General features: G+C 34.4%; 2 protein-coding genes, 1 long non-coding RNA gene and 1 other non-coding gene across 5 annotated transcripts; 3 read left to right on the top strand and 1 right to left on the bottom strand.

Annotated features, from left to right (window-relative positions):
- The first annotated feature begins 16,295 nt into the window (after positions 1-16,295).
- LOC149498328 (small nucleolar RNA R71) lies at positions 16,296-16,402 on the top strand. The gene has a single exon (XR_016319812.1). It is a non-coding gene; the product is annotated as a small nucleolar RNA R71 (small nucleolar RNA).
- Positions 16,403-41,055: 24,653 nt separating this feature from the next.
- Positions 41,056-42,069, top strand: LOC110010137 (uncharacterized). The gene is made up of 2 exons (XR_002285102.3): positions 41,056-41,432; positions 41,597-42,069. It is a non-coding gene; the product is annotated as an uncharacterized LOC110010137 (long non-coding RNA).
- Positions 42,070-44,879: 2,810 nt separating this feature from the next.
- UBC22 (ubiquitin-conjugating enzyme 22) lies at positions 44,880-49,136 on the bottom strand. 2 transcript variants are annotated; one of them, XM_037638351.2, is made up of 8 exons: positions 48,973-49,132; positions 48,814-48,882; positions 48,529-48,602; positions 47,784-47,928; positions 47,629-47,706; positions 47,318-47,430; positions 46,998-47,101; positions 44,880-45,419 (listed from the first exon to the last, which is right to left on the bottom strand). In XM_037638351.2, the coding sequence occupies exons 3-8, from the start codon at positions 48,529-48,531 to the stop codon at positions 45,047-45,049; spliced, it is 816 nt and encodes a 271-aa protein (XP_037494279.1). In that variant the 5' UTR covers positions 48,532-48,602; positions 48,814-48,882; positions 48,973-49,132; the 3' UTR covers positions 44,880-45,046. The 2 variants fall into 2 exon arrangements, with proteins under 2 accessions (XP_037494279.1, XP_012079614.1); XM_012224224.4 differs by lacking the exon at positions 48,814-48,882 and having other exon boundaries at positions 48,973-49,136.
- A 7,238-nt stretch (positions 49,137-56,374) lies between these two features.
- LOC105640022 (calmodulin-7) lies at positions 56,375-57,700 on the top strand. The gene is made up of 2 exons (XM_012224226.4): positions 56,375-56,603; positions 57,219-57,700. The coding sequence occupies exons 1-2, from the start codon at positions 56,528-56,530 to the stop codon at positions 57,590-57,592; spliced, it is 450 nt and encodes a 149-aa protein (XP_012079616.1). The 5' UTR covers positions 56,375-56,527; the 3' UTR covers positions 57,593-57,700.
- The last annotated feature ends 14,389 nt before the right edge of the window (positions 57,701-72,089 follow it).

Genomic DNA, 72,089 nt, shown 5'->3' with positions numbered 1-72,089 from the left:
AAATTTGGATTTTCAAAATCCGACACAGACGACTCAGAATTGGGGCTGGACTCTGGCTCAGTTTCATACTCGGGGTCAGATTCAGACTCAATACAGGACTTGATTTCAACTTTTGACTCTAGGTTCGACTCGGGAGGGGGTGTATCAGCAGTGCGCTCCTCCTCGGCGTACCAGTTGGTGAGAGGTCCTTCATTTGGCTTGATCAGGCTCAGTAGATCTTGGTCTTCACCGTTTCCTGTAATGACTGCAACCTCATCAAAGAGACTAGGCTGCATGAAGTCTTCCACTTCCGGATCGGTCTTCGTTTCAGGCTTGTTACCCCATACATCAGAGAATATTTCTAACCCAGGCAGCATCTTTTTAGCAGTCGGGCAGTAAAATGGTTCTTGGAAGTTACGATAAGGAATCGTCTCTCCCGATTTGCAGAAGTGACTATTTAAAGTCAAGAAGCGTGATGGCATCTGTATGTTTTTCTTCTTTCCTCTTCTGGTCTTCTCAGCACGGTCTTCATCAGTAGGCTGATAACCTAGCCCGAAAGTCCCTTCATTCACCGGACATTCCCAGGCTTGCAATGCGGGGTATGTCTTTCCGGACCTTGCCATATTCATTCCTGGCAGATAGGACATCTTCAGCATTAAAGGAACTATGCAATTTATCTGCACCGTCCCGAAATCAAAGAGAATTCGGGAGTTTGTAGTCTTCCCTTCTATGAACTGCACAGTGTCAAATTGAAATCCCGAAAGGGGCAAGTTGGTAGTCTCAGGGTTGACCTCAAAGAGAGGCTCGCCTTTCGGCTTTTTCAACTGATTGTAGTCATCTCCCTGGATAGTAATAACCTTGTCCTCATAAGGAAACTTGACTTTTTGGTGTAAGGACGAGGGTATTGCCTTGGCATGGTGGATCCATGGTCGACCCAAAAGTAGATTAAAGCTGGTCGGTACATCAATTACCTGGAATGGGACTTCCATCACAGCTGGCCCGACTGTCAATTTTAGCATAGCAACCCCCAATACTTCCCTTCGGGTACTATCATAGGCTTTCACTATCTGGTCAGATGGAATGAAATCTGTCTCTTCTAACCCCAAACAGCTGGCTACCCTTAGTGGGCAGACGTTCAATGCTGACCCATTGTCAATGAGAACCATGGGTACAGTTTTGTCTCTAGTCTGAATGGTGACATAAAGAGCGTTGTTGTGACTGCTTCCCTCCTTAGGTAGGTCATCATCAGAGAACCCGATGCTTTGTATTTTAGATGATTGAGTGAGGGTGGACACTAGCACTTCAGGGCTAACCTCTACCGATGTCTGAAGTTGGCTCAAAGCCTTGCAAAGAGCTTGGCGATGAGGAAAAGATGATGCTAAAAGTTCCCAGATTGACACCTTAGCTTGTGTCTTTTTTAATTGTGATAGGACCGGATCCTCCTTCTCCTCTGTTCCTTTGGTAGGGATTATTTGGAATTTTGTCCAAGACTAAAGGTTCATACTGTCTCCCGCTTCTGGTTATAGCATCGACCTCCTCAGATAGGTCATTCAGATCTAGGACACAGATTTCATTCATTTCCAAGAATAGCTCGAAAGGATCGATCAATTCTTGGTCAGAAACAATAGCATTTACCCCGTGATTTGGTAAAGGGTTAGTGCTAATATTTGGTTTGCTTCGTGGAATAATCGAACCATTATCCACTAGGTCTTGGATGCGATTTTTGAGGGTCCAACATGCTTCAGTCTTGTGCCCATATCCCTGATGATACTCACAATATTCATCGGCTTTGTAATTCCTTGGTAGTGGGTTGGGTGGTGGTCTTGCTTCCAAAGGTTTGATATAGTTTGCTTTAACAGCCTCTCGGAATACCAAAAGGATTGGCATTCCGAGATCGGTGTAGGTTCTTCTTGACTGACTGCCAGCTCTCATATTTCCCACACGTAGAGGATTTGTGGGAGTAATGCTTGCCACTTCGTGGACTTTGCTAACTTGACTAGGTTTTTTGTATTTTGAGGCCCCCGATTCTTCTTTTAGTTGCCCCATTTGAAGTAAATCTTCCACCTTCGTAGCAGTGGCAATGAGCGACTTGAACGATGGTAGGTATTGAGTCTGTAACTGTTGTTGATAGACAGGCAACAAGTTTTTTAAGATTATGTCCACCTGTTCTTGTTCTGAAGGTCGATTGATCATTTGGGCGGCCTTGGCCCTCCACCTCGTAAGGAACGAGGAAAAGGGTTCATTGTTCTTTTGTTTGGTAGTTTCTAGTTCTCTTCGAGTAACATCAACTTCTATATTATAGTGATACTGAGAATTAAAAGCATTGCAAACATCCTCCCAGGTTTTCATCTTAGAGCGGTCCAAACTGACAAACCATCTCAAAGCAGCACCAGTCAGGGATTGTTGGAACAACTGAGCAAGGAGCTCGCTGCTTAATCCAAATGGGTTAAGGGCGCCCACATACATTTTCAAGTGTGTTTTAGGACAGGTGGTTCCATCAAACTTGTCCATGTTTGGCATTTTGAACTTAGTAGGCAATCTTGCTTCGGGGAACAAGGACAAAGAGTCCATGTCCACCACCTCCTTGTGGGTCTTTAGAGCAGTAACAGACCTTTCTAGCAATTCCAGTTTTTCTCTCATTCTTTGAGCTTCCAGCTCAGAAGCAGTTTTGGAGGTCATTTCATCCAAGTTAGGGTTTGAAAACGTAGGCGTAGAGCCAGGTCCTTGGTTGGAGGCGGCAGGACCACTCCCCCCAGCGGAGGCCCCACTTCCATTACCACCACTTAGTTCAACTAATAGGGCGGTTCTTTGGGCAGCCAATGCCTCATTCATTCTAGCCTGTATTCTGGCTTCCATTTGTTCCATGAGGGTTTGGATGTCGGCTAGTGATGCCATTGGTGTAGTTGAGGTTGATGATAGCACTGTAGGTGTGGTTGGCACTAATGTTGGCACTTGAACAGGGGGTACCTATAAGTATGAGGGTAACTGGATTAAGGGTATAGTAGTATTAGGGTAGCTGATATGAAAGAGAATGACTCTTTGTCCTACTGTGCATGACTGACAAACAGAAGGATATTTTTGTGTCCCTCCACTCTCTTCTCTTTTTTTTTTTTTTTTTTAATGCTTATGGTATGTCATGAATGCGCACAACAACACGTCATAATTTATTTTAATGAGATGATTCGTACCATTGGGTGCATATAGTCCTAAAGGATAGGTTCTGTAGGCTATGACACAAATAGAGAATCGGCTTAGTAAGGGACCCTTGAACCTTGAGTATGGATATACCTAACCACATGTGAAACAAGGAGTTTCGCGTGGGTCCAACGGTACGCATACCCATGTGCCACCTCCAAAAGGATTAGAGATGGTTTGCAGTAACAGGGAGGACGCTTTGGCTGTCCGTCGGCATAATCAAAGAGACCTGCCGATCAGCGCTACTTGCTATCCAGACTCAGAAGTTTGAACAGAAGAGAAGAAATTCATTTGAAATTCATTTTTTATGCAATGGAGAAAAGGATTCCCAATCGTGCAAATAAATCAACAAGTTTTAATGTCTTAATCACATTTTTCAATTAAGTCCGGATTTATCAAGTATTCTTAAGGAAAGAACACTTGATTCGTATTAGGGTACCCTGCAAAACAAAGCATAATAAAATGATGCCTTAAAGAAAGGCCGGTTAGTTTTCACAACAATTGTAGTCCACTTTATGCAAATTAATTACATAACTCCCCAGTGAAGTCGCCAAACTGTGAACCCCTCCCCAAAACATCAAACGCATATGGATGCATGTGACTAAGGAAGAAATGCACGTGATGTGTGAGTCGCCACCTTGTTTAATTATTTTAGGGTAAACTAGGAAAAAACCCTAAGTGACTCCATTTTTAATTAACCTAGTTACTAGATTAATTATCCCAATGATTAAGGCACAATCTACGAACCCGAGATGGATCCCGAGACTATGTCATGCTGATGAACTAACCGATGAATGAATGCTTTGCAAGGTGAATGATGTAATTGGACCACATAAAATGTTTAAGTGATTTCGACTTGCCACCCGGGGTGAAATCCCGAACGTGCCTACGTACTTCCGTTTGAATGGAAGATCAAAGTCAACGTAGTTCGATAGGCCTCTTTTAGAGGGCTTTGAATGATATGCTTAATGCATGGGTGTGTGTATGCTTAGTGCATGATTTTGTGTATGCTTTGTGCATTTTGTGTGTATGCTTTGTGCATGATTTTGTGTATGCTTTGTGCATTTTTGTGTGTATGCTTTGTGCATGATTTTGTTTAGGCATTTCGCCAAAGATTGATTGATTTTTAGGCATGTTGCCAAAAATGTTGATTTTAATGGCTTTTGTGCCAAAAACGATTGTCGGGCGATTTGTCGCCAAAGTCGTTGATTTTAAGGCTCTTAGCCAAAATGGTTGATTTAGGCAATCTGTTTGCCAAAATGATGTGATTGGGCGATTGTCGCCAAAATGATTGATTTTAAGGCCTTTGGCCAAAAAGTGTTGATTTAAGCAATTCGTTTGCTAAAATGTGTAATTTAGGCGATTGTCGCCAAAATGGTTGATTTTAGGGCCTTTGGCCGAAATGAGTTGATTTAGGCAATTAATTTACCAAAAGGTTCGATTTAAATGATTTGTCGTTAAAATGGTTGATTTTAGGCCTTTGGCCGAAAATTGGTTCATTTTAAGGCATTTTGCCAAAAATGTCGATTTTACGGCTTTGAGCCGAAAATGGTTGATTTTAAAGGCATTTTGCCAAAAATGTCGATTTTACGCGATTTGTCACTAAAATGGTTGATTTTAGGCCTTTGGCCGAAAATTGGTTCATTTTAAGGCATTTTGCCAAAAATGTCGATTTTACGCGATTTGTCGCTAAAATGGTTGATTTTACGGTTTTAAACCGAAAATGGTTGATTTTAAGCGATTTGTCGCTAAAAAAATGGTTAATCTCATTTATAAGCAATTTGTTTGCTAAAAATCGATTAGACCGTAGGCAATTAGTTGCCAAAATTGATTGATTAAATGTAGGCAATTTTGTTGCCAAAAAACGTGATTAAATGAGGCCGTTAGCCACAATTATTGATTAATTGGACTTTTAGGCGAGATTGTTCGAAATAAAGGCAATCGAACCATAGTTATTAATTAACTAGGCTCTTTAACCAATATTGTCGGATTTAAGCTTAACTACCACGGTTATTAATTAACCGGGCGTTAAACTTAATCATGTTTTATTAAAGCAGTTTATTTGCCAAAAATGATAACATGAATGCATTTATGCAGTTATAGAATTATTGAGAGTAGAAGAGAAATATGCATGAGGTGCTAAAATTAAATAGGCAGAGTTTCGTTTACGTACCTGATTTAATCGTCGACCACTTCTTAACTCCAGGTTAAGCTCCTTGTTTAGGTATATTAATTAATTTTTAATTTTATTTAATTTTAGTGGTCAAATATCACAATAAAAATGCAATAAAAATTAAATTAAATGCAAAAAGCGGTAAAGAAAACGCAAGGAGCGTGAGAGGGAGAGGGTTTCGTCCGTTAAAACAGACAGAGGTGCCAAAATTGGACTGAAAATGGTCTATTTATAGGCCATTTTCGGGTCCAGGGCGGCAGGTGCCGCCCGGGGGGCTGGGCGGCAGGTGCCGCCTGGCTCGGCGGCAGGTGTTTGTTCATTTTCAGTGGGGCGGCAGGTGTTTGTCGGTGGGGCGGCCGGCCCCGCCTGGTCTGGGCGGCAGGTGTCGCCCAAGCTGGGCGGCAGGTGCCGCCCAGGGGCGTGGGGGGGCCAGCCCCGCCTGGTCTGGGCGGCAGGTGTCGCCCAAGCTGGGCGGCACGCCTCGCCCGCGCGGGGCGACAGGTCCCGCCTGCGCGGGGCGACATGCCCCGCGCGCGCTGAGCGGCACGCCTCGCCCGCGCGGGTCGACAGGTCCCGCGCGCGCTGGGCGGCTGGCCTCGCCCGCGCGGGGCGACAGGCCTCGCCCGCGCGCGCTGGGCGGCAGGCCCCGCCCGCGCGGGGCGTCAGGCGGCCGGCGCCGCCGTGGCCGGTGTGGACACCGTGCCTCGTTCCGAGGGCCTTTTTGGGAGTTACGGACCTCCGAAAAATATTCCGGGACCTGTTCCGCGATCCTCGCGATATTCCGGACGTTTTAAGTACCATATTGACATATTTTCGGTGAACTTCCGAAATAGCCTCCGGTCCGGCGGACTGTTTGCAGTCCGGGAAAACAGGCTTTCTAAGCCTCAAAATTTGGGTATTCACACACGGAAGTGGATGAAATACTTTCACAAACAGAATATCGAATTCACTTCGTCACCTCTAGATTCTCCGGAGGCATGAGGTTTTTTTGCACACACTTATTTATATTTTCATTTGTATTTGTGTTATGTGTGTTGTATGCATGTGTTATGTGTATTGTATGCATGTGTTATGTATTCTCTCCCAATGAGGATATTGTGTCTTTCAAGTGTGGGGGAGTGTCTCTGTGTTTTTATTTTTTCTTAGGTTTGGTTTTGTTTTTTATGTGTTTTTATTATCATATACATATATATATACATAAAATTGACAATTAAAAAAGTCGACTTCTTTGCCTTGGTTCAATGTTTTAGTCTCTACATGTTGATTTGCTTATATTTTGCTTGTTGAAATAGAAGTCTTGAATAATATACCATGATTAAGAGATTTAAATGATTATATATTTTATGAACTTAGGTATTAAGGTATTAAATATGACATATGAAATTTTTCTTTAGTAAATGATAATCTTTAGTTAATTATCTAGACATTATTTTTGGCTTAAGAGAAGCATGAATCCTAACTTGAATAAAGAATAGGAAGAAAAGGGAAACTAAAGCCATAATACTTGTATGTTTCAAGTCAATAAAGGATGAGGGTATTTTAAAAAAAAAAAGATAAAAAGAAAAACAAATAAGGTAGAGGGAATAACGAAAATCCGTTCTAAAACAAAGTGGTACGGAGCATAAAATGCAACCACTTACCATTTATATTCCCACATATATCTTTTAAAAAAAAAAGTGAAAGAGAAAGAAAAATGTGGTATGGAGCATAAAATGCAACCACAAAAGAAATAAAAAGTGAGAAGTGGTATGGAGCATAAAATGCAACCACTTTGTGAGATAGAAATAGGTTACCTAAAAATGCCTTGAGATAAGAAACAATACATGTGTGCTAAAATTGTCCTAAGTACTTCCTATTTTGCATTCTAAGGAAGGAGGACTGCCTATCTTATATTTTAAATGACTAGATTTTATATACTTTAGATTTTTGTTTGCTATATTGAAATTTTAGATGTCATATTCATTTATACTACTTGGTTCATAAACATATCAATCTCTTATCTTTGAAGATTACTTAAGAAGTCCAAATCAACGAGAAAAAATAAACATGATCAACGTGAGTTCAAAAGAAAAGATGAATGTTTTTGCTTAGGGACAAGCAAAGAGCTAAGTGTGGGGGAATTGATAGCCTCGCAAAGCAGGGCAATTCTGTTATGTTATTTTCACACAATTTGCATGATTGCATGTTGTTTTTTATATATTTTACGTTCTCTCGTGTTGTTTTTGTTTTAAAATGATTGTAGGAATAAAATATGAGCAAAGGAATGAAAACGATTGCTTTTATAGAAAAAGAGGACCAAAAGTTAACTAAGTATGGAAGAATCTGCCTAGCAAAATTCGCGACGCGAATGAGGTCGCGTTGGAAAGGAAGAACTGACAAAGTCGCGAGCGCCACCTAAAATCGCGAGTGAGACTTATGTGCCAAAAGAACTCAGAAGGCATCAAAACACAAGTCGCGAGCGCAACATTCAACTGCGCGAGCGCGAAAAGCACTCCAGAAAAGGCAGAGACTTTATAAGCAAAGATCGCGAGTGCGACCTTGAAACTCGCAAGCACAAGTCGTGTTACCAGGAGACGTCAACTGCCACCTTTCACCAGAAAATCATGTCTTCCCATGCATAAGTCGGAACTTTTCCCAAGAGAAGTCACCTAAAGCACCTTTTGGCTAGCCAACCACCTTCATAACTGCCATCATATTCCTCTTCTATAAATTGAAGTCCAAATCAAGAGGAAATTATGCAATATGCATCATAAAATAGGCAAAATGTAGAATTAGAATGTAGTAGAAAATAATAAAGTAGTACTTAGAAATAAGATGACGAGAGTCACTTATTATTGTTTGTGCAAAGAATATACAAGAGTTTCTCGAGGTGTGACGCCCTCCGGAGGCTTGAGTTTGATTACTTCCATCTTTCTCTTGTTTTATTAAAGGCTTTTTGCATGTTGTGCTTCATTATTTTTCTATGCAAAGCAATAATGTTATTTGGTTTCATTCAATTAAATTTCTTTAAGTTATCTTTTGGTCTTTGTTTAATTAAGTTTACTTAATTATATTCTCAGAAAGAAATAATTTAGTAATGATCAAAGAGATAGAATTCATTTAGTTGGATTTGCATGTGAATCTTTAACTTAGTTTGTCAAAGTTAAGTCTATCTTATTGAAATAATCAAAGAATAAGAACTAGGTTTAATATTTGATAAAGGCATTTGTTGTATGTAGAGATACATATAATAAATAGAGTAATTCTATACCGAGAGGTTGAATTATACTTTACCATATGTGACGCAACACTTATTTCTAAACACCCATTTTGTTCCAATAACAGAATGGTTTTTAGGTCTAGAAATAAGTTTCCAAACTTGGTTTATCTCAAATTGGTTTAGCTCTTCTTGCATAGCAAGAATCCAATTTTCATCATTTTAAGCATCTTCTAAATTTTTAGGTTCTATTTGAGAAACAAAAGCAACATTACCAAAATATCTTTTATATTGAGCTCTAGTCATCATCCGTTCTGAAGGATCATCCATGATGTCCTCTTGTGGATAATACCTGTGAAATTGCCATTCTTTTGGTAATTGAGAATTTTTATTTTTTTTTTCTGGCATTTGACTTTCAGTCACATTCTGATCATCATGTTCATCTTCTGGTTCAGCCTGATTATCAACATTTCTGCTCATTTTCTAGCTGTTCTAGTTGTTCTGATTGTTCATTCTGCTTTTCTTGATTAGAATCTACAACATCATCATTTTCTAAACTTCTAGAAGTAGAGTCAAATTTATCAAACACAACATGAATAGATTCTTCTACAACTAGAGTTTTCTTATTAAACACCCTATATGCTTTACTATTACTAGAATATCCTAGAAAAATTCCTTCATGAGATTTAGCATCAAATTTAGCAAGATGATTTTTCTTGTTATCTAAAACAAAGCATTTACATCCAAAAATATGAAAGTAACCAATATTTGGTCTTCTACCTTTGTATAGCTCATATGGAGTCTTTTTAAGTTTAGATCTTACCAAAGCCCTATTTAAAATATAACATGCAGTGTTAACGGCTTTTTCCCAGAAATACTTTGGTAATTTAGAATCACTCAGCATGGTTCTGGCCATTTCTTGAACTGTCCTATTCTTGCGTTCCACTACTCCATTTTGTTGAGGTGTTCTAGGTGCTAAGAAGTTATCAAAGATTCCTGATTCGTTGCAAAAAGCATTGAATTTCTGATTTTCAAATTCTCCTCCATGATCACTTCTAATTGTAGAGATGTTGTATCCTTTCTCATTTTGTATTCTCTTGCAAAGATGAACAAACATGTCATATGACTCATCCTTATTTTTAAGGAAGAGTGTCCAGGTGAATCTAGAATAGTCATCTACAATAACAAATGCATAGGATTTTCCTCCAAGACTAGAAGGAGTAGTAGGACCAAATAAATTAAGGTATAGCAATTCTAAAGGTCTAGAAGTAGAAACCATGCTCTTAAATTTGAAAGATGTTCTGGTTTGTTTGCCCAATTGACAAGCATCACAAATGCAATCTTTTTCAAATTTTAGTTTTGGCAAACCTCGAACCAAGTCTTTCTTAGACAGTTTAGAAATAAGGTGCATGCTTGCATGTCCAAGTCTTCTATGCCATAACCAACTACAATCATCAACAAAAACTAAGCATATGTCTAGGTTATGCATATCAAAGAGATATACTAAGTAAATATTCTCAAACCTTTTTCCAACAAATAAAGTTTTGTTATCATGCATGTTCTGAACTTCACAATAAGAGGGTTCAAAGATCACTCTTCTATTTTTATCACAAATCTGACTTACACTTAACAGGTTATAATGTAATCCTTCTACTAAGCATACATCTTCTATTGAAGGATTAGAACCTACCACACCAATACCAACGATTTTACCTTTCGCTTTGTCTCCAAAGCTTACTGTACCTCCCTTTTTCTTTTCTAATCTAGTGAATTTCTTTCTAACACCAGTCATATGCCTAGAGGAAGCGCTGTCCATGTACCACATTTCTGTTTTCAGCTCACTCCTTAGGCACGCCTGAAAAGATCAAGCAGATTTAGGTACCCAACTCATATTAGGTCCTGGAGGGTTAGTGGTAACAGGTGTATTAAGCTTACTATGATTTTTCTTTCTATTGAGACTGTTAAATTTCTGATGTTCTAAATTCACAACATTAGAAATAGCATTTTTCTTATTAGAAACATGATTCTGTTTAAAAATGTCATCATAGCTAGAACTTGTCTTTTTTTTAGAAAACGATTCTGAAATTGATTTTAGAATTCGAATCTCAGTTTTTAAAGATTCATTTTCAAAATTTAGATTCTTACATTTTTCTTCAAAGTGTTTCAGATTTTCAGAAAATGTATTATTACAATCTTTAAGTTCTTTGATCTCTATGATAAGATCTTTGCATGTAACTTCTTGATAATAAGCATCTTTCAAATGATTACATTCAGTTTTCAATTTTCTGAAATCTTTTTTTAGAACTTTATGCTTTCTAACAAGTTTTTCAAATTCATTGCAAAGGTTATTATAAGTATCTAAAAGATCATTTTCAGATTCAAGTTCAGAAACATTTACATTGCTTTCTTCACGCTTTTGGATCGTTACATCTGTTTCATTGTGTTGAAGTCAGAGTGCTGATTTACTTTATGCTTTCTTCACGCTTATGAATGCATACAACTTTTTGTGTTGAAGTCAGAGTGCTGATTTCCTTAGAGTCAGAATTGATAGTGGCCATTAGACAAATATTTGCAGTTTCTTCTTGGTCACGTTGGCTTTCAGAATTAGAATCATCTGAATCACTCCAAGCGGCTACGAATGCCTGCTTCAACTTTTCTTTCTTTGACTTCTTTTTCAATTTAGGACAGTTGGGCTTGATATGGTCGAGTTTGTTGCATTCATAACAAACCACTTCAGAAGGTTCTTTTTTAGGTATGTTGCTATTTTTAGGTGGAAAGTTCTTTTTGATAAACTTTTTCTGTGGCTTTCCACTCTTTTTATAGAACTTTTTGAATCTTTTAGCAACAAGTGCTAAATCATCACTATCAAGATCAGAAGAACTTTTTTCACTAGAAACTACTTTCAAAGCCAGTCCTTTCTTTTTCTTATCTTCTACAATTAAAGAAGATTTCATCTCTTCTGAAACAAGAGCTCCTATCAGATAATCATAAGTAACGGGAGTCTCTTTGTAATTCATAACAGTTCCTATATAATCTCATTTTTTAGGTAGAATTCTAAGGATTTTCTTAACAAGCTCATCTTCTGAAATTTCCTTTCCGAGAGTTCTCAAAGGATTAACTATATTAGTAAATCTAGAATTTAGTTCAGCAACAGTTTCTCCTTCTCTCATACTAAACATTTCATATTCTCTCCAAAGGATATTTATTCTAGATTCTTTCACTCTATCCGTACCCTTATAGGTAACTCTAAGTTTTTTCCAGACTTCCATTTCAGACTTGCATCCAGACACTTTGTTGTAATCTGTTGGATCTAAAGCACAATGAAGAATATTAATAGCTTTTGCATTTATAGAAATATCATTCCAATCAGCATCAGTATATTCTTCTTCTGATTTTCTAACTCTCTCATTTTCTACAATTTTCATAGGAATGTGAGGACCGGTAATGACATTCCTCCAGCAGTTTATATCAACTGATTTTATGAAATTCTCCATTCTGGTTTTCCAATAAGAGTAATTAGAACCATTGAACAAAGGTGGTCTAAAAACAGATTGACCTTCTAAAGAAGTAAGAGGAAGTGGGGCTGCCATGGGATCCTATCTCTTAAGCTGTTAAGCTTTGGTAAGTCAAGAGCCAAAGCTCTAATACTAGATTGTGAGTCCCGAATATGTATGGCACAACCCAAGGGGCGGGTTAAATTGAGTTTTCTAAAAATAAAAATTTAACTTTAAAAACAAACTCAAAAATTCTATAGCAGCGGAAAAGTAATGCACTTGTGAGAATAAGTTATTGATTAGAACTTCCTTACAATGCCTGGATCACGTGCAGTTGTTGTCCCATGTCAAAATCTGTGACCTGCAAATTCTCCTGTGATTGCTGTATGGCATCCATTTTATTTAAAAATTGCTTCCATCTAGTGACTCGTCTTCTTCTTCTTCTGCTTGAGAAGATGATGTGACTGGTGTTCCTTTCCTCTATCTTTGCACTTGCACATAGGATGAGAAATGCAGATCTAATGTTCTAATAATCAGTATAGAAATAAGATCTCGTTTTATTATGACTGGACCTAAAATTCGACATGAATAACATAACAATAATTTACTTTGTATTTAAACATTCCCGGCATTATTTGTCGTTGACCGTTCCTTTTAGATTTTACAGTCGGCTATTTTCTCTCTAGTCCCTAATTTTTGCCTTGGAAAGAATTTCCAAGCGGGATATTTTTTATTTTTATTTTTTCTTATTTTTATTATTTTTTTTATTTTTGTGTCCTTACTTTTTGCCTTGGAACAAATGGTCCCAAGCAGGATCTTATTTCGACTAATTACAAATTTTTTTTTTTTTTTTGCAATCTCACGCTTATTTTCAAATAATGCAAGATATGTGAAAATTCAAAAGAATTGTAAACCCCTTATAACTCCCCTTTTCTTTCGGGTATCAATTCACTATAAATGATTGCATTATGTTATTCAAAACGAATTAGAGATCCACTCTCAAAATCAAGACCAAACGTCCATACTGAAAATGCCTTCCAACCTTATCTCTTCCACAAACGAATTCCATTGGTAATAATTCTGACGTCTATTTCCTAGAATTTGGTCTAATCTCGACAACCAGCATGGGGTTTTGAGATTGACAATATAAACTCTCGGAATGAATGCAACAGAACAACAGCAAATAGACTCAGGTTTTCCTTAGGGGAAGTGACTAAGGCTTTTAACTACATGCATGGGCTTCAGTCCATTGGGCTTTACAAGGTCTAGGTTCCGCAAACAGGATTCGAGCTTTTTCATGGGCCTACTCTTTTTGACGCACCTTTAAGGTACTAGGCTTGCGGTTGGTAAAATTACTAATTCTCGGATAGATGTGCCTAAAACGCATGGTTTAAGCTGGATCAAACTTCGAAGTTAACAACAATACCGAAGGGTAATTTTGGGTAGAAAGTGGCGAGAAGAAAGAAATGCAGTATGGATGCAACAACTTAGCAAAAATAAAATAAAGGAAAGCAAATAAACAAACAAGGACGATTAAAGAATTTTCCGACGGCTTTCTTACCAATTTTATTTCTAATTTTAGAAAACATAGGTTTTAGAGTTAATTCCTAATTATAGCCGACTAATTTATTTAAAAAATAACCGGAGATTAGCGGGCTAAATCCCCAGCGGAGTCGCCAATCTGTTTTCGTCGAAAATCCCCCCGGAGGACCCGAAAACATCCTTTTTGTGATTTTTGATAAAATATTTTTTATTTTGGATGCGGTGCTCATAAATCGGTCTTATAAATAATTTTGAGTCGCCATCCATTATTTAGGCAATGGGACCGTTTTTATAAAAATGACTCCATTTTAAACCCAATTTTATTTTAAGGGCAAATTATTTTAAAAGACTGGTCAGGTGCACCAATGCGATTCTGGGTAAGAGAATTAGGTACATCGACTCATTGGAAGCCGACGCCCGGAAAACCGGCCTCTATTAACCTATGATTTCTAATTTATTTTAGTTAGAAAAGCCAAATTATTTATTTATTTAAACCCAACCCAAATGAATCGGACCGAATTCCTATATGGAAAATTATTTAATCATCCCAATCAAATCTAATTATCACATAACAATTATTCAAATCAAAGCAATTAAACCAAAGCAATTAAACCAAATAAATAAAATACCCGCTCTTGCCTTATGGTTCAAGGCGGGCGACAAACCGAGGCAAAAATATTAAATAAAATAAATAAATGACCTGCTCTTGCCTTATGGTTCAAGGCGGGTAACAAACCCGATCCAAAAATATATAAATTGATTCAGAATTAAATCGTAAACCAATAAAAATAAAATCATGCATAATTATTATTTAATACCAAAAATATTATTAATGAATATGCAAATTAATCTTAAATATAAATAAATCAACAAATTTACTCCTAAACATTTAATTATTATTTTTTTGTCTGAATATGCAAATTGTTAATAAATCTACAAATTTAATTTCATTTTTTTTATTTGAATATAAATTGTAAAATTCATGTAAATAAACACATAAAATTACATTTTAGTATTTTAAGTTTAATTAAACTGTGATCTATTCATATTTGGGCATTCTCAGATTTATTGAAGAAATTAGATTTTATTTTTGTACAAAATTTATATATTTTTTTATTATTTCTGGAAAAATCTGAACGAACAGTTACTGTTCATTGAACGAAAAGTTACTGTTCATTGAACGAACAGTTACTGTTCATCGATGAACAGCAAAATTTATATATTTCTTATTATTTCTGGAAAAATCTGGATGAACAATAACTGTTCATCGATGAACAGCTGCGTGATTTTTACCCAGAATTCATTTTTAAGTGATTTTTTTACATCATTTCGTGTTTACATGTGATTTAAGGACATATAAAATGGCCAAATATGAACAGAATACAATTAAAAGAAGCTTAAATTACTAAAACCACAAAAATATATAAAAACACAAAAAAAATATGTAAAAAAAAACACAAAAAATGTTAAAGAAATTACCTAATTCTCAGATTGAGGATTGTAAATGGATCAAGATCTCCAGAAGCTTTGTTTCCAAGGATTGAAGTGTTCCTTTTTTTTATCTTTTGATTTTTTTTTTCTCTCTTTTATAGTTTGATTCACCTAAAATTGATATCTAATGACAATTTCTCTTCAAATCAACTCATAAGAATTTTTTGGAGAGAAATGTGGCAGCACAGTATATTTTTTAGGGTTTTTGCCGTTTGTGAAGTTGTGAAGTTGTGTCAAAATTGTGAGAAAGAGATGTATTTATAGAGCTAGGTCAGGATACTGTAGCACAACTACTGTAGCACGAACACTGTGGCACAGCTACTTAGCACGAACACTGTAGCACAGCTACTGTAGCACGCAGCTCTTTTTTGTTTTTCTTTTTTAATCCTTGGATTGAAAGGCTTCTAGATAGCATTAACCCATTCATCCTTGTGTCCTCATCGGATCAGGCGGGGCATAAAAAACATGCGTAACAGTTGGTTCCTCCAACTGTTTGCCACTCCTCAAGCTGATAGCTTGTACCTGTTCTTTAGAATTTTTTTCAGTATTACTAGGTAACGTACCTTAGAGTCGGGAGGCCATCATGTTTGCAAACTGCCCTAGTTGAATCTCCAAGTTCCTTATCGCAGCTTGTTGGATTTTGTTGTTTTCTCGGGTTTTGTTCATAAAGTCCATGTGCGATTTAGAGAGGGCAGTAAGGTGATCATCATGAGACTTCTTCTCTTGAGGTAGAAAACCTGGTGGTGCGTTCAAGGCACTGTTTGGATTCCCATACAAAAGATTAGGGTGATTCCTCAACTTGTTATCATAAGAGTTAGAGGTCGGGTAATTCTTCCTTCCTTGATTCATCACATAGTTTACTTGCTCCAAAATTTGTGGATTTAAAGAATCTAACATGCATTCTCTAATCCCATGTTGTCCATTACACCTGTCGCAAGCTTGCACAATAGAATTAACCAAGTTACTAGTCAATAAGTCCAATTTCCTTATCATATTGTCTACCTTGGCATTGAGTGCGGTGATGGCATCAATCTCATAAACTCCTGCAATTTTCTTCCTTTCAGAGTTGCTTTGATAATGGCTATTGCTTGCCATCTCTTCTATTAAGTCATATGCCTCATCAATTTCTTTTCTTTCAAAGGATCCACCTGCAGCTGCATCTAGAGTAATTTTAATGTTAGGAGATAATGCATTATAAAAAGTTTGCACCTGTAACCACTTAGGCAAGCTGTGATGTGGGCACTTTCTCAATAAATCATTGAATCTCTCCCAAGCTTCATACAAACTCTCTTGATCATGGTGGACAAAGGTCATTATCTCATTATGTAGTTTTGTGGTCTTTGAAGATGGAAAAAATTTTGCTAAAAATTTTTGGGCTAATTCCTCCCATATTGTAAAACTTCCAGTAGGGCATGCTTGTAACCAGGATCGTGCTTTGTCACTAAGAGTGAAAGGAAAGAGTCTTAATTTTATGGCATCCTCAGAAACTCCATTTTGTTTGAAAGTGTCACAAATCTCTAAGAAATTTGTGATATGGGCATTAGGATCTTCATAGGTAAACCTCCATATTAAATTGAGGTGGAAAGCATTTGGATAATCGCAGGTTTAATTTCAAAATTGTTAGCTTCCACCCTAGGTCTAGTGATACTCGAGGTTGTTCCAGTGAGAGAGGGTGTTGTGTAATCCCGCAAGGTGTGGACATGAGGTTGATGTCCATCCTCAGGGTTAACTTCTTCGTCCATGTTTGCTTGTTGTTCTGGTTTGTTCTCACGTGCTCTTCTAGCAGCGTTGTTCGTACGACAAGTCTTTTCGATTTCTGGATCAAAGATCAAGGGTTCAGTCCTACCTGATCTTCTTTGCATAAACACCTGAAAAATCTTCTTAGAAAAATTAAATTAAATAAACAATAAACAAAAACAAATGTCTAAATTAATAATAGGGTAATTGGTATTAATATTGGTAACTCCGATCCCCGGCAACGGTGCCAAAACTTGACAGTGATTTTCGCAAGTGTAAGAATCGCAACAAGTAATATAGAGTGAGAAAAGTATCGTATCCATAGGGATTGTATACCAAGTACCAAAATTATGTTAACCTATTATTATTTAAACGGCAATAAGGGGAATTATATTTAAGAACTAACTTCAGTGAATAAAAGAGAATAAAAAGAAATGAAGCAAGACAATTTTTTATTAAAAGAATCAATGATTTAAAGCTACTAGGGATTTTGACTTCACTTAATTCTATCTAATTTATTTTATTAGTTCGTTAATCAATTTTAATTGTTCAAGTAGGGGAAACAACCCTAAAATCACTAACAAGCTCTCTCGATGTTTTGTTAGCTATTTTAATCAGGTCTAATTACCTATCTTCCAATAGTGCAATCAAACATGAATTAAATCATTAAATTTTATGATTTGTTTTGCGAATTCACAACCTAAGGTCATTAACTTATGAAAACCCCCCATGAGTCAAATCATATAGCTTCCACATCAAGTTATTATTCTCATGTAATTTATTACCTTTTTCATATCAAAAACCCTTCTTCCGATACTGATTAATGAAATAAATCAATCCAAGAGAAAAACTCTACCTGGAAGCATTAAGTTTAATAATAAATTATGCTTTGAACAAAGAAAAACAAATCTAATATTATAAATTGGAAAAGAAATTATGCTACATCAAATCCCTAGTATGAGAGTTTAGTTCGACATATTAATTAAATAAAACTCAATAATACTTGATAAAATTCCGTAATCAATCAGAATAATGAAAGAATAAAAAAAGATTAAGAGTTTAGAGATAAAAACTAGTCAACAATTAATTCTGAACTTCTTCCTTGAATCTTGGCACAAATTTTGAACACTTAAAGTCTTGGAGAGAGAGAAGAACAATAGAACAAAAATTATTAAAACTCAATATCTATACACTGAATGGCTCCTCTCTTTATATAGACTTCCTGAGAGAAAATCCAACTCTGTTTAGGAAATAGAGTCCTCATTAAGTAAGAAATCTTTTTGGAAGTAGGAAACTGTTTAGGCTTTGAATTTCTTCTCAATTAGGACTCTTCCATGCGCCTAAATAGGATTAGAACTTGATTTGCATGTCAGGAAAATATCTCAAGTGGACCCATGTAAGTGATAGGGACTGGTTGGCGTTCTCGACTCAAAACAACACTTGATTTGCAGCACGGGCGTGCTGTCGGCAAGGTTAGGGTGTGCCGAAGCCTAAGTTTTAAGGAAGGTTCAGCACGGGTCGTGCTCAGGGGCACGCTTAGAAAAGGATTTGTGACACAAGCGTGCCACGCAGCAAGACTAGGGCATGGTAGGCTTTGAGTTTCCAGGAAGAGATGCAGCACGGACCGTGCTTAAGCAAACATGCCTTTGGGTTGATGTCCTCTTTTGGCACGGGCGTGCCATATAGTACGGCTTGGGCATGCTAGAGTCTGAGTCTCCACTAGATTTTCCTTGAATCCAGCAAGGGCATTCTGAGGTGCACGGGCAAGGCATGCTAGAGCTTGAGTGTTTTGCTTTATTTTGCTCTTTTTTGTGCCAAAACCCTACAAATTTCCTTAAGATTAAGTGAATTATGATTCAAGGATGCTTTGAACAAAAACAGAAATAAAACTAAATAAAAAATAATTAAAGTAATTAAAAATACTAAAAATCCTAACAAAAACTATATTGAAAATACTATAAAAATAACACCTATCACCCCATATATCAAAAATCTCACAAACAAGAATATTATTAAGAGGTATCTCATCTCTTTTAGAGATGTTATCAGTATGCTGGCATCTAACATATGAGGACACATAATTTCTAGCATCATGAAAAAGAGTAGGCTAGAAAAACACATGAAGCTAGCACCTTAGTTGTAATTCTGTTAGATCCAAAGTGTCCAACAGCTTCTCTATCATTGCAACGACTTAAAATTGCTTGAAATTCCTCTTAGACTACACACTTTCCAATGACTTGGTCCGGGCAGCTTGTATAGTTAAAGATCTTCCCAAAAGTAATGCTTCACATCAGCTAAAAATTTCTTCCTTTGTTGACATGAGAATTCTTTTGGTATCCATCCACCTGCAAGATAATTTGCTATGTTAGCAAACCAAGGCTCTTTTGAAGAAATAGAAAATACAACACAAATCCTCTCATTAGGAAAAACATTCAGAGATAATTTCTCCATTATTAGAGGGTTGGTTATCTAATCTGGATAAATGATCAGTAATTAAGTTCTCTGTTCCCTTTTTATCTCTAATTTCCAAATCAAATTCTTGTAATAATAACACCCAATGAATCAATCTTGGCTTGAAGTCCTTTTTGGCAAAAAGATGTCGAAGCGCTGCACGGTCAGTATAAACAATAGATTTCGACCCTATTAAGTAAGATCTAAACTTCTCAAAAGCATACACAACTGCCAAAAATTCTGTAACACCCACCGACCAATCCCGGAGAACCAGACGGTGGATGCCACAATCGGTGCCGGAGCACCATCTTATGTCACTATAAAAGCTAGATCACAAATTAGAAGTGGTTAAATTTTCATAAGGAGGCAAGTAATTAACATTTTGTTTTTTTTTTTTTTTTTTTTTACAAAAATAATGTTTAAGGAAATTCCTGCGAAAATTTCGCAAGAGTTTCCCCTAAAAATTAACTTGCCACACAAAGAAAATATACACACTTCCAATTTTCTCCAAACCCCCAAAACTCCAATTCAACACAACATACCACAAGCACTTCTAAATATCCATCAACATACGCATAATATTCGAAAAACATTCTTTTTAAGGAATCTATAATCATCATACACCAAAAATATAATAAGATGTTATTTCCTTAAATAATCATAACTCTTAATACATTATCAACTTATTATATCCAACCTTCACAACCCAATATTTATATACATGCCAAAAATCACCATTTACAAAATATCCTACCCAAAATGTGATATCTACTCTGATGCTCGTCCTCTGGTCTTGAAGAACACCCTCCGCTCCTAACCTGCGCGTGATAAAAATCAACGCGCTGAGTGGAAGACTCAGTGGTGCTAAATAACCAACAATTTAATTAACAATAATAGCCAAGGCAAAACTTAAATTACTCAACTATATAAATATCGAAATCGCATTCATTTAATTCAAATACTTTGAAAGCAATGAGAATATTATAAATACAAATATGTCTTCATTCTTTTATAGCAACAATAAAATTTCATTTTTCGTTAAGGCTCATACTCATGCAGAATGAACATAAGCAGATTTGATCGTGGCCTATGTTAGCGCCACCCCCATCACATACTCGTGGCCTATGAAAGCACCACCGTGGCCTATGAAAGCACCACCCCCATCACACAATCGTGGCCTATGAAAGGACCACCGTGGCCTATGAAAGCACCACCCCATCACACAAATAAGCTCGTCCGCCTATTTATAAGGGCTGATAACCCTAGCATATGATCATAGCTTCACAATAAGAAAATCCATCTCATCATACCACGTCTCAATCATGCATAGTAGAGCCCAAATCAAAATCATTCTTTCACAAAAGCAATAATTCTTAATCAAAACCTCTTCATTTAGTACTCATCAGTTCAAAATTTTTACTCAAAACACTATAAATGTATATATACTTAATATAGTATAAAAGTACATAAATCAAGAACTTTTCAGCATTTTCATAAACTTGACCTTTGCTGGGTTTTTAACACATAATTTGAGTTATGGGTCTCCAAATTGAATGAAATTAGATTCATTAGAAATTTAAGACAAAATTCTACAAATGTTCAGAAGGGACCACAGCCCAGATCAAATAGTAAGATAGCAAACAAAAGCTCAGAACACAGACCAACAGATCAGACCCGATTCAGCAGAACCAAGTCCAATGTTTCTTGAATTCCTACTTCACCAGACACTCAAATGAAACCAATCCAGAACGATATAATTCTCAAGACACAGGGAAACAACTTTTATGAAGAACTCAGAACCTAATCTTATCATTATAGTGGTCAAAATGGGCACTCAATTTAGTAATGCATGTGGCCCGACACAACAGAGTCAGTTTGGGTGTTTCAGCCATAAGTTGAGCTATGTATATCCAAATTGGACACAAGAGGATGGGTTGGAAAGATAAGAAGTAAAGATATAACTTTTATGAAGAACATAAAACGTTATTTGGCCATTTGAGTGGTCAAAATGGACAATCGTTTCGGATAGACAGGTAAGACATCATAACAGAACCAGTTTTGGTATTTAAATCATAAGTTGAGCTACAAGTATTGGAATTAGACATAAGAATATGTTTTGGAAAGCTGAGAAATAGAGCTAAAACTTTCATGAAGAAGTCAGAAACAAATGGGAAGTATAAAGGGGTCAAAATGAGTTCCAAGCCCACGGCAAAACACATCTCACATTAAAATTCAGCAATTTAACCAAAACATACAAAGTTCCCAAAATATATTCAAAATCCTAACCATGTAAAAAAAACTTAAACAAGTGAAATTATGATTGCACTAACCTTATTAACAAGCTTGAATAAGCATGGAAAGCCTTACTCCTTGGCTTTCTCTTTACCCTTTGAGGATGGTTCTCCAACCTCTTCAAAGCATGAAAAATCAACATTACAAGCAAAACTTGACAAAAGAAATAGTTGGAGCATGATTTAATGCATCAATAACATGTCTAAACCATGAATTCTACTTAACAATTCACAAAACTCAAAAACCACAACTTACTTGCTTCAATGGTAACTTCACTTCTCTTTGCTTTTAATCACCAATCTCAACTTCTACTCCTTAATTCTTAAGCATTAAGTCCTATTCTATGGTTTAATTAGGTAGTTTGGTGGTAAATTTGGAGGTAAGAAAATGAAAAAAATGAAAGAAGAAGGAAGAAGATGGAAATGGTGTGGAGAAGAGAAGAGAAGAAAGAAGAAAAAATGTTGTGGTGTTACTTTAAGTGCCAAAGTCAAATTTGACTTCCTAAAATCATGCCAAATGTGTGGCTAAGATCAAGTCCTAAATAATCTCATCCAATGGCTCTAAATATTCCTCAAATAATTCTCTTCTACTTATTATTTAACTCCACCAATTAATTAAATTAACTCCACTAAAATAATTCCTCTAGTATACCACACTAGAAATATTATGCATTTAATACATAAACTCTCCAAAAATATTCATTAAATATTTTCTACCCACCTAAATCATGCAAACATGCTCCAAAAATAGTAAATAAAATATTAACTATGCATAGTAATTTTTTCGGACTAAAATAATACCAAGTCCCGGACCGATGGTACTATTCACAGACCGGTAAATCACTATTACCGACACTAAAAGAAAAATCAGTCTGTTACGAATTCCTTCTCAATAGTTGTGTAATTCAATTGAGGGCCTGTAAAGGCATGACTTGCATAGTAAATCACTTTGAACACTTTCTCTTTTCTTTGGCCCAAAACTACTCCTAGTGCATACTCACTAGCATCACACATTACTTTAAAAGAACTGTTCTAATTTGGTGCCATTATCACAAGTGCTGAAATCAATTTCTCCTCAAAAGATTGAAAGCCTGCATAGATTCAGAATAAAAAATAAACTTAGTATCTTTCACAAGCAAATTACAAAGTGTTTTTGCAATCTTGAAAAAATCCTTTATAAATCTTTGGTAAAACCCTGTATGGCCCAGGAAACTCCTAACTCCTTTAACTGTTGTTGGAGGTGGTAATTTTTCAATCACTTCCACCTTTGCTTTGTCCACCTCGATACCTCTTTCCTAAATCTTATGCCCAAGTACTATCCCTTCATTCATCATAAAATGGAATTTCTCCCAGTTGAGCACAAGATTTGATTATGTACATCTATGTAATACTAAGGAAAGATTATGCAAGCAAGATTCAAGGGTTAGTCCATAGCTAGTAAAATCATCCATAAAAATTTCCATGCATTTCTCAATCATGTCATGAAAGATGGACATCATACACCGCTGGAACGTAGTCGATGCATTACACAACCCAAAAGGCATGTGCCTATATGCAAAATGTGCCATAAGGACACATGAAGGTTGTTTTTTCTACATCCTTAGGGGCTATAGGGATATGGAAATACCCAGAGAATCCATCCAAAAAGCTATAAAATCTATTCCCTGCTAGCCTCTCTAACATCTGATCAATAAAAAGGTAAGGGAAAGTGATCCTTTCTACTGGCTGAGTTAAGTTTTCTATATTCGATGCATACCCTCCGCCCAATCACTGTCCTAATGGGAATTAAATCATTATTCTCATTTTTTACTACAGTCATTCCCCCCTTCTTAGGAACTACATGAACTAGACTCACCCATGCACTATCAGAAATTGGATAAATAATACCTACATCAAGTAGATTTATCACTTCCTTCTCTACTACATCTTGCATAACTGGATTCAACCTCCTCTATGGTTGAATAGTGGGCTTATAATCATCTTCCATTAACATCTTATGCATACAAATATTTGGACTTATACCTTTGATGTCCAAAATCTTCCATCCAATTGCTCCCTTCCACTTCCTTAAGACCTCAATCACTTGTTCTTCCTCTTACTCTGTCAAAAATGCAGAAATAATTTAGATGATTAGTATCCTTTTCAAGAAAAACATATTTCAAGTGAGAAGGTAAAAGTTTAAGTTCAAGTTTAGATGATTCTTCAAAAGAATCCTTTGAAACTTCTTTTTCATCAATTTTCAAAGGAAGTACAGACTCATTCTCCATCTTTTCTTCAATATAATCTCTAAGCAAATCCTCATCTTGTTCTTACATGCTAAAGCCAAGCATTGCTCTATTTTTAGCTCTACATCATTCTTTAATAAGATTTCCTGCTTACATTTGTACCTTGAGGAATGAGAAATTTCCTATGTCTTGAATTATGAAAATATTGAGAATTTGCATCAAAGTGTGCATGTTTGACCTGTGGATATGCTTACATGTATCCAAAGGATGAATTTAAATGGAATCTTTTGATTGATATATGTTATAAATAATATAATTGATTTTTATGATAAGAATTTTCTATGTTAAGTAATTATGCTTAAGTATGGAATTTTCATGAATTACTTGAATTTTAAACTAATCTTACATTATGATTTCAATAAGACTAAAGAAAAAAAAATTTTATGAGAAGTGTTATGAATTAAGAAATAAAGCTATGTTTTTGGGCTCTAATATACTTGGTGTGAATTTGATGTGTAATTTGATTTATTATATAAGATTCGGCATTTGATGCCATTATGATATGAAATTATAATCTTATGCTAGGCACGTGGTCACTTTATGTTAGAGCGGATGCGCTCCATATGTTATGATAGGCTCTTGAAGCCCCTATGATTATTTTGGCATAGAAGGCCATTATGAATAAGTTTATGAAATCTTATTCACTCCGTCTTCTCCTAAGTGTATGAGAGCCCCTTAAGAAAAATATTTTCAAGAAAATTAAATTAATTAATAAGATTATATTATATATTTGATCTTAGTTTATCATATGATCTTTGTTTTTGGAATATGTGCGACTATGTTATTAATTAAATCTTTAAAGCATGTTAATAGGGAATTTGGAGTTAAAATGAAAAGCATGCTTAAGGGTGAAATAAACATCAAGGGTAATGAATAAATGATGTGATATGATGATAATTATGGTTGCTAATGATTTGTAAGTGAAATATGAATTTATATGCTATGAATGTGAAATCATGCTTTGTTATCCAAATGTTTTTTTTTATATAAAATAAAATTCTTTTAAAATTTATGCTTTAAGTATGTTGCCATCGCAACATTGGTAAGTATGTGATTTATGAGCACCACTGAGTTTCATACTCAGCGCGTTGATTTTTATCACGATAGGTTGAAGACCATGGTTGCTGCTCGAAGACTAGAGAAGTAGCATCAGAGCAGAAGAGATTATTTTTTGGTAGTGGTAGAATTAGTTTTATGTAATTAAGAATTATGGCATGTATAATCACTACAAAAAAAGCGCATAATTGCGATCGATTTTTGAGACCGACTAAAATCGGTCGCAATTTTGCGACCGATTTGAGACCTATGGACAAATAGTCGCTAATTGTAGCGCTAAAAATTCCCTCGATTTTGTTTTTTGGTTTGCGACCGATTTGCGACTACATTTCATTTCGTCGCAACATTGCGCGCTTCAAAATTAGGAATAAGTTCTGAGACCGATTAGCGACCGATTATATGCAACCAACAAATTCAGTCGCAGATAAAACGACGTCGCAGAGTTAAAATTTGCGACCGATATTAATGAAATTTGCGATCGATTTGTCAGTCGCAAAATTTAGGGCTTTAAACGCCAGACGCCCTCTTTCTTCTTTCTTCTTCTTTCTTTCTTCTCTTCCTCCTCTCCTCTCCTCCGTTCGCAGCGCCGCTCCAGCCCGCCTAATGCCGCCAGCTCCGGTCCGGTGGAACTCCGGTCACTCCATTGCTGTTTGGAAACAATTTCAACTAAGTTTTGGTTTGTGATTATTTTTTCGATTTTTTTTTTTTTTTTGCGATTTTATTTGTTTTTATTATAATAAATTATGGTTGGTTTTGTTTAGTTGCGATTATGAATTTTTAGGTACTATTATTATTATTATTATTATTATTATTATTATTATTGTTCATGTTGTTATTATTATTATTATTATTATTATTATTATTATTATTATTATTATTATTATTATTATTATTATTATTATTATTATTATTATTATTATTATTGTTACTGTTATTATTATTATTATTATTATTATTATTATTATTATTATTATTATTATTATTATTATTATTATTATTATTATTATTATTACTATTACTGTTGTGATTAATATTATTATTATTATTAGTATTATTGTTACTGTTGTTGTTGTTATTATTATTATTATTATTATTATTATTATTATTATTATTATTATTATTATTATTATTATTGTCATTGTTATTATTATTATTATTATTATTATTATTATTATTATTATTATTATTATTATTATTATTATTGTTACTGTTGTTATTATTATTATTATTATTCTTATTATTATTATTATTATTATTATTATTATTATTATTATTATTATTATTATTATTGTTATTGTTATTATTATTATTATTATTGTTATTGAAATTTTAGTAAAAAATATTTTATTTCTTTGTAGGTGTACTCAAAAATGGTAAATAAAACTCTAATCCTGATATAATATATATAATCCACATTTTTCATATATTTCTCATGTAATATTAGGTACATGAGAATTTCAATATTACATTAAGTCCTCTAATGTAATTTCTTAATTTATCCAATAAATTTTAGATTTAAATAGAAAATTAATATAACCAATTAAAATTAAATTACCTTTATTTGTTCAACCAATAAAATTCTTAAAAATATTTTATTCTTATCATATTTAATATATACCTTATATAGTATATAATATAATTTCTTAATTTTTCGATAAAATTTAGATTTAAATATAAAATTAGTATAACCAGTCAAATTAAATTACCATTATTTTTGAATCAATAAAATTAAAATTTTTAACAATATCGCAAACTTAATTGGAGTGATTTTTTATGATCCAAATATTTTTCCTCCCATTTGTACTTTTATATATACTAGTCTTTCTATAACACGCATTGCTCGTTGACTTTATTCATACTTATTTAATTTTTTATTTAATTACTCACTTATATTTATTATTTATTCTCGTTTTTATTTTTTAATATTAAATATTGATTATAATCATAACTTTCATAGCTATAACCATTACTGTAAACTTAACCTACTACATAAAGGGAAAGAGAAAGAATTATCTAACCGGACTTGAGATTGTTGCAGAAATTTTCTGAGTTATTGCAATCTGCAAATTTGAAACGAATATTTTTAGCAAATGAAAATATTAATGAATAAAATTCACAAACCAATTATCAAAGTAACATAATTAACAAACCTTCCTATTTAACAAATTAACCTACTGCTTAACAAACTCAAACTAAGTAATTACAAACTAATCAACTATAAATTAAGTTAACCAACACAATACTAACATATAAACTAAACATAACTCATAGAACAAACCGAATAATAAAAAGTTACAAACTAACTCAAATAACAAATTAACAACACGCAAAAAATAAAAAAAAAAAACTTTATTTTTTCTAAAAGATTACCTGCATATTATGCAACAAAAGCTTCAAAGCAAAAATGAGTTTGACAAATTCTTGCATGTTATAGAATATAATATTAGCATTTAACCCAAATTATTTTTAATAAATTGATGAGTGGGCAATATTGAGAATTCAAAAAAAAAAAAAAAATGACAAAGACAATAAGGGGCGATAAGAATAATAAAAATAATAAAAATAAAACATGAAAAGGATAGCCGGAAAGTCTATATAAGCGGATTGAATGAGACGGCTTAACTCACAAATAGCACATAATATCAACATTTTCTACTTGGCTTTGCCCCTTAAATTAGTGCTCCAAATTATACAATTAGGTCGTAATAGGCTCATTTCTTTTAGGCTTTTACCCTCTAAAAACACAAAAACTCAAAATCAGTATAAGGATATTTTAGTAAAAAAAAAAAAAAAACTAGTCCAAATATAAGTTATAATTTTGCCACATGATACATGATACATGATACAGAATAGCAATAATAGATCGAACCTAATTGTTATGATACATGTAATTAAAATTACTCTTTTTTTATAATTATGAAATAATGCATTTTATCTTTGTTATTATTGTTGTTATTATTCTTAAATTTTTTTTTTCAATGAATGATGTGTTTGGGTTGGAGGCCTAGTAGTGGCCATTTTGCCTTTGGAGAATGTTGGTATGATATAGAAGTGTTTATTGAAATATCTTTATATTGGAGATTTGATTGTGTTGTACCGAAGTGCTGCCGAATTTTTTTCCAAAAAAATCAATATGTTATTAGTACACTTAGCTTTATTAGCTAGGGTAAAGGTAATAAATGAACTTAGTGAATAAATGAAGTTAGTGATTTTACATTTATATATAGTTACCCTTATTATAGAAATAACCTTAGTAAGTTTGAAGTGTAAATTGAACATTACATTGTGGCATGTTTTAAGGATGGTTTAGACTAATGCAATTACATATAATTTGCCCTTTATAAACACAGTGTTAATTAGGTAAAAAAATGCGACCTAATCGAGATTGGATGTACTGGAGGTTCGAGGTCAATGGGATATTAAGACAAGAGTTCCTGCAAGGATTGGAGGCGTTTATACAGTTTGCAGTTAGTAACCCCAGTTTTATGGATGGTAATAAGTTGAGGTGTCCATGTAATCACAAGAAGTGTCGAAATAGAGCCTTCTTAGACATCGATACAGTGAAACTTCATTTGTGCAAATATGGGTTCATGGACAATTATTATGAATGGATACATCATGGCGAATCTCGAGTTGCCAGTGGGTCAGGACACTCTATTCCGATAAGTTTAGAAGTCAGCCTTATCAATTTCTGTATGGTAATCAATGCAATGATATGGTAATCGATGCGAGTAGAGTAGAATGTCATTGGGATAATATGGAGGAATCGCTAAACGTAGCAGCACAATAATTGTTTGACATGCTAAGTGCAGCTAACAATGAACTGTGGCCTGGATGCAATAATCATTCAGTTCTATCTGTTCTAGCACGATTACTACACATGAAAGCGGAGCACCATTTTTCAGAAAGGTGTTACGATGATTTTGTGCAGTTAGCAAAGGAAATGTTGCCTGAAGGCCATTCAATGGTTGATAATTTTTATCGGACAAAAAAATTAGTTCGGGGATTGGGACTACCGATAGAAAAGATTCATTGTTGTCGTAATAATTGTATGATATTCTGGGGTGTTGACTCGGAATTCAGAGAATGCAAGTTTTGTAATCTTCCAAGATATCAACGGCGGGGTCAAGGGACTGGTAGAGTACAAAAAGAGAAGGCTTTCAAGAAGATGTATTATTTCCCTCTTGTTCCTCGCCTTCAAAGGTTATATGCATCTAAGGCGACAGCTGAACACATGACATGGCATGCTTTGCATGAATATGAGGATGGTATAATGACTCATCTGTTAGACTCTGAAGCGTGGAAACATTTTGATAACATTCATCATGTGTTTGCTGCTGATATGAGAAACGTGAGATTGGGGCTTTATACTGATGGGTTTCAGTCGTTTGGCCAATCAGGACAACAATATTCATCATGGCCTGTCATTGTCACACCATACAATCTACCATTGTCAATGTGTATGAAAGATGAATATATGTTTTTGTGTGTTATTGTTCCTGTCCCTACTAATCCGAAACATAAAATTGATGTGTTTCTGCGGCCTTTGATTGCCGAACTTAATTATTTATGGGAATATGGGGTTGAAACATTCGATATTTCGACCAATCAGAATTTCATAATGCGAGCTGCTTTGCTTTAGACCATCAGTGATTTTCCAACATTTGGAATGTTATCTGGGTGGAGTATGACAGCTTATTTTCGCAAGTGTACGAAATCGCAACAAGTAATATAGAGTAAGAAAGTATCGTATCCACAGGGATTGTTTATCAATTACCAAAATTATGTTAACCTATTATTATTTAGACGATGATAAAAGGAATTCGCTATAAAGTAAATAAAATTTAAAGTAAAAACAAAAGAAATCAAACACCAAATTCAGGTGAAAAAGAAATCAAAGGATTAAGATACTAGGGAATTTGATTTCATTCAATTCTATCCAGCTTATTCTTTTAGTTCATTAATCAAGTTTAATTGTTCGAGTAGGAGAAACAACCCTAAGGTTACTAACAAGCTCTCCCGATTTATTGTTAGCTATTCTAATCCAATTTAATTACCTATCTTAATAGTGAAATTAAACATAAATCAGATCATTAGGTTTTATGGTTGTTTTGTGAATTCACAACTTAATAATTTATTAACTTATGAAAACCCCCCTTGAGTCAAACCATATAGTTTCCACATCAAGTTATTATTCTCAAGTAAATTATTACCTTTTTCATATCAATAACCCTTCTCCCGAATGTGATTATTGAAATAAATCAATCCAGGGGAAATTTTCTGCCTGGAGGCCTTAAGCACAATAATAAGTTATAACAAGAACAAAGAAAAATAAATCTAATAGTATAAGCTGGAATCGAATTAAATTACATCAAATCCCTAGTATAAGAGTTTAGCTAGACATAGTAATTAAATTAAGCTCACTCATTCTTAAATCATCCATCATAATTAAATACAATAGTAAAAGAAAGAAACAAGATGAGAGTTTAGAATAAAAACTGTATCACAACTATGTTGATGACTTCCTTGAATCTTGGCACAATTATTTGATGCTTGAAGTCTTTTTGAGAGAGAATTATGTGAAGAAATTGCATAAAAAAAAAAACGAGATATCCCTTGCTATGAGAAGTTCCTCTCTTTATATAGAGTTCCTGAAGACAAGTCTGACTCCTTTTAGGAAAATAGAATCCTTATTTAGTGCAAAATCCTTTATAGGAGATCATGACTGTTTAGGTTCTTGATTTCTTCTTGATTAGGACTCCTTTTTCCCCAAGAATAGGTCCAGGTCTTGTTTAGTGTGTTTAGGAAACTCCCTGAAGTCGGCCCATGTGAGAAAAACTTGATTTGCGTATTAAATTTACGCTGGTTTCGCCTGCGCAGCACGGGCGTGCTATATGGCACGGGCTGGGTGTGCTTGAGTCTGGAAGTCTGGCCAGTGAAGCACGGGGCGTGCTAGGTAGCACGGGCTAGTGAGGCACCGAGGCACGGGCGTGCCACTTAGCACGGGAAGGGCGTGCTCTTCTCTGGAAGTCTGCCTAGAGCTGCCATGGGCGTGCTATATGGCACGCCTTGGTATCCTTGTAGCACGGCCGTGCCTTTTGACACACCCTGATCGTGCTCTCTTCTGTCTCTCTGTTGGATTCCTTGGTTTCTAGCACGGCTGTGCCTTTTAGCACGGCTCGGGCGTGCCACAAGTTAAGTGCCTTGTGTTATAAAATTCTTTTCTGTGCCAAATTCCTGAAATTTTCTCTTAGATCAAGCGGATTAAAGATCAAGGAAGCTTTTGAACATATTTATACTAAAAGTGATTTAAAGTAATAAAAACTTACTCAAAATCTAATAAAAACTATATTAAAAACACTATAAAATTAACACCTATCAGAGTACGACAGGCAAATTGGCTTGTCCTCATTGCATGGAAAACACTAACTCATTTACACTAAAAAATGGAGGTAAACAATGTTGGTTTGATTGTCATCGCAAATTCATACCAGAATCTCACCCTTGGAGGAGAAATCGACAATGCTTCAGAAAGAACACGAGTATTGTTGAACCCCCTCCGCCTGTGAAGTCTGGAGCTGAAATATTACAAGAAATTGAAGATCTGGGGCTTATGAAAGTTATAGAGTTAGGAGCAGATGAGGCAAATGCAAGAATTGGCAGGAATAGCGAGTGGAAAAAGCGAAGCATCTTCTGGGATTTTCCATACTGGAGTTCACTGCTTATCCGTCATAACCTTGATGTGATGCACATAGAAAAAAATGTGTTTGAAAATCTATTCAACACTGTCATGAACATTGAAGGGAAAACGAAGGATAATGCAAAAGCGAGAGCATACATGAAGGAAATTTGTCGTCGACCAGAACTCGAGCAATCTGTACTTACTGGTAAGTTTCCAAAGGCATGTTATTGTTTAGATAAACCCCAAAGGCAATTATTGTGCGAATGGGTACGATCATTAAGGTTTCCAGATGGATACTGTTCAAATATGGGTAGATGTGTGGACATGAGGAAGTACAGATTGTTTGGCATGAAAAGCCATGACTGTCATGTTTTTATGCAAAGATTGATCCCTATGGCATTCCGGGAATTATTACCAGGAAAAATTTGGGAAGCAATGGCAGAATTAAGTCTCCTTTTCAAGGAATTGACGATGACTGTTATCCGATGCGATGATATGGACCAATTAGCTCGAGAAATCCCAGTAGTGATGTGCAAATTGGAGCGAATTTTTCCACCCAGCTTCTTTGATTCTATGGAACATCTGCCGGTTCATTTGCCCTATGAATGTCCTGTAGCAAGACCAGTACAATATCGATGGATGTATCCATTTGAGAGGTGAATCACTAACATCCCATTGTAATCATTACATCATTTATTTGAACTCATACTTACATATTGGCATTGTACAATGATAGACACCTGCAGAAAATTAAAAAGAATGTGCACAATAAGACAAAGGTCGAGGGATCAATTTGCAATGCATATTTGGTGGAAGAAGCTTCCACATTTTGTTCACACTACTTTGACCAACATGTTTTCACCAAGCATCGGAGAGTGCCACGTAATGATGACGGAGGAGATCGAATACAATCTGAGTTTGAAGGAAATCTAACAATATTCTCCTATCCTGGGCGTACAATTGGTAAATAAAAAAAAAGACGATTGACTGATGCAGAGATACGAGCGGCTCAAACCTATATTTTATTGAATTGCGAAGAGATTACACCATTTGTACAGTAAGTATACATATTGTAGACATTCTAAACCCGGCGTGGGCCGTAGTTAAATCATGCTATGCTAATTTGGTTCGTTGATAAATAGGAAATATATCAATCTTTTGCGACTTCAAAATCCCAATTTGACTGATACTGCAGTTGATGCAAAGCTGGACTCCGAATTTGCAGAATAGTTCAAATATTATGTAAGTTACTTTCAATGTACACAACATGGAATGTACATTTATTAAATCTCACTCCTGTCATTACTATTTCCCATAGGCTCGAAGCTCGGGAATCGATATTGGTAACAGATTCATTACGGATCTAGCAAAGGGACCTCTACCGGTTGCTAATGCCTACTCTGGCTACTTTGTAAATGGTTACAAGTTTCACACTGAGGGTTATGGGAGAAGCAGAAAGACAATGAACAGCGGTGTTTGCATCAAGGGATCAAACTACAATGACGTGTCAAACGATTTTTATGGGAAATTGGTTGAGGTTTTGGAATTAGAATATCCAGGCCTACCAATGAAGTGCACAATCTTATTCAAATATGAATGGTTTGATCTTACGCCAAACGTTGGCACGAAGGTTCATCCTAAGTATAATAAGGTAGATATTAATCAAAGAAGAAGATATACAAAGTATGAACCTTTTGTGTTGGCAATGTAAGCTGCACAGGTGTACTATGTCCCATATCCATCGTTTAAACGAGATCGTTGCGATTGGATGGCAGTGTGTAAAATCAAGGCTAGATCAGTTGTTCATGCACTTGAAACCAAACAATCTGCTTCACTCGCAGTATCGGAGCCATTTCAAGAAGTTAGGGTTGATACGCAACCGATGCAAGTTGTTGAAGATTTAACGGATAGATTGGATGATGAAAGTCGATCTTATGTTGAAATAGGAGCATCGGATGATGAAGAGGAAGAAGATCAAATCATCATGGGTACCTCAGAAGATGAATATGAAGAAGAGGAAGATGATGAAGAGGAGGAGGAAGCAGATGATATTGAAGACACTTAATACTTAGAGCAGTTTTACTGTTACAAATTGATAAATGTATATCTAATTAATATTATTAATGAAGAATTTGAATGTTATTAACTTTCTTTACTCATATTTACCACATGTTCTACAATTCATATAATTGTATAAATTCATTTTATCTAGGTTCTGATATCTGCAGTATAGATGGCTAAAGGCAGAGCGTTTGATTCAGATGCGTCCGGCAGTGGTTCGCGTGGAGTTCGTGGCCCAGGACGTAGTGCCCATGGATGAGGAGGGTCTATCCCTCCTTCTTCTTCAGGTATGTCTAGGGCTTCATCCTCTGCTCAGTGACCAGTACTGTCGCCATCACATCCTTCTTCAGGTACGTCTGGGGCTTCATCCTCTGCTCAGCGACCAGTACTGCCGCCATCACTTCCTTCTGCTCCTTCCTCTTCTACCCCCGTTTCTGGACCAATACAGTCTCCACCAGCTACACAGTCACCTACTATGCAAGGTAATCATAAATGTCATTACTGTCATTTCAATTATATATTAATTACCTGCATTTATAGCATTTGTCACTTCTTTTGCAACTTCATCAGATCCACGTATCAGCCTCAGTTTGGTAGCGGGACAGTAAGTACTTATTCACTTTTTCCAAAGGCATATTTTGTTCAGATTGTGATGCTTTCATCTAATTATATTTCACTTCTTTTTTTTCTCAGCATATATCCATCTTCTCGAGTAGTGAGGCAAATTATGAGGATAATCAAGCTATAGCTGCATAAAGAAGGATACACATGGGATGCCGTACCACAAGAGGCGAGAGACTTTTATTGGGAGGAGTTTCAAGTACGCTTTGGTTTAAGTTATATCATCATTCAATGTTTACAATTCATCAACATACCTCCTTAGTATTGAAATGTTATTTTTCATTTTTGCATAAACATTTCATATGGGACGAGGCTATTACAGTTATGCTAAAAGTGGCCTGGGAGAAGATATGCACTGATTGATATGCTGACTTCACCTATAGGATGAGAAGAAGCGGTAAGCAGCATGCGTGTCGCAGAAGATATGGGAGAGCTGGCAAAAGGCTTGGGAGGATCCTACATTCAAGAGAAAGCGGGAGATATTTGCACAAAACAGGCGCAGTGAGACTGGCGGTGATGGAGCAGGACCTTCTCAACACACAGGCGGATCAATATCTACTATAGAGACATCTCGATTATTAGTAAGTGAACTACTCACAGTATATGAAACTGATGTTTAATGAAAGGACACTATATATATTAATATATCATGCATCAAAATTTATTATAGGCTGAAAAATTACGTCGTGAGCCAACACCGATTGAGGTGTTTACATACACTCACATGAAGGACCACGATCTTAATACGTTTGTCGACATACGTGCGGTGAGCGTCAATGTAAGTAATAATGAAAAATATTTACATTTACCCTCTACTCGTTGCGAAGATGTACAAAGTTCAATATAATAAAGCTTGCAATTGCATTGATTAATTAATTTTTTATTTTCAGGAGAACTATACTACAGCTCGGGAGCGTCTTGTTTCTTCTCAGACTGATGAATCTGAAGCTGAGTCAAGAATTGACGAGGTAGCACTTTATCTCGAGGCTGTAGGGGGCGAGAAGAAGAGGAAGGTATACGGCATCGGGTCTCAGGCATCACAGTTTTACTGCGGCTCAGCATCTCACGCTTCTGCACCCAGTGCACGACCACAGCCCGAGCACACTCCCGAGGAGTTTACTAAAATATGGGCTCGTGTTGATGATCAGCAGAGACAGATTGCAGAGCTTAGAGTGTATGTGATGTGGCTGTCCGGTGAGCCCGGTGCTGGTACTTCTTCCTCTGATCCTGCGCCTGCTACAGACCGAAATGTTTCGACGTCTCAGCAGCAGCCACTACCGTCTCCTGATCCCGATGCTATAGACGATACCTTGGTCACCCCTCCCGACACTACAGCACATCCAGCAGGTACTCCTCCCGGCGATTCGACATTGGATCGTGCGAATGAGCAACCACGTAGATTTGATTTTTTTAGTTTTGCAGTTGGTTTTTGATATTTTGTTCAGTACAATAACAATTACATTTTTATATTGTTTTTGAGTTGCATTTGTGATATATATATATATATATATATATATATATATGCCAGTTTTCACAGGTGCAATTTAAAATTATGGTTTTATAATAATATTTTTTTTTTTTTGCAACCAATTTGCGACCGCATTTCATAATTGCGACAGACTCATTCTGCGACCAATTTGCGACATAGTTTCCAACGGCAAACACGACCAAATTTTGCAACCGATTTTTTTTATTTTGCGACCGACGAAAAAATCGGTCGCCAAATTTTTTGCGACCAGCATTTTTGCGATCTATATTTGTAACATCCCTTCCCGGTCCACCCGTTAACTCAAATGAACCGAGCTGAGATGCTACAATCTGGTTGAACCTCTTTCATGCTAATATCATGTTGTATGCTGAATATGATGTCAAGCTGTTGCTTTTTACATTAGGAAAATATAGATATGTACTTAATATTTACAAGACATGATACTAATTTTCAAAATGAAATGGGCCCAACTGTGTGCCCTGTACATGCCATGATAAGGATAGATAGAATCAAAATATCAAAATGAGTAGCTACCCTGAAGACTGAGTCTTCCACAGATGAACTGCAGTAGTTGTAAGCTGATTCTCTACGGTCCAGTCTCGAAACCTACGAGTTAAATACATAACTCGCTGAGCAAATAATGCTCAGTGGATATCTCAATTTAATAAGAAATAAAACAATAAACATATAAGCACACATATCATTATACTTTCATGATTTTACCTGCTGTTCATGATGCTGTATAAATTTTGCAACTTTTATTAACCATCGTATAATTTATAAATAATAAATCACATAACTGCATGGCTCCATAAGGTTATAGTGAAACCAAAGTGATAAGAAGAACTGTATGAACTGTATGAAACTGGATGAATACTGTATGGCTGGGCTGTTATGGCCCGTATATAAATCATATCCACTCAACAGCCTATAGCTGGAGTACCAAACTGTATGGGGCGCAGATCTGCTATCCTATGTCATGACATAGTCTTATCTACGTGGTTTCTGGCTAACCTTAATGGAGCATATTATGTGTATTGTGATAATACAAGAATTATTTAGAAAATATCTAATGAGGAATAACGCATACCAGTGATAACGTATAAAGTAACTTGCATGGAAATACTCTAGCTATTGCACCCGCGATGCAATTCTTACTAATATTTATGTAACTAAATTTTACCATTCAGATTAGGGAAATTCTTAGTTTGAATTTAAGTTCACTTAGAAGGTAAAATGCAGTAATAATTTTAGGGTGAATGAATCTACATATGCATTCCAACATCATTTCTAATGTGTTCTTGAAATCTGCCAGACAGCCTGTACATGTTTCACAAATCCTAGCATAACGTGGTCCAACAAACCTGGTTCAGCATGAATTCAATGTCTACTTCATTCATTCAATTCATCCCATGCTTTATCACCATTTACAGACCTCTAATTCAACATTCAGCAACATATCTTTGCATTATCCACACACTACAGAAGTGTTCATGCAAGAAAATGTGAAAAACTAAAAGAGATATCAAACCTTCAACCAAAAGAGCTTTAAATCTTCTTCTTAGCTTCCTTTTCCTCCAACTTTGAGCTCCCCTCTCCTATACATCATAACTCTTATAAATCATCTAAAATATCACAAAAGTATGAAATTTAAGAAAGGCTACTTACTTGGATAGAGTTCTAGGTTGAATTTAGTGTTTAAATCACATGAAAAGTGATGGAGAAAGGAAGGAGATGAAGAGAAAGATAAGAGGAGATGAAGAGGAAGATGGAGATGAAGAAGAAGACGTTGAAGATGAAGATGAAGAAAATGAAGAAAGCAAACTGAAATGGAAGTCTCGTGTAGTCCAAATATATCTTTGATTGTGTGTTAAAAATTATCAAATAGTACCTAAATTTTCCATATGTTACGTTTTAATACCTAAACTTTCTATTTTAGTGCAAGTAAGTCCTACTCATTATACTTTGATCTTTTTGTTTCATTCAAGTAAGTCCACTTCTTTTACTTATTTATGGTACATCCCATTTTACCCCACTCTGGCGTTAACCGGTTTCTAGTTCGACCCGACTCGACTCATGTATATGCAACGATTCGATTCAGTAGGATGTTACAATGTTCATCGATCGCTAATGAAATTTAGCGACCGATTTCTTGCATTTTGAGACCGATTGGTCGGTCGCAAAATGTAGATTTTTTTGTAGTGAATTATTATCTATTTAGAGATCATGTTATTCGAGTTATAAGCAAAATGTCATTAAAGTGTAAAGTAGACACTCAAGTAAGAAATACTTACCTAACAGTTATGAATTCGCCATGCCTTAGCGAGACAAGGCGGGCATCCTTTGGACTAGGTTGCATTCTTTGAATGGCTTAGATGTAGAAGGTATGTCACTTTGGCAGCTTTGCTGATGAGAAGTTCTAATTTTGGCGAGACTTGGCAGAAGAATTGCGTCATTGTGGTGGCTGATATCTTCTGCGAGTGAATGTACCCTTTTGGCAGCTTTGATCTATAATGTGTCACTTTGGACGAGTGCATTCTTTGAATGTATTGATCTAAAGTACGTCACTTTGGATGGGTCCATTCTTTGAATGGCTTAAACTGAAATGCGTCACTTTAGATGAGTGCATTCTTGGAATGTCTTGATCTGAAGTACGTCACTTTGGACGGCTGCGTTCTTTGAACGGCTTGAAATGAAACGCATCACTTTAGATGGGTCCATTCTTTGAACGTCGTAATCTAAGTACGTCATTATGGACAGGTGTGTTCTTTGAACGACTTGATCTAAAGTGCATTACTTTGGATGGTCTTGCAAGAAACAATTTTGCTAACAAGAAACAAATGTCTTTAACAAGAAACAAATGTCTTTGGCCAATTAAGGTTAGTACCAAAAATTCTGTGATTATGCTCGAAAAAGTGTGTTCGTGTAAGAATGTGTGACTTTGCACGAAAATATGTGAAATTATAGAAAACAATGTCATGGCACGCAAAATAAGAAAATATTATCTGTTGACTTGGAAATTATACATGTGACCAGTAATGATGCCCCTGCTTAGGTGACGAGCCATGTTGGGTTGCCGACTAAGCATATGATCTGGGTCGCAGCTAACGGGTCAAAGGTCACAATTGGGCCCAAGAAGCCCAACAGAATCTTATAAAAAGGTGGAGAGGAACCTTTTAGGTTTCACTTTCACTCTTTCCACCTACACTTCCTATATAACTCTTTGAATCTCCGTTTTTATAAAGATCAATACGGCAGCTAAAAACATCAGAAACAGGATTCCCAAGGATATTGTTGTAGATCTAGAGACTCGAGAACTGAGCGCCGGTATGCAGTTGCGGGAGATTTTGCCCACATCGGACTGTTGGTCAGAATTCGACTAAATTTGTCTAGGCACCTCTGTTGGGGCACCGCCCAAGTAATTTTGAACTCTCTTTTGTTTTTCTTTGATTTTCCTGGCATGAGGAACACTAGAAATACGAAAATAATAGGTTAAAAATAAGATTTAGGTTAGATTTTACCTATTTACATCGATTGGTGGCTATGTGGCACCGATATGGCATGTGCCACTACTTTTGAGGCATGTGCCACTGCTTTTTAGCATCTAGGTATGGCGTGAGGGACAGATCTAATGGCATGCACCACTAAACTAGTGCTTAGTGCCACTAGTTGGTAGAAGAGTCTCTTTTGATTTCTTTTTGACCTGCAAAGAAAAATACAGAGATATTTTTGTGCTTGTCACTTATTAATTGAAATACTTACAATGCTCTATTTTACAGAAGAGCGTTTCACTTGTGGAAGCTGGTGGGAATGCCTACACCGCTGACCGAATGGTTCGACCGATTACTGGAAGGAGTTGAGGAGCGTGAATTAATCATTTCATAACTCATAATATTTATATTTTATCCAAAATATTTGAATTTGAAAATATAATTTATTAGTAGGTGAAAAAGAAAAAACTCTAGTTGTCTCTATCTCTCTCTGGCTTTCTCTTTTTTGTGTTCTTCTAAATTTTATTTCTAAACCATCGCCGACCATCTTCTTTGGTCAACGATGGTTCCTTTTCATCCCTCTCTATCGTTTTTCTTTATTTTGTTTAGTTTTCTTTCTAATATTTTCCAAACCTATGATCATTTAGAATAAAATTTGAATTTAGTCTCTTAAATCTTGAGTAATTTTGGTAGCCTCTTAGCATGTGGATTATTAATTTATCTCCTTTCATGGGGTCATTCCTCGTTATTAAGGTGTTTTTACGTGGATCTTTTATTTCTTGGGCAGTTCGAAGGACAAGATGGATTACTGGTTGCTTATGGTTGGAACTTAGATCTTCAAGTTCGAGTCAGTTTCTTTTACCAATAGAGTCTAATAGTGCAGCTTGTTCCTCCATTAAAGTTTGGTATATTAAATTCTTCTGCGGGTATCAGTGGTACCAAGTTTTCAAAAAAAACAATATTCGAAATAATATTATGAAAGATTTCTTTTGTCATCCTATTTGAAAATGGATCAATTTTGATCCAGAAGATTAATCTCTTCTGCTACGATCAAGAACATTTCCAAACAGAAGATTTTAATTTTCTATAATTATATTTCTTATTCCATTAGGACGATTATGATTTATTCAACTTATTCATTTTAATGAATTTTTAAGTTTTCAAAAAAATATATAATTTATTAGAAATAAACAATACTTCTTTATTTGTCTCTTCTTTTATTTCTCCATAAAATATAAAGAAAATTAATACTTGAACGGTTAGCATATTTTTAGATTCCAGAGTTCTATGAATACAAAAAATAATCTGAGTTCTAAACTAGTTGTATATCTTCAATGAATATGCACAAAAGTAATTAAGTATTGATAACTTCTAATAGCATCTTCATAGCATCTTTTGTTTTCTAAGTCGACCCTTTGAACCCTTCAACCGTTAAAATTTTTAATTAGTGAAATTATAAATTAAACTTAATCTTATATAATTTTTAATTACTAGGTATATGTTAATAAGTATGATACTTGATATACTTTTTTACACAAATTTGTTCATCCAATAGCTGCTTAATAAATATAATGCCTAACGGTCAAATAAATCCTGAACTTTGGACGTTTTTAATCATTTTAACCGATTCTTTTAATTTTTCAATCAATACATGCAACTTACTTTTTATTAACAATTGTGACCTATCTGTTAGAATCACGTTGATGTGTCCGTTAATGGGTCCCACCTCCTAGCAACTTAGCAGCTGACTAGGAATTCCACTAGAGCACCCCTCCTATCAAATACAACACAAAATGTCGTCGTTTTATGTTCCTTCCCATACTTCAATAAAACAATACAGTTTTCCTCTCAAAATCCCTAATTAATAATCATCAAACACATCGGTCTCCCTCTCTCTGAAATCCTGAAAATACATCGCTAAGTCTCTACTCCTAATCCCCCTATGTTCTACGCATAGTCTTTACTCCTAATCCCCTCTCTTCAAATTGTTTTTCGATTGAGTTGGTATCATATCTGGAAATGGCCTCGACAAACAAAACAGATATAAGCCTCGACAAACAAAACAGATATAAGCCAAGCAACAGAAACAACTGTGAGGGGCGAGAGTGGAGTGTAGGTATAATCTGAGGGCAAGACTATATACATCATAGAGTTCTCGTAATCCAAGGAGGCGTTTCTTTTGCTATTCCCATTTGAAGGTATAAAAAACCACACCTGATGCCATTTTGTGTAATTTGTAGTCATTTTGTAGTTGTGGTTGTTTGGAATTGTTCTGTTTTGCTATGATAGTAGCAGTTTTGGTTTTCTTTGTTACAAGAGAGAGATAATGATTGTGGATTTTTTTGATTGGTTTGACCCTAAGAGTTTCTCATGTGAGAAGGAAGTAATGACATTTTTTATAAGCCAAAGGCATTCACTGAAGCAGCAAGTAAAGTTGATGGATAAGAAGGATGAGTTGAATGTAGCGAAGAGAGCAAAGTTGGAGCAGAAGTGTAAAAGGAGAAAAGATGAATTGGTATGCTTTAAAGCATAAAACCAAGCCTTGTAGACTGAGATTAGTTCAATGAAGATTGATAAGGCTAAGCTGAATTATAGGGAGAAGTTGTATATGATGTGTATTGTTTGTTTGCAAGTAATGTGATTGTAATTTTTAAGTAGCTACTCTACTTTTAGGCAAACACATTAGCTCCTAAAACACTTATACTCATCATAATGAGTTTTAATAATAAAAGTCTTCTCCCTTTATAGTTCATCAGTATGTAGCCTCCAAGGGCAACCCTGTACACACCCACCATTTTCCCTCTCAAAACAACTTCTATACCATCTTACATTAAATCCATTTGCAATTGCAAATTCTTGGACAGCTGATTTAAATTGTTCCAGACCTGTGAATCTTATCCCAAGAGTAAACTTTATGTTAGAATGATCACAATAAGGGTCATAAATAATATTTTTCCTTCACTTCATTAACATATTCCTTTCGACCTCACTGTCACTACTATGAGGTGTAATAACATCTTCATTTGTCTCCTCATACACACTTAGATAACTACTCCCATCAACATTCACAAAAGATTGCACATCATCAGTGCTTATAGGAGTTCTTAAAACTCTATTTTCAACAACATCTTCCATTTGAAAACCATGTTTATAAATCTTCTTCTTCCTTCTTACCATATCATATTCTTCATCTTCAGTGGAAATTTCTTCAAAAAATTGATAAGCTTTCATTAGGAGGCTTATAATTAGAATCATCAGAAGAAGTGTCATTTCATTCCCTCATATTGACACTAAGCAAATCACTCCCTTCATCGTTAACTTCCTCCAAATTATCAATATTACCTTCCTGAAAATTACCCATTTGATCATTATCTCTCTGACTGCATTCATCAACCCCTTCCGTGTTTATGGTCACTTATCCATTTCTCCTCCCATATTTAGCCATCTCTAACACATCTATGTCGTTACTAATAAGCCTTATAGAACCAGATCTTGTCATGTTAGGGACTTGAAAAGCCATTTTACAATATCTACGTATCCATATTCCCTAACCAAACCCTCTATTTCAAAGAATGACATCTTGTCGAGATCGCAATTGTCTAAGACAACGGCCAGTTCACCAACATATGGAGTTTCAGAATCAATATGTATAACGGCACCATACCACATTTGAATGGTGAAATACTCAGCCATATCTATTTTTAATAATAAATATGCATGAACAGTTTGCATCAGATTTTTTAACATACTTAGTATGCATTTACTTAGATTTTGCATTTAAAACCCCATTTTTAAACTCCACTCTCCTAAACCTTAGGTCTGTTATGTGAAAAATTCATTAAATACCACTCTTAACCCCATTTTCTTTCTTGCGCTTTCTTTCTAGCCTAATAACACCACTTAATAAACAACGGTCACTACACTTAATAAAGAAAACAATATTTATACTAAAATACCTAAGTTATGGCACAAGCTTTCCATAAAGATTGTCTTTTCCTAACCACAAGCTCTGTCGCAATAGTTCCTTGTCTTTACTTCACACGAATGGACTTCCATTAACCTTTGTTAATAATACTTGTCACTTTCTTCAACTTGAAAAGGGAGAAAGCATCAAGGAATCATTTTTTAGGGATTTAATAGAGGGAGATCAATGTGTTTAGGCTTTAGAGGGAGAGCAACATCGCTTTTCTTTTAGGAATTTCAGTGAGGGAGAACATAACATAAAACACCATCTATGTCTTTCTTTAATTTTAAGGCTCAATTTCGTTCAACATAAAATGACAATGTTTTGTGGTGTATTTGATAGAAGGGGTACTCTAGTGGAATTCCCAGTTAGCTACTATGTTGTCAAGAGTTGGGACCCATTAACAGACACGTCAGCGTGATTATAACATATACTAACAGAGACTACAATTGTTAATAAAAAATAAATTGCATGTATTGATTGAGAAAATTAAAAGAAATGATTAAAATAGTTAAAGCATCCAAAGTTCAGGATTTATTTGACCATTAAATCTAAATATAATGTTATAAGTTAAAGGGAATACACTGTTTTATCCCTAGATTTTGATTCCGTTAAACTATGTTGTCTTCCTATCGAACTTATTCTATTTTGGACGCTAATTGAAAATGAAAAGGCACAAAGGTTCTTTGCAAAAATTATATCATGGGTTTTTATTATCTTTTTAGCCATTTCAAATAATGAGATAACAAGCACTGGATTGGTCACAAAGTGAAGCAACATGATTCAGCCATGGATGATTTAAGATAAGGATTAAAAAGAGTGATCGGGGGATAAGCCAATCTGGTGGAGCCGAGATGGAAATAATATATTGTTTTCTTGTTGGTGCTAAGAGGGGACCTTTTCAACATGATTATGAAAGAGCAAGCTGTCAAAAACAAGAGCAGTTTCAAAGAAATCAGTAGAAGCCCTTCCATGGGTTACTCACTCTTGGTGATATATCAGCAGAAGCTAAAAGCACCAACCACCTGTTTATGTAGATTTTCCAACTTCTCTTTCACTTCCCTCTCTCTTTCTCTCTCTCTCTCTCTCTCTCTCTCAAGATTTCCTTCTGTAATAGAAAACCAAGAGAAGAAGAGGAAATTTTATAAAAGATATTATTAAAGAAGAGACCTAGGCATCCAATCAAGTGAACAATAAGTTTTATCATAAACCAACTTTAATACTTTTATTTTTATTTTTGGTGATTTTTCGATGTCATTTTTTAGCTGATCCTTTCTCGATATGAATCATTTGAGAGAATTGCACAAATTTTTGTTCTAATAGAGATTCTTAGATCCATGTATGAAATTTTTTTTTTTTCCACTTTTCAAAATTTATTTAAGTTTTTCAGAAAATAAAAATTTAAAAAGAACCTAAGGATATTTATATCTTTTCACAAGCCACTTAACAAAAGTAATTTATTTTAAAAAACGTAGAGTAATTAATTTTGGTATAATATGAGAACAAAATTATAATTTTTCCCTAAATTAAAATATACAATAGATTGCAATTTTAATAGTTAAAAATGTTGAGTAGATATATTTTTATATGAATGTAGTTGAAGATATCACTGAACTTTTCTTAAAAGTTCAAGGATACTGAAGTTAAAAACTTCAATTTTCTTTTGAAACCACAATGCAAATGAAATAAAGAAGATAGGGCTTGATTTAATCCATCACTTGTCCCAATTGGAAACATTTCTTACATCAAATACCTATTCCCATCAAATTAAATGCGCCTCCAAACTCACGCAACAAATAGCCAGGGAAACTGATAATGGTGGTTCAATCATGTATCCCCTTCTTAACATTACAATCTCTTTAAGCTCTTTTTTCTTGCATCCATTTTTTTCTTGTCTGCCTGAGCTTTTGCTGCTCCACCTTCTTTCTTCTGGAGACCTACTACAGGTGTTGCCACTGCCACAGCTAGAGATCCACCAACTCCTGTCTCAGCAATTGGAGCTGCAACCGCTACCTGATCCTGACTATTTCCTCCTTTCATAGGTATTGTACAAGGAGCCAATGGGGATGGCAATGTTATTGCAACAGTAACTGCTGTGTTCTTCTGGTCACCGTTGAGAACTGAGGTGTTACTTTGATCAACATTCAGCGCTGTAGTAGACTCTGAAATAGCTCCCGACTTCAACTTTGGTTTTGGTTTGGCATGAATTCCAGTGTACAACCTGTATGGTTTTTGGATGATCAGCCAACATTTCGATGATAGTCATTTAAAAACCACGGTGAAAAAGCGTCCTAGTAGTCATGTCTTCATGAAAATCTAAATAAGATGCAGGATTACCACATTCCACAGCAATCAAGAATGCCTAGAGCTTCTTTGATTAGAGAATTATAACAAAAGAGAGGTAAAATAGATAATTAGATACTCAATGAAATGGAATAACTGTTCTTCTGTGTTCCAAAAACTTTGGAATTGTTAATTACAAATATTAAAAGTATTACATATTTAAAATTTCAACTAAAACTTGAATCATAAAATTGCTAGTCTATGGAATAACTAATACACATCTAAATTTGAACCATGACTGATATTAAATATTAGATTCCCAGCTTATTCCATGTATGAAATAAAAGTTTAAAGAGATTTACTATTTAGTCACTCTATTATAATGAAATACACTAGACCAATGCTGTATTTTTCAATAACTAAATTAATTATTCCTTTTTTTAACTCCGTCTAACTGTTTAATCCCATTAGCCTTTAACTTCCTTTTACATTAGTCAGATTACAAAGTCAAAAAAAAAAAAAAAAAAAAAAAAAAAAACCATAAATGTAAATATTTTTTTTTTTTACTAAATTACCCCTGAGTTCATAATTACCCATAATTCTGCAAATTGACTTTGGTTAATTGGGACTTAGAGAAGCTAAATGGACCCTTCGGATGAAGCTTTGATAGAGTTAGTGTGGATTGATTTAGAGGTGGATGACTGGAGAAAACTTTTGGGGCTTTAACGATAATTGGGTGATTGGTTATTGAGAATTCAAGGCCAAGGTTGTTTTTTTGGATACATAATGCATAGGAAATAAGAGTTCAAAGGTGTTGCAGGCACCGTGTGTGTGTGTGTGTCAGGAAGAGGTTAAGTCTAAAACTTGTCATCTCATTAAATTTAAAGTTTTATTTATTTAAAAAATCTTATGGAGTTCTTTCTTTTCATTTTTAGCTTTAATTCTTTCCTTTTTCCGGCTCTAAAATACCTACAGATTGAGATTGGATTTGAGTTTAGGGCGGAATAAGACAGAAAAAGAGAGAGAGAGAGAGTTAAGTAGTCAAGAGAAAGTCAAATTGACAAGTGGCATCAAAAAAAAAAAATTGAAAATCTATTACGGGTAAAATTGACATTTCAAGACTATTTAACTAAAACTAACAGAGGGGCTAAGTAGTTATACGAGTTAAAATAGAGGAACCATGATTTTACTTTTAAAAATACTAGTATTGACTAGACTATTTTAGTATAACATCAATTTCTTGATTGGAAGAGTCGTGACTGCAGCTACCTAGCAAAAAACATATGAAAGAACGTCGATATGGCGTACACCAGTTTCTACCACACTAAAAGATAAAAGAATCTAGCGTACTCAGAAAACATTTCTAGAGGATCCACAATTTGTATTATTTCCATGGCCAAGATAAAAATAAAAATAAATAAATAAATAAATAAAAGGTTACTGTGATACTTATGTGTAAAGATCCATTGTTCTCAACTATGACAACACAACAGGTAACAAGATGAGCATTGCTCACCTGGCATGCCTAGCATACTCCTCATAATTTTCTAGCAGCATCTTGCCAGCCTGCTCGTTTAAAGCTGATTCTGGAAACGGCTCAATCAATAAACATCTAACTACCTGTTTACCACAAAATTCAGTTCAAGGGAAAATCAAATTTTATATAAATTTTGTTTTAAAAAGTAGAATTTTTTTCTTTTTTTGGTAAAAAGTAAAAAAAGAACTGCTGTGATCTCAGATAATCTCCATCAAACTGCCAGGTCTTGCTCCTATCAATTAAAGGAATAATATGTAAGTTAACGGGATCAATTAAATAACACATTCAATGAAACTTACAATGAGAACGTGGCGCAGTCCAAGACTTGGATTCCAGTCCTTTTTTAGCGTATTGACACAAATTTCACCATTGGTTGCAATGTTCGGATGGAAAATCTTTGTAAGGAAGTACCCTACATCATCAAATTCACTCACAAAATTGCATATTAGCTACTGAATTAGAACTCAGTGTGCACTATCAAATATTAGAAAATAGCTAATGACACCAAATTTTCCTTTTCCACAAAGAATTCAAAAAAGGAACTAAATTAAGGACCTAGAAGTCTCTACAAGGTAGTATTATTTCATACATAGAAATTTTATCCACAAACCTTTGGGAGGAGAATGTGGGAAGTCACGTGATAATATCAGCTTCATGCGGAACACACCATTCTCATACGGTGTTCCAGCTGCAAGGCCAGAAATCTCACTTGAGTATGAAGACTAATTTATTAGAATGTAAACTAGAAAAGAGGAATACACATGCCTGGCCCTTCAATGTCAGCATATATGGTTGAAAAATCATCATCATTTACTCCTACTTTAATACCCTCAGGGGGAGATTCATCAAGGTTCTTCAGTTCTTTGGCAAGTTGTTTTATGACATTTGGGGGAAGATTCTCATTCGTTGCCTTAAAACAATAATAAAAAACACAAAATAGAGTTAACATGGTATGATATACAAATGGCAGAAACATAACCCAAGCTCCATGTATTAACTCAATGCAAAATGCTGAAATCCCATCTGAAAACGGTGGTTTTCAGGCCTTATACTTTCCCTCCTATGTAAATGCCACTCAAGTTTGATATGCTGCTTTGTATTATGGAAACTCTAACCTTAAAACAGCCTGAAAGTTTCCTTGTCCCACCTTAATTATTTTCTGCTTATGTCCGTCGGAATTTGGAAATTTTTCACAAATGTTTAGAGAACTGTTTTTAAGTCATGCATTCAATCTATTTGCAAAGATATTAAAGTCATACCAAAACTAAGTCTTTCTGAAAGGAGAAAAAAGGCCTTAAGCTTAGGCATATAATATGATCAAAACATAAAGACAGAAACCAAGAGGCAGCATTCCTGCAATCATCTTGAACTTATAGCCAGCAATCCAAGGCTTAACTAATGGACAGCATTGTTCATAAACTTTTAACTAATGAGATGGACATGGAGTAAAATATACTTAAATTCCTAGAACAAATAAAGGGTCAAAGCTGCTTGAAAGAAGAAAATTTACCATGGCCACAGAAGAATTAAGCCTGTTCTCTTATTTGATAAGAAATCAGAAATAAACGGTCTTTAACAGATGGCCTGTAAATATAAGATGAGATAAATCATTGTTTCAGCTTAGCCCTTTGCCTCCATTGTTAACAAAAATAAAAAGACTTGATGATAAGTTAAGGAATAACACAATTAAAATTTGCAATTAAGAATTTTCAAGACACGACACAATTGAATTTGCAACCCAATAGGGTTTTAACATAACAGATTTCAAATAACCATATTCTCCGTTTGGATAAACCTATTCTGGGATCGCCTTCCGATCATCCGTTACCGTTACAAGACAACCGGTACAGAGAAACTCCGCCATCTGTATGTCGAGTACTACCAGATGGAGAAACCATCAAATCAAAGACAGAGACAGAAGAAAGAGAAGAAAAAAGAGATAGGAAAACGAAACCTCTCGAAATTTCAAATGGGTGTTCTGAGGAAACTTCAGATTTGAAAGATTGAATGACTGATCTTCAAGATTTCTGCCTGATCTATGAAACACCCAATTCGCTATCGAGTTGCCAAAAGAGAAGTATCGTTGGTGGCGAGATCTACCTTTACATAGTTTTTTTTTTTTCAATAAATTAACGTCACATCATTTCATTTATAAAAAAAAATTATTTATAAAAATTTTGAATTACTTGCATAATTTATTTTTAATTAATATATAGTTTTTAAAAATTCTATTTAATATTTTTTGAAATGATATTTTTATTAAAAAATAGAAAAAATTTAACATTACATATCCTAACAAATAGGTTTTCCATATCGTAGGCTGGTAGCATCTATGATATCAAGTTGATTTAATATATTTAAATTAATTATAAAAAAATATTTTAAATGTATATTTTATTTATTGATATATTCAAAATATTGTAATAATACCAAATTCATTTATGTAAAATTTATCTAAACTTAAGTTTTTTTTTAAATAAATCCCGATTTGCCTAGTATACTTGTGATTCAGAATAAAAGGATAAAAAATTAACTTTTTAGCTCAATTCATCTCTTCAATCTATAATTCATATTCAATTTGCTCTAAAAAATCTAAATTTCACACGGAAATTTTGATAATAGACGTTAATTAATTAAAGATTGATATGCCACTTAAATCATATTATTTTCTTAATTTTGATACTTTTAACTTTTTATTCGTTTCACTTATAACTTTTTAGAAAATTAAATTAATTATTTTATTTCAACATTATCCTTATTTAAATATTTTCATTAAATTTATAAAATTAAAGTACTTTAATCATTTTCTCAATTTTATGAAAAAAAATTTAAAATTAACTTACCTTATATAATGACATATTGTAATGTGACGGGACAATATTAATTTGTGTATTTCGTAATTTTTATATGATTATACATTTTATACTAGTACTATAAAAATCCTCAACCTACCGTATAGGCCCACAGACTGACAGACTAAACAAATAAAAACGTGCCATGTGTGTCTTGTCTCCTTTGCAATAATTTAATATAAAACAATTTGTTTTTGTTTATACATGCTTTATTTATATTTTATTTATAAATAAATAAATTCGAAGATTAACCAACCGAATTGTTAAAGCTAACAAGGAGATTGAGATTCAAAAGCCAATTTGAAATTCAAAAATCATGCATTGTGGCGGGATGATTTTATTATATATTTCAAATTCAAAACATATTAAATTGGTTATTAACACATATCATATTTTGTTAATTTCAATAAAGTAATAAAAAAATCATCCAGACGTTTGTCTTCACTGAAAAAAGTTTTCTTTTTTTTTTTTTTTTTGAAGAACAATAAAAAAAGTTTTCAATTTTTAATAATTCTGAAATTAATTTTATATAGACATTTGAGAAAAATCAATTGATAAATCCGAAGTTGAAGAAGATTATTGGTTATAATTGTATCTTAATTTATAATTGTAATTATGATTTTATACCCATAATATCTTATCCATTGTTAACAAATATATATTACTTTTAAAAATTTAATAAGAATTATTATCACACAAGTTACTATTTCTACAAGCCAAAATTATTACTCACATTGCAAAATTTTTTCATAGAGAGCTAAAATATATTCGTCATTTCGGTGTTATTTCAGTGTTGTTCGGACCAGGTAAATCAACTGTATTGTTTCTGTAACATAATATTGATAATAGCTTTTTAAAAATTGAGTAAGTTTTTTTATGAAACGATAAACACTTTAATATTTAGTATTCCACAGAAATTAATTAAATTATACTCATTATTTTTTTTCGAATTCAATTAATTAAATAATTAATTTCATTTTTTATCATTTTAAGCTAAATAACTCATTAAATATCTATTTTACTGAATACTTCTAATTTAAGTCGTTATATAAATAACTACATACTAAAAGCTAATAGCTAATACTTAACAATTAAGAACTACTAAAATAATTACTATTGCCGAGCAACTACCTACTAAAATCTAATAAGTAACATCTAGCAACTATCAAAATAACTACTATTGTCGAACAAGTCCTTCATACAATAAATAAGAAATTAAATATAATTAAAAAAGCACATAAAATATTATAATTATACAAACAAATAAATATTGCATATAATCTAATATTTCTTAATGAAAATAGTATACATGACAACAAAATAATAAAGATATTTAACATAGACAATAACTTTCAATAGGAAATAAGATTTATTTACATATTGAAAATTACAATGAAAATAACAATTAGCGTTTAAAGTTTTAAATATGTTATTGTAATTTTAAAATTCGATCCATTTAATTTCATTTTATTTTTTTTAAAATATTAAAATAGAATCATTAATTGTAATATTAAATTTATCTCTTTGGAGTTCTCTTCTTGTGAGAGTTTTTGGGTTTCCGCATCTTTGTGGCTGGGATTCTCCACCAATGAGATTTGTTTTTCCTTGTTTGAAAGTGTTCTCTGTCTGGTTTTTTCACGATTTGGGGCTCTAGTTTTCTTCGTCTTTCGCCCTTACATGTTGATCTCATACCCTGTCGTGTTCTTGTGTTTCCCTCTATTACCCTGTTTTTCGTATTTCTCTGTTGTTTTGTTTAGTTTTTCATTTTTTTTTTTTCCTTTTTACGAGGTTGATCTCCTTTCCTGTCGGTTTTTCTTTCGTATATTTCCATCACCATCGCTTCTTTTTGTTCTTGTTTTCCCATATTGGTTGTGTCTAACTTAGCTCTTGTTTCTTGTTTTTTCTTGTAGGGCACATCTCATCGTATAGCCTTTCTCTTCATCCAAAATAAACAAGGCAACCGTGGATTGAGTGTGTTTTGATTTTTATAATGGCTAATAACCCAACCTACGTAGAGGTAGAGGTCATTGATCTTGGTGATCCCAGTGTTGTTTTGGAAGAGAGTAAGAAACATCTGTTTGGCCGGTAAGCAATGGACAAAATGCAATTTTTAAAAGTTTGTACTGATGGAGACTATGACTCGAGCATAGAAGGCTAAACATGGGGTAATGGCTCCTGTCAAGTCAACTTGCGAGTTGTTCAAGCTCAGCTCAAAAATAATTTGAAAATATTCTACTCGAATCGAGCTCGAGCTAATCAAGCGGAGTTTAAGCCTGACGATATTCGACTAGGAAGCTCAACGAGCTTAATTGAGCTTTTATATATAAGATACATTTTTAGGGTTCATAAATTTTGAAACCTTTTTTTATTCTTTGTTTATGTGACATTGCTCTTTATTGTTATTGTTTCTATGCTGGTCTCTCTCTGTCTCTTTAGTCTCTAGTCTCCATGCTTCTCTCTCCCGCTTTTCTTCCTCTCTCTCTACGCCAACCAATCTGCTGTTCTTCACTCTAGGATTTCCAACAATTTGCATTCAATCAATTGCCTAAGTTTCTTTCTCTATCTCTCTTTTATTATACAATTTTATTATATACAATTTGAACTTAATTAATCTAGAATTAAAATTTTTTCCAATAATCTTGTTAGATTAAATTTTTTTTTTATTATAGTTCAATCATGTAGGTGAAGAAGAGACCATGATCACAATTTTATATATGCATTGTTGAAGCTATATGTCCACTTAAAAATGAAAAGCAAAATATTCCAAATAATTCGTGCTTTTATTCAGATGACCAGGTCTGATATTACCTTGGCTAAAATAATTTACAAGCTTCTTTACAAACAGGTCTTTTAGATTTTAGATTTACAACCAAAAGGAATAGATGGTGATCAATTATTAATCAATAAATAAAGAGAAAAAAGAAATAAAAAAACTGCTCCTACAAGTTTACAGATTTTAGACTATAAATTTAGATAAAAAGATAATTTTTTAGTTCCAGCTCCCTCTACATCGACAAATCACTTTGATCCCTCGGCTTCTTCCACTCTGACTGCTTTTCAGAGTCCCATTATAGATCTTGTAGATCCAACCGCTTAGGTTTCTTTTTTATTACCATGTTTATTTTGTATATATTACAGTACAATTTTTATGATTTTCTTCGCATATTAATAATAATTTCTTTTTGATAATTTAGTATTTTTTCATTGCTACCATTGTTTGTGTGAATTACTTGAATCAATATATATTGCCCTTTTTGACAAGTGAAAAGTTTTTATTGTCTAAACTTAAAATTTTTTATTTTTTATTCCAAAAAATAAATAGAGATGGAATAGCGACGAATCATAATATTTTGAAAAGTGATTGGCAACAATTTTAGCAACTGCTTTGCGATGGACCATTAAACATTAAAAACGAACTACAGCAACCGATTAACAACACTGTTAGCGATGCATAACATTCGCTCCATTTAGCTACCAAATAGTGACTACATTTTCTTTAATGGATGGAAATGATTCAACGACTGCTTTGTCAATATTAGCGACCGATTTTCTTTATGATTTATAAATTGGATTTAGTATTATGTCATAGTCTATATATATCTTTTTACATGTGATACTAAGAACATAAAATAATCATTACCATTATTGTATATTAATATTTTTCTATTTATTATTTTTAAATATTTAAAGCTCTAATTTTAATTACAGCACTATTTTGAAATACTTATATATGTATATATATATATATAAAAGTTGAAATAAAGAGAAAGTTTAAATTTTTTTATTAAACATTCTATTTTATTCACATATAATTATATTATCCTTAAAACATAGTATTTTCGAATTGTTTAAATTATGCACTCTATCCAAAATATGGACATAATTTTTCAAATTGAACACAAATTATAGTCCATACATCACATTGCACTTTGGTTGCTATCTCCTTCATAGTAATCAAACATATATTTATTATTTTATAACTTTTCATTAACTATTATTTTTCGTGAAGAAATTAGAGAAAGACTTTTGCAGCCATTTTTCCTGTACTCAATGTGGATCAAGGCAATAGGACGACAATGATGGTAAGCCATGCTTCTTTCAAATTTTTCTTCATCTTTAATGTTATTACTCTCTTTACTTCACTAACTGTTTCATAAATGCAATTGTTATCATGATGTTTACATAGCTCTTGATCTATTGATGGCTTAATTCAAGACAACTCTGGTTAGAGTTGATAAAAAAACCAGAGAGACGCATAAGGGAGATGAATGTGATTAACAAATTAATGTGATTGGCTTATGTGTGCACTTGAGTCATATTTGTAACCTCATCTTATATAATGGTTGGTCGAAAATATGAGTGGGCTGCTATTTTGGTTACAATTGTAGGAGTAATAATGGCTTATGTTCTTGGCATGATTGACTTATTGTATGTTGAAATCCAAAAGGATTCACTCAATGAAGAAGAAGGACAAGCATGCACGAAAGTGTGGATCCAACTCATGGCAACACTCGGACTTTCCCCTTGTGTTTTAGCCAATGTGGGATTTGCATAAAAGTGCGGATGTTGCACTTCATGCCCTCTATGGGACACAATGTCCTCACTGAGGTTTGCTTTACCACTAGCCAACAATGTTTGGCTCTGATACTAAATTTGGAAAGTCTGTAACATTCCAGATCTAGTAAAATATTATCCGCTTTGGATCCAACCTGCACGGTTTTATTTTTAGGCGAGAGCCTCACTTTTAAGCCAAAACATGTCTTATTAGTCTATATTTACACATCGTTATGTACATTACTTCCACTTTGTACTTAACCGATATGAATTCACCTAAGGATAAGCTAACATCTGAAGCTAGCACATCACCTTATGCAGATGCTACACCAGCAATTTTAGATCCACATCCAATCTAATCCTGCATTGGATAATTAATTTAATTTTTATATCCATTCCAAATTTGTTTAATTAATATCTAAACTTATTATAAATAAATTTTTGTAGATCGAATACCTATAAAAACTCACTCGTTTGTATCCATAGTTAATGCTTGATCATTTACAAATTGGCAATCCAATAAAAGGAACCAACAAAAGCAACATAAAAAGTTGAATTTATGAAAAAAATTTAGATGCAAAGAAAACTTGGAAACATACAATTTGGATTCAGTATCAACATTTGTGTTGGTGGAGAAAAAGAATTGGTAGTCAACATCACACTAGCAATCTCATGAGCTGAATAAAGAAAAATTTTAAGTCACTGTGCCTCCAAATTTTGAAAATTCTAAAATTACATACCGTTGGACTCATTATCTATATATGCATAAATATTATATTTCAAATATAAATATTTTTTAAAAAATAAAAAAAAGTATATATATAGGATTATTTACCGATAATTAATTACCACCACAAAAAATAATTGAATAAAGAATCTTGACAAGTTAATCCGAGTATACAGTGACCCTCTAAAAGTAAACAGTTGTTGTCAATTCATAATTTCGGGTTTTTCCAATTTCTTGTGCTTTCGATTATGATTTTTACCAATTTGTAGGAAGTTTCTCTAATCTTGCCATGTGGCTTCCTCATATGGTTTACTCCAATATTAGCATATCATTTAACCGTGTTGAATTTCGCAGATCTGAAATTTTCCTTTTTTATTCTGAATTTTGAATTTATTTTGAATTACAGTTTTACCCTTACTCATCCATCTCATTTACCAAGGTTTTTAAATTCATCAAAAAGCAAATTGTTAAGATATATGATTCTATTCCTCTTCTAAATTATGCATATTAGAAAATAAACTCAATAGATTATTTTGATAATTCTAATATATAAAAATAGAATCAACATTCCGTTAGTTGAATTTAAATTGACTAAATAAATGCAAACTAAACGAGTTAAAATTTTCAGACGGAAAATTAAATTGAACCAATTTATTTATAAAATAAAATCAAACTGAGTTAGTTTTATTGTAATTTAATTTTTTTGAGTGAAGTCACTTTGATTTTTAAGGTTTATATAATAAAAATTGAATTAAATTAAAAAAAATTGAAATCAAACTGAATTTTAAATAGTGAAACTAACCAGTCGATTTAATTCAGACTTGCAAACAAACAATAAAATATAAACCACTTATATATCATTTGTATCTTTTAAATATTAAAATTTAAAATTTACGTTTTGATTTCATAGTAAAAATAAAACTATTTAAAACTATATGTTACCGATTCAATTTATCTATATTACATTACTTATCTTAATGAACACACAAAATATATATTGTTGAATTAGTAAATTCAAGTGCTAAATAGAAAAAAATATTAGAAAACTAATTTTGAGAAGCCTTAAAACATTTTTAAAGAATAATAAAAAATATAACAGGAAAAGAGGATAAAGGGCAAAATGGAAAATTTGAATATCTACTAGAAAAAGAAATATTGAAAGTTGTCTGAATGGAGAAAAAGCATACGCACAAATATTCTCTCTCTTCTGTGTCCTTTAATGCTTGTTTTTCTCTGCCTATAATTACGCTCTTATTTCCTTTCTTTAGAATTATATTTTCCTTTGCCTTATTTTATTTGTTATTCTTCTTCAAATTACTTTTAAGAGCAAAAAACAAGAAACTGATTTCTAAAGAATAAAGGAAAACGAAGAAGAAATGGCGGATCAGCTTACCGATGATCAGATCTCCGAGTTCAAGGAAGCCTTTAGCTTGTTCGATAAGGATGGAGACGGTTTGATTCCTCCCTCTTCATCTATGTATATGGCTAGATCTAGCTTCAATTGTTCTTCGTTATGTCTTTTGTTCTGCTATTACTTAATTTTATAGATTTTGGTGTATGTCTTTAACTACTCTGATCTGATGTGCTGTGTTATGGTTTTTCTTTAGCCTGATCTTGAAGCAATTGTATGTTGGAATAGTCTTATCACAATTGAAAATTAATGTTGATCCATTTTTATCACAGTATGCAACTACAATTGAAATTCGCTTTACCCTTTGTTGATTATATGTATATATTTGAGAATAATGATCAGTTTGCCCAAAGTTGTATAATTTACTCAAAGTGCAGCTTTTGGATCGATTTCAACAGGAATTTTTAACAAAAGGATGAATTTGGCCCATTCTTTTGCTGTCAATTCTAATGAGAAACAGATAATTAGTTTTCTCTAAGCTCAAATAATAACAAAGTGATTTGGTTGAACGCATTTGTTCCAATAAAAAATGGGTCCAAAAGATCATCTTAAAATGTTTGTTAGGGGAGAAATCATGAGATGCTTGACTGTGGCTATTGAAAATAAATAGAAGCTTAAGTTTTTGTCTTTTATAGTTAGTTGATTTACAATTGTAGGTTGCATTACCACAAAGGAGCTTGGGACAGTAATGAGATCTCTGGGACAGAACCCTACAGAGGCAGAGCTACAAGACATGATTAATGAAGTTGATGCTGATGGGAATGGGACTATTGATTTCCCAGAATTTCTAAATCTCATGGCTAGGAAGATGAAAGACACTGACTCTGAGGAGGAGCTAAAAGAGGCATTCAGAGTCTTTGACAAGGATCAAAATGGTTTTATTTCTGCTGCTGAGCTGCGTCATGTGATGACAAATCTTGGTGAGAAGCTTACTGATGAAGAAGTTGATGAGATGATAAGGGAGGCAGATGTTGATGGTGATGGCCAGATAAATTATGAGGAATTTGTCAAAGTGATGATGGCCAAATGATCATCCAATTCCCATCAAAATGGAAATGAGAGGATTTTAGCAGATAAAAGAAAAGAAATCCTGGTTAACTAAACTAATATAATTTAGTTTTCTATTTCCTTTTTCTTATGATTATTTTTTTTTATCTAATAGCTTTGAATCAAGCTTTTAATAGTAGGAGTAATCTATCAGTGGTGATGGATTGTTTGGCATTCCTTTAATATGTCCTTTTTGTCATGGTCTTTTTAAACTTGAACTGCATTGGAGGGTTCATGAAATCTATTGGATGACTTATTCAAATTATTACCATGGTTTAAAGTTTATTTTCAATTGATGTGGTGTTTGTTTATGCTTATTCAAGTTGGTAGGTCCAAGTTTCTTTTTGTGTATCAATGGTTTAGTTAGGTTGGGTACATTCAATTTCTTACAATTGCTAATTTTCTTTAGGATTATTTGATTTGAATTTGAGATGTTTCAAATCTAGATTATATTCTTAAGTTAAGCTTTTCTTATTTCTATTAGACTTGTTAGTGCTGAAAAGTTTTGATCTAGCAAGTTTCTTCAGTGTTTCACATGTGCCTAATGCAAGACTAATGTCATGAGCAATGTCTTATTAGAAGTTCCAAATTTTCAAATGGAAAAATCATAAATCTATTTACTTTTCCCTGAAGCTGAATGAAATAGTTTTGCAACTTTTTTTAGAAGACCAAAAACCATATACTACAGGTAATTGCATTGTGGCCTTTTACAATTTTTATTTTGTTAACAAAAACTTTAAAAACTAAATATTGCACCTCTGCTTGCAAACCTAAGGCAAATTTGACAACCAACAAGCACAAGCCTTGCCTAATAAATTATTATTATTGAGCTCACGACTTTTCCGAGCTTGGTATTATCATTCAAGACTGTGAAAACCTTTTGGCTAGTAGATTTAATATAGGTATTAGATGGATTAAGAGACAAATAAATGCAAGGGCTCTTTTCATTGATAGAGTTGCTTACAATTGCGCTCGCTTTACGGATGTGATAGTATCCCTCTTTGTTTGGTTGGTTTTTATTCCTAATATATGGGAAGTATGCCTTTTATTTCAAAAAAAAAAAAAAAAAGGCAAGCGTTATCTTTTCTTGTATACACAATGGTTGCTCACACTTGGAGGTATATTTAGCTCTTTATAGAAAAGATGGAGACAGGATCAAGTCATTTGTATTACAAAAGTGCTTAATAGGTCAAAACAAATCAATTCATTTATATGTAGATGATATAAAGATGAATGAGTAAAAATTATAGAGCGGAAGACGGTGACTACTATTGGCAATAGATTAATGGATGTTTTGTTATGTGTTTTATCATATTAAATTTGTTATTTTATTCTTCCAAAAGCGGAGATTATTTTTCTTATGATAATTTCATTTCTTTGGAGGAGAAAAATATTTTCTATTTATCTTTTTTTTTTTTCCACTGCTCTTACCTTTAGGCTTGCAACTAAGTTTTAAAGAGAATGATTTCTTACTCCATTGAAGTTCAATTACAAATACATTGTATTTTAGACTTAACAAATGCTTTCCCATTTAGACTAAGTTGTAAATTAGGAGAACAATAATTGTAAACAGTTTATTATTTCTCAACTTTCTATTGTAAATGTGTTCTTCACATTCTATGTCAATACAAATCAGTTATAAGAGGTCCGGTTCAAACCGATAGCAAATCAGTTCAAAATCGAAGATTAACCTAAGTTATAAATGTAGTCTTTGCTCATTCTTTGGCTATAACTCTTTCCACCTATAGAATTATATAACAAACAAAGTATCATAGAAAACTAGGTGGACCAACAGTATATCATGAGCCAATCTATGTTGAAACGGGCTTCAGACCACTTGAAATGGTCCAGAACTAAATTGAACTGATAAAATTTGTTCTAAGCCAGGCTTGGCAGCTAGCCCAGCGGCTGGCCGCTAGTAGAGGTGCAACCATGTTCCCACACTCTTATACTCTAAATCCACGTTGAAAATGCACAAGTTCTACCCTTCAACCTTTGCTTACCTATAACACACATTATGCCGTCCTGAAAGATTAGATAATAGATTTCACATTTTATGCCAAATGCTAAGATACAAAATCAAACTTAAACTAAAAATATGAATTAGGAATACTCCAAGTCTTGCATGTTTAACAAGTCTATAATTTTACTTAGAAAATAATTTGAAAAATCCTATAGAAAAACTTCATGAGTCCTCCCCTCCTAAAAACTGACCTAACTAAAACCCTGTGAAAACAAGAAGCATTTTTAATCATTTAACCCAACCTCAAGAACCACAAGTTTCAGTTACTCAACATATCAATTCCATATTCTAGACATAGTTAATATCAAATCCTAATATCACCCATAAAATATTTCTTTCAACAAATCTATCCATAATCCACCCTGAGAACATTCATGAAATATAAAGATTCTAAGACATAAACACATTCTTTCAAATCTTAATTAAAACAATAATCCTTAATCAAATCCAAACTTCAATATTTAAGATTACATGCTATAACTAAATACGTATAACTGAAATATACGGAACTAAATCTACCAAAATAGAATCTTCAAGCTCTGATGCAGGATCTCATTTCTGACTTGCACTCTCAAAGTTTACAACCTGCGCGTGATAGAAATCAACCCGCTAAGTATAAAACTTAGTGGTGCTCAACGTACTCAACGTCCAAAAATGACATTCAAAAAAATTTTTTTTATATAAAAACCATGAGTTGTAAGAATCCCATATACTTAATACATTACTAAATCATTTATCTCATTTTAACATAGGGGCCTTATACATACTTAAAAGAATTAAAAGCAAATTAGGAATAATTGAGACAGTTTTCAGAGGGGCTTAAAAAGCTAAACGGAGACAGATGAGCACATCCACTGAAGTAGAGGGCACCACATGCCAAAGCATATAATCATAGCCAAATCCAAGTAGCAAACATTACTAAATATCATATATCATGTTAACCTTTCTCAAACCATCAAATTCATACCAAGTACATAATAAGGGCCAAAAAATCAAGTTTATTCATTAAGTTTATCTTATTTCTCATTGTTGACCTTGATCTCAGCACTAGAACTTAGAATATATTGTCGCGGTTCCAACTGCTTGAGAATCAGCTTGATTGGACATTGTTTGGGCCTTGAACCAGCCTTCGAAAGCGAAGCAACACAGAAAATAAGCAAAAGGGCAAAGTCATCATTTTTTCCCTAGGTACTGACTGGCTTGTTCTCGGTATCAAAGGCCTTAGCGTCGGTATTGTTCATGTGGCTCAATACCACACCAATCGGTACCATCGTAGAGCTCTTCGGTACCAATTGGAGGCCCATTGGTACATACCTAAAGCTAGGGTAGGCTATAAAAGGCATGCTCCCCCCTCATTTTCCACCCCTCTTATTGTTTGATTGAGCACTTCTCAAGCTTCAACGACTCTCATTCTCCCTTGTTTGAATGATTCTAAGGCTATAAAGTCCCTTTATTGTTTTTCCTTAGTCAAGCCAAAGTCCAACTTGGTACTCAAAACTTGATCCTTTTAACTTTCACTTACATTTTGGTCCTCATTGGCCCAAAGTTCATTAATTAATTAATTAATATTAATTGATAGAAGACATAGTCGGGTCCTCGTGCCCATCCTTCATTTATTTGGAGAAAGACTTGATCTCTTTGATCGATTTTACACCATGGAGCTCTGTAACTGTACACTTGCACCACTCAACCTCCAACCTCGACATAGGGTATAAAATTAAACTCAATCTTTATCAATTAAGCCGATCTATCTGACACCTAATACCTATTAAGCCCGGTCCATTTGACACTTAAAAAAAATGCTTCAAGTTTGGTTAGTCCAGCACACTAAAATCACATTTTTCAATCAAAGCCCGGTTCATCTGGCACTTAAACCCGGTCCGTCCGGCACTTTTTAAGCCCATTCTAAGAATGACACCTAAAATCCTACCATCTTAATCGATGGTAGAACTTCGTGTGTACTAATCCTCATTCAAACGAGGTAAGAAGGCATATTTAGAATTTCAGCCAAGGTAGTTGGCCCCTGACCGAATAGACTGATTGGGATCTAAGGGAATGTGTCGCACAACCATGAATCCTTAATAAACGAGGCTAGAGTTGAGCTCCCCTCTGAATTACACCTTTTCTTTAATATTATGCTTTCAATGCTTTGTCCATATCACTATTATTGCCATGCATTCTAACTATGCTCATGCATTGATAATCTGACATTCATGCAAACCGATGATTTGATTAGTTGATTAAATTCCAAACCACTGATTCTACGAAAAGAGCCAAAAACCTAGTCCTCGAACATAATGATTTAAGTCTAGTACATTTTATCCATTGTGTTAGATTAAAAAGGAGTCAAGCACATGGTTTTTACCTTATATTTTCCTTGAAAATAAAAATAAAGTAAGGTAGCGACTCTAAACACACCATTAAGCGCTCCAAAGAGCCAATCATAAATCAACCTAAATGCTAATTAGAGCCAAACAATAAAAAGGAACCATAAGGAGTTCTTGCTAGTCCATGAGAAATCAACCAATGGGCCCATCTGGATCGACTCCGTCCTTCGCATCTTTTCCATGGCGCTTGAGAGGGGCCTCACAGCTGGTGACTCTGCTGGGAACTTTAACATTTTTTATAAACTAAAAAAATGTAATAAGAGGACTACTGAGTAGGCTGCGAGTCTCTGGTTTGGAATTCATCGATTAATCACATTCCATTCATTCAGATGCATCATTTGGGATCATTTCCCTTCATTAGAACCAAGCAAACCGAATTGCTATTATCACCTAGGGGCATTCCTTCTTAGGGCTGCCTTGGGTGGAGAAAGTTGCTCATCCGGATCCGCAACACCTCTAATCCTTTCAGTAGGGTAAAGGGTTTGGTGTACCATAATCGCTACATTTAATATAATATCGTTAAATGACGAGGTATATTTCAACTCTAGCGATTAGGACCTTGAAACCAAATCCACCAAAAGCATCTAATAACCCTAAAACCTGACTCTAGGTTACCTGCACCAAAAATCATGAAACCATTTTTTGGCACGACACCCATGCATTCAAAGCATTGTATGAAATGGACCAAAAAAACCCTAAAACCCATCCTATGGTAAAACCTAAACACTAAATCCATGGTCAACTTAAACCGCATGGTCAAACCTAAACACTAAACCATTGTTACCTAAAACCGTGGTCAAACCTAAAACCCACTGAAGACGTGTCATTTTTCGATGACTGGGGAAAACCTGATCCAGTCTAACCAGATCAAGGATGACCAAGTTTCCTCCAGCCAATCAAAAAGGCAATAAAGTAGCTAATTATGACCAACCACTGACAAGTTCCTCCTCCTCCTAGACCACTCGCTAGAACTAACAGGCATACCTTTATTGAATAGCGAGTCCCTTTGTCTTTCATCTATTAGAAATTATGGATGACAAACCTATTCAGCCTCTTGAGCCAAGAGCACCACCAAACCTAATTCCCAAAAATTACAATGTGAATGCCTACTGTGCCTTCCACCAAGGATCAGGGCACAAGATGGATGATTGCACAATTTTAAGGCATAAGATATAGGATCTTGTTGAGAGTGGGCAGATCCTACTAGTTTGACCCTGAAAAAACTTGGAAATTTCTTTTCAAAATTTTTTCTTTAAAATTTAATTATCAATTCTGAACCAATGGCATTATAGAATATTATTATATTTAAAATTAAATAAATTAGCATCCTATGAATTTATTTAACAAGTTAAATGCATATATATATATATAGTTTATATAGGTGAACCAAACCTACAGCTAAATGAAAACCAATAGAAAACTAATTGGAAAATCGAAAACCACACAAAAATCATGATTTGGACCGAACCAAACCCGATTCGAACCAAATCATTCACAGAAAAAATCTAAACAAAAAAACTCCCCAGAAGCTTCTCTCCCTATTAGTGCTGACATTAGCCCCTCCCCTTTCTTCTTTTTTTCGTTTTTCCTACCACCTAAGACCAGTTCCTCCACCACCAACTCCCTGCCGCCGTCACCTCCTCACCACATGTCTTCGGTCTCTCTCTCTCTCTCTCTCTCTCTCTCTCTCTCTCTCTCTCTCTCTCTCCCTCCCTTCTTTCATTTCTAGCGAACACAACAACCGCAGGAGAGTTGCGATGCTCGATCGGGAAATCGCGCCTCCTCTTTGACTTTCTGGCGACTCCATTACTAGCAGTCGGCAATGAGCTTCGGTCCCTCCCTTTCTCGCTCTTTCTCCGTTTTGTTTTAATTGTGCAGCAAAACGAGGAGTTGCTATTGCTATTTGTTGCATTTAGGACAGTCGACTCGTCATCTCTCTGCTCCTTTGGAGAAACCAGCCAAGGATCGACTAATTGAGCTCTTCCATTCCCTCTAGCGACCTCATCGGCCACGGTCCTCTCCAGCTCCGGGCAAGCTAATGCCAGTAGAATCGAATCTTGAGTAGTAGAGCAAATTTTGGTCATTTTAACTGGAAAATCCTGATTTTCAGCTCGTTTTGCAGCTAGGTAAGCTATATTTTTACTCCTTTAGATTGGATTAATGAGTTCTTAATCTAAGTTGAAGGATTTGAGATGCAGATTTAGTTACTACAGATTAACTTAGAGAATTTTGCTAAAATTATTATTACAAGCAATAATCTGAAATTTAAATAAGTAGGATATATATAATGTGTATGCTAAATTCATGATGGGAAATTTTGATCTTTACTATCTAATTGGCATATAAACTGAGTTCTTATATCGAAACAAGTAGATTATTTGCTTATACTGTAAATTTTGTAAAGAAATCAAGGAATCCTTAATTATGGCAGCAACTAACTTAGAATCCATATGAGCTACATTATGTTAAGAAGGAAGGGTAATACACAAAAATAATTATGTTAAGAAATGAATTGATTATAATGTTGAACAAGAGTTTTGATGGGAAACTTGAAGTTTTGGGTAATGGCAACTACTACGAGATTGGTTCCTATGAATTTTAACTAATCAAAACTAAGAATGAGTGTGTTTTGATTTTCTTTAAGATGATATGAACTTAGAGGCTATCGATCTCTGAGTGTGCTCATCCAAGCACAGCCCGTACTACAACTACTTTGAAGACTTAGAGTCTAGCATGCCCCAGTCACGTTGAAGACCAGATTTTGCATTGGGCTGAGAACGTTAGTTCTAGCTTGTGTCGCTTGCATGGACTTGCACGAAACACTCTCTGACGTGCCAATCAAGTTTAAATCCTATTTAGACACTGGGAGAGTCCTAATTGGAAAGAAACACAAAGCCTAAACAGTTTTCTATCTCTAAAAGATTTTTTACTCAAAAGAAATTCACTTTCCTAAACGAACAGTATTATTTATAGGAGTTTTGTGGGTCTCGTATATGAATGGCACAATCCAAGAGGGGGGTGAATTGAGTTTTCTAAAAAATAAAAATTTAACTTTAAAAAAAAAATCAGAATACTGTTGCAGCGAAAATAGAAAGCGTTTGCGAGAGTTAGTTATGAAGATTAGAACTTTCTCATAAAGCTTAATGTAATATTAGAAAGACTTTGTAAAGAGCAGTTATAGAGTAGAACTGCTTCACAAATCTAAATCAGTTTTAGAAACACTTTATGAATGAAAGTTATTGCATTTAGAACTTCTTCATAAAGCTTAGAAAAATATTAAATATTTTGTGAAAGACAGTTATTGAATTTTAGAATTGCTTCACAAAGCTTTAAGCAAACTTAGAAAACTGGTTAAAACCCAAATTGTGAAATATACTGAATATAGAAGAACAGATTAGAACTTGGTATAATCACAATACATAAATCCAAAGTTCTAATGTAAAGATAAAGCTTATCTGAGTTTAGAACAATAAAACCATTAACAACTTTGCATTTCTAAAAGATTGTAAGTAAATGAAATCAAGTAAAACTTCAGAAAATAAAAAAGATAAGCACATCGATTTATAGTGGTTCGGCACTAACTTGCCTACATCCACTCCCCAAGACTCATCTTGAGATCCTCCACTATGTTTTCTCTTTTCAAGGGTAAGAGACAAACTAACAGTACAAGGCAATAGATCAACTCCTAGATCTACCCTTTGTCCCACTAGATTTTTCAAAGGTTCTAGACAACCGCAACCCTTTCTGTTTTTGCAGAGAATAGAAACTCAAATCAAGACATTAGAATCTCACTCAAGGAGAAGGTCTCTTGATAACCAATTACAAAATAGCTTTTCACCTAAGCTATTACACAAAAGTTTTTAAAAATAAAAACATGTCTACAACAGATTACAGAATCTATATAGATAGAGAGAAATGCAAATATATGCATAGGAAAAACTGAAAATCAAGATTAGAAAATCGTTTTAAAGAACAGAATATGTTTTTCAAAGGATGTTGTTATTAAATTTTCTTTTCTCTTAAAATTATTTTGTTAAGCAAAGAGATGAAAAGAAAATGAGGGGGTAAACAGTGAGTTTTGAGAGATTAAAATATATGATCAATGGACACTTACTCTTAAAATAAAAACCCATGTCTTTACAAGGGAAAGATGCCTTTTATAGAGAGAGATGAAAATCCCGTTTTAGAAAGTAAAATCTCTCCTTTTAAATAAGAATATTGACTTTCCAAATTTTAGAAGATACGGAGATTCTGTTGCCAAAAATTCTTCGAGTCAAAATCTTTTCTTTTAAGGTAAGCGAATAAGAATAAGATTTTAGACTTCCCTTTAAAAATAGTTTTCGGAAATAAATATAAAAAATCTTTTTCAAAATATTTTATTACCAAAAATACTGAAGATAAAATCTCTTTCATTTAGGTAAGTGAATTAAATTTTCGAAAATGGGAAATTTTGTTACCATAAATGATTAAGACAAAATCTCTTTTATTTAGGTAAGAAAATCAAAAAGAATCATGATTTATCTTTTATAAATTAAAATAATTTCCGGAAATCATTTTGAGAGAGAGAGAAAAAATATTTTTGTACTTATAAAAGAATATTCTCTCTATCCTACAACAAATCCTAATATACTTAACCACTAAAATTTTCAATGGTCTTCATGATCTTCATTTAAACTTGGATTTGTTGGAATTTACCTTGTTTATTAATTTTCATATAAAAATAAATAAGTCTGCATAAAATAATATTAGCACAAATAAGATAATTAAATTTATTTATTTTGCTTAATCATCAAAATCTCAAGATAAAATTGACCCTTGAGCCAACAAGTTTGAGGAATGTAGATAGTAGATAGTAGATAGTATTGAGCACCATTAAGCGATGAGCTTAGGCATTGAGTTTATCACGCGTAGATAGTAGAGTGTAGCTATTGCATCACAGGGAGTATTGTGGTTGCTTTACATTGGCATTAGATTTTAGTAATATTGATTACTGTGATTTTAGTTGTAAAAACCATTATCTGGTCCCTTAAGGCTAGATAATAAGTGTCACAATCTGGGTCGAAGGCACAAAAACTAACTTGCTAAAACTTAACTGAAACTGAACCTAAACCTAAACTTAAACATACAACATCAAACTATAATAGTCACATATCACTATTACTCCAAAATGACTTAGAAATTTTTTCGAGAAACCTTGCGGGAAAACTTTTTGTCATTACTTTTTTTCATCATATGACCACACTTTGACAAAAAATTTATACCCAATTGGGTATCAATCAATTCTCAAATAAACACGAAGCATAATGTAAACCTAAATTGTTGACGCGTGATTTTATGCCTCCACCTGACCCGATGATGATATGAGGACAAAGGATAAGGTTTCACAATAAACCGGAAGTGTTTGAACCAAAAATTGAATCAAACCGCCCAAAGGAGCCTGACCCGTGTTAGGGCTGCGTCACGCAGCTAGTACCTGCGTGACGGCACTTTTAGCTGCGTCACGCAGCTTTAACAGGACTGACACCTCTGGTGCGTGCCCGTGCAACGGCCTGCACTGTTTGTATGGATACGCGGCAACTGTACGAAAAGTAAGTCGCATCACGCAGGTTTACGGGTGCGTCACGCAGCTTCTACCCGCGTGACGCGACTGCTCTGTTGCCCTAGCCATATAAATACAACATTTTACAGCAAAAACGAGACTTTTGGCACTTTTGACACTTTGCTCTCATTTTCCTCTCAGAAATACAACTTTCTGAGTTTAGGTATCTAAAAAAAATGACTAAAGCTCTTTCTCAAGAACTCCACTGAGCAAACTTGAGGTAGATCAAGTCATAGGTATTTAGATTTAAGATCAAAGAAAGATAATACAAAAAGATAAAAAAGAGGAAAAGAGAGGAAAACAATTTTATTTTCGTGAAAGAACTTGGTGATTGCGCTCCTGGGATTGTGAAACATTATCTCTAAAATCAATATCAGCGTATGCAATCCTCAAATCTGAGGGCTAGGTAACGATTCTAACTTTTCTTTTTCGTTTTTTAGTATTCTATCTCTTAAAATCTCATTTTCACATTGTTTGTTTGAATTGTTATTGATAAAACGCAAGTTTGCCCATTGTTGAACTCTTTTGGGTTGGTTTTAATCAATTTAAACAAAAAGAACACGTAAAAAGGGAAGGTTTGAAAGGTAGTTGCGGACCAGAGCAGCCGCGTCACGCAGCTACTACCTGCGTGACGCGACTGTTCGTGTCCAAAATCCTTTATTTTGGGTTAGACCACCTGCGTGACGTAGCTGTTCGCGTATTCAGTTTTTATTTTGTTTTTATACTCTGTTTAGTGTTTCATTGTAAATAAATAATCAATATGTCTGAGTGTTTTAAATAAACTATGAACAGCTCCGCCACGTAGCTAAAAGTTCCGTCACGCGACTGTTCTTCATAGAACAGCTGCGTGACGCGACTGTTCTAGTCTACAGGATCATAACTAGAGTTCCGTCATGCGACTGTTCTTCATAGAACAGCTGCGTGACGCAACTGTTATAAGTTCCAGAATAAGAGACAAGAGTTGCGTCACGTGCCTATTCTTCGTAGGACAGCTGCGTGACGCATCTGTCTCCCAGTTTTAATTTACTTTTGTTATTTTATTTTAACTCCACGTCATTAAGTAGATTTTAATCCTAATCCAGGAAATGGTCAATTATGGGCAAATTAAGTTTTGATCAAGCAAAGTCAATTAATTATTGATGATTATGAGATTTTTAAGATTTTATTTCTTATCGTTTATTATTAATTACATTACTAAATTCAGTTTGTGGCCCGCCTTTAACCATAAGGCAAGAGCGGGTCTTTTACTTTATTTGATATGTATTATGGATGGATGATGGATGATATGATTTATCTGTGATGAATGCAATGAATGAATCAAATTGGGACGGCTAATTAATTTTCCACATAGGAACTCGGTTCGATTTATTCGGGTTGGGTTTAAACAATTCGGTTTTTTTTCTAAAATAAAATCAAATTAGAAATCGTAGGTTAAAAGAGGCCGGTTTTTCGGGCGTCGGCTTCCAACGGGCCGACGTACCCAATTCCCTTACCTAGAACCTCATTGGTTCGCCTGACCAGTTTTTCTAAATAAAAGGCGTTGAATAAAATGGGTTAAAATGGAGTCACTTTTACGAAATAAAAAATGGAAACGGTCCCATTGCCGAAAAAATGGGTGGCGACTAAAAAAATTTATAAGACCGATTTATCGGCATCGCATATCCAAAGAGGCTTTTATCACCATTTTCCAAAATAAACACACAACAATAGACCCATGATTTTCTCCGGGGGGAAAACAGTTTTGGCGACTTCACTGGGGATTTTGCACCCACTAATCCCCGGTTGTTTTTAATAAATAATTTAGTGGTTGCAATTAGGAGTTGACTCTAAAAAGCCTACTATTTCTAAATAAAATTGGATAGAAAAGCCGATGGAAAATTATTAATCGTCCGTATATGTTTAATTGCTTTCATTTTCTTTCTAGGATTTTGGCATTCATTCGCATTTCTCTCTTCTCACCTCATTCTACCCGTATCACCCTTCGGTACTGGTGTTAAGTTTGACGGTGGATCTAGCCTAAACCATGCGATTTAGGTGCATCCATCCGAGAATTAACATTACTACTAACCGCAAGCCTAGTACCTTAAAGGTGCGTCAAAAGGAGTAGGCCCAACAAAGCCCGAATCCTGTTTGCGGAACCCAGACTTTGTTAAGCCCAATAAGACTAAAGCCAATGCACATAGTTAAAAACCTTAGTTACCTCCCCTAAGGTACACCCGGGTCTATTTGCTGTTGTTATGCCGCATTCATTTCCGAGAGTTTATTTCGTCAATCTCAAAACCCCCTGTTGGTTGTCGAGATTAGACCAATTCCTAGGAAACAGATGTCGGAATTTATACCAATGGAATCCGTGTGTGGGAGAAATAAGGTTGGAAGGCATGCATTTCCCAACTCCCGTTCCCCTGTTTGATATAAACTGTACATATGTTGTGACATTCATGCACCATGTAACATTTTTCTTTTTCAGCCATGCATTAATAAGAGCTAATGTCCGATATGGACATTTGACCTTGATTTTGAGATTGACCTCAAATTCGTTTTGAATAATATAATGCAATCGCTTATTTTGAATTACTGCCCGAAAGAAAAGGGAGTTATAAGGGGGTTACAATTCCTTTGTATTTTAACATTTCTCGCATTATCTGAAAATAAGTGAGAGATTACGACAGTTATAATAAAATAAAAATGAAATCCTGCTTGGGACCATATGTTCCAAGGCAAAAAGTAAGGATACAAAAAAATATGCAATAACAAGAATAATAAAATCTCGCTCGGAAATTCTTTCATTCCGAGGCAAAAGTTAGGGATTTGAGAGAAAATAGTCGATCGTAAATCCAAAAGGAACGATCGACGACAGATAATGCCTGAAATGTTTAAGTACAAAATAAGTTATTGATGTATTATTCATACCGAATTTTCGGTCCAGTCGTCGAAATCGAGATCTTATTTCCATATTGGTTTTAGCACATTAGAAATGCATTTCTCATCCTATGTGTTTTCATTTTCGCATGCATACATGCAGGGCCCTCTTTAACTCAGAATTTTTTTATCAGAATTGATCCTTCCCGAGAAATTGCTTCGAGAGCTTGGAACCGACATCCTGGTCAGCGTGTCGTCAGAACCTCCCCAATCCCCGAGTTTACTCCAATTAGTTCAGTGAATCATTCAAGTTCATCAGATTCAGAGCCTGACTCAGATTCAGTAGAAATGGTGGATAACACGAAAAATGAGACCGGATTTTTTGAGACTCAGATAAGAACCATTGCTCAGATTGTGGCTGCGGCTCTTGCCCAAGATAGGGCCCAAAACCAAACTACTCCCCCTTCTAGCAGTCAGCCTGTGGTGGAAGAAAGGCCAATTCCAGAACCTGTATCAGAAAACCAAGCTTCTGTGGGAAACACTGTCCAAGTCGAGAATGATGTGCTCAAACAACTTGCCGATCTGAAAGAAAGATTCGACAAAATGGCGGCAGTAAAAGAGAAAGATCCAGTCACTAATTTTCACATCACTGAGTATGTTTTGCACCCGACCAGTTCGGCTTCATTTAAAACATTCAAGCATACCATATTTGAAGGAGACAATGATCCTCGCTCTCACTTGTCTGAATTCCTCCGAGTATCACAGATGAACCGGTATAACGAGGAAGATGTCTTGCGTGCATTTTCGCAAACGCTGCATAAAGACTATCGGAGGTGGTACGATGGTCTAGATGAGGAGGTTCAGAAGAATTGGATCAAGCTGCAGACCGCTTTTCTTAAGCACTTCAAGACCGACGAGAGTGATGAATTCAGCTTGCGCGATCTGGAGAGTTTAAGACAGGGGAAGGACGAGAGCTTTTCTGATTACTACAGGAGATGGAGAACTAAGTTGTATAGAGTTCAGACAAGGCCAAAAGATAAAGAATTGATCCGCATCTTCAGTAGGAGTCTGTTGCCCTTTTTCAAGGAAAGGATGTTGACCCAACCTCTCACAGACTTTTCTTTAGTTCAAAGCGCTGGATTGAACATTGAGGAGCTATATAAGGAAGAAAAGAAGAAGAATAGAGGGTTTGGTAACTACTGGACTTCTTATGGTGACAGAGGTGCCGGAAGCAGTAATCAGAATCAGTCGGGGAATAACAATGCTATAGTGGGATCAGTTAATGAAAGGCATAGGAGAGAGTTCACTGATTTGGGGAGACCCTTGAGCACAGTACTGAGATCTTGTATCAGGAATGGGGTGTTGTCGAAGCTACCGGTCGACCCGACTAAACCAGTTCGAGGGAGATATATGGACAGAAATTGCGATTATCATCAGTGCAAGGGACATTCAACTGATGAATGTTTCAAATTAAGGCATGATATTCAAGACTTGATCGACAGTGGGAAGATTACTAAGCCTTCGGACAAGAGCAAACCAAGCACCAAGAACAATCCGCTTCCCCAATATCAGTACAATTATCCGCCTCGTAAGTCTCAGTTGGGCGGATCGG

Source organism: Jatropha curcas, chromosome 2 (genome assembly GCF_041381405.1).
Source record: "Jatropha curcas cultivar XTBG-Jc1 chromosome 2, XTBG_Jcur_1.0, whole genome shotgun sequence".
In the NCBI taxonomy this organism is placed as follows: domain Eukaryota; kingdom Viridiplantae; phylum Streptophyta; class Magnoliopsida; order Malpighiales; family Euphorbiaceae; genus Jatropha; species Jatropha curcas.
Note: the sequence above shows the minus strand (reverse complement) of the source record. Positions and strands in the feature narration are given on the sequence as shown.

Excerpts from the sequence above, each read along its gene's own strand:
- LOC105640022 (XM_012224226.4), top strand. The coding sequence starts at position 56,528 with ATGGCGGATCAGCTTACCGATGATCAGATCTCCGAGTTCAAGGAAGCC. Across the intron at positions 56,604-57,218 it reads GTTCGATAAGGATGGAGACG|GTTGCATTACCACAAAGGAG; the intron begins GTTTGATTCCTC and ends TTACAATTGTAG.
- UBC22 (XM_012224224.4), bottom strand. Across the intron at positions 47,102-47,317 it reads GACTGCGCCACGTTCTCATT|GTAGTTAGATGTTTATTGAT; the intron begins GTAAGTTTCATT and ends TGTGGTAAACAG. Across the intron at positions 45,420-46,997 it reads GAGTATGCTAGGCATGCCAG|GTTGTACACTGGAATTCATG; the intron begins GTGAGCAATGCT and ends AAAACCATACAG.